Consider the following 72,089-nt stretch of genomic DNA (forward strand, 5'->3'; position numbering starts at 1 on the left):
AGTAGGTTCATGCACTCAGCGAGTAGGATCGATAGAGTGCAGATTTTTGACTTTAGTTGCTGGAAATGGACTAGAAACATTACCCTAAACTGTTTTGGTACTTGAAAACTTGTTTAGATGGTGTAATGTCTTTGCTAATTCATTTACAACAACTAGTTATCAAAATTACAAAGTTTTAAGTGAAATTTTGATTTATGAAAGTGTTCATATTCATGTTCTTGTTCTTATGATGTTTAGATGATCATAGATATTATTAGTAACCTATGTGGTAGATTAATTCTTGATCATAATGTGTTTTAATGGAATCCATAACTTGTCCTCAAGTTATGGAAAACCAAAAGTCACTTGAATTAAAACCATTAAAAGAACACAAGAGTTAGAAAAATGAAGAGTCTTCATTTTTATCACTCTATTAAAACTCATAAGTTACAAGAAATGAAAAGTTTTGAAAGCTTACAAAACATGCCCTCAAGTTTTGGAACAAGTAAAGTCATGTTAAAACTTTAGTTCCAACCCTTAGAATTTTAAAAGTTAAAATTCAACCCTTATACTTATATTATTATAATTTAATTTTATATATATATATATATATATATATATATATATATATATATATATATATATATATGTGTGTGTGTGTGTGTGTGTGTGTGTGTATAAGAACAAAGTCGTCTTACTGCTAGTACGCCTCATTCACGAAGCTGGTCTATAAGGTGGGTATAAGGTTGTTGCCTATAAAATGGTAACTTAATGGGTGTCCACTCTCACCCACCACTCGCTTGATTGGTGGAGGGTCGTTAGCTGAACGGGTAAGACAAGGACTTATAAATTCTCATTAAAAGTATGATGAATATTATAAAGTAACTAAATGTTTTATTAAATTCCCAATCTTAGTTACTTTAGGAAAAATGTGAATAAGGTTCTAATCTATGAAATTACACTTTACACTTTGGTTAAGTCGTTGGTGGAGCGTGTGTGGTTAACCGGCACACTAACTTGGACTTAACAAGGTAGGTAAAGGGTGACTTAAGGTTTGGTATAGTATCGGTGGAGCGTGTGTGGTTTACCGACACATCGATTGAGTGATAAACTTTAAGGGTACCAAGTGATTTGCATGGTTACTTCACACCTTGTTTTGTGATCCTTGGTATCCCAGTCACAAAACTTGGAGGGCACACTCGAGATTGAAACATGCCTTTGAAAAGTTCATTGAATCTCAAAGAATCCAGGAATTTCTAAGAACCAATAAAAAAAAAACTAATATTTAATATTTCGGTTTTCGTGGTGGAAATTGGTGAATCGTCATTCACCTACCTTTAAAATATGTTATAGCTTGGATTACGGCATACCTCTTCCAAGTTATAATATATTGTGCTTGGATCCTAGCCTTAATATTACATTTGGGTGTTTTATTAAGGACTCTCTTAATATCTAAACTAATCTTGTCCTCTTCCTTCAGATGTCTTCAAACAATGATGCTTCTGGCTCTAATCCAAATGGCTCCTTTACCCTTATGAACTTATGTGGGAAAGTCACTTTTGATGGATCCAACTTCAATGAGTGGATCAGAAACATCAGGATGATTACCCACTACGAGGACAAAGAATATGTCCTTGACAAGGAGCTTAAGGAGATTGATGATACCACTGCAACTCCTCAGGAGATCGCTGACTTTCAGGCACATGAAACGGATGCTACGAAAGTGGCATGCATCATGATGGCCACGATGACAGCGGAACTCCAAAAGTCCTATGAGGATTTCTATCCTTATGAAATGCACCAAAATTTGATGGAAAGATACCATCAAAGTGCATGACAAGAGAGGTATGAAATCATCTGCTCCATGATAACAACCATGATGAAGGATGGGGATTCCATCATGAGCCACGTGCAGAAAATGCAAAGGTATGTGGATCGATTGTTGAAGCTTAATGTGAACTTCCCTGAGGAGCTTCCAATAGATATAATTTTGCGCTCCTTACCATCGTGCTATGATCAATTCCGCATGACATATCACATGAATAAGGAAGAGGTCACACTCAGCAAACTTCAGGGACTTCTCAAGACCGTTGAATCAGGTCTCAAGGGGAAGTCGGTTGTTAACACTCCTACTCCAAACTCCACTCCGGTTTTGGCAATCGGGAAAAGTCGAGGGAAGAAAAGAAAGAGTTCTTCGAAGGGTACCAAGGTTAGGACCCTTGATGGATCTTCTTCAAGTGGAACCAAGAAAAGTTTCGTCACTCCTTCTTCTGACCCAAAAGAGGCTGAATGCTTCTATTGCCATGAAAAATCACATTGGAAGCGGAACTGCCCAAAATACCAGCAAGATGTGAAGGATGGGAAAGTTAAACCCAACCGTGCAGGTATTTACACTATCATTTCTAATAACTCACCCCATTCTAAATCTTGGGTCGTTGATACCGGTTGTGGTATACATATTTGTTGTGACTTGCAGGGACTAAGAAGAAGTGAGAATGTGGAGCAAGGAAGAATAAACTTAATCATGGGGAATAGGAAAGTTACACCTGTCACCAAGATTTGAGTTTATACTTTGTCGCTAAGTAGTGGGTTAAATTTAGATTTGAATAAATGTTGTTATTCGCCAGAAATGGCAAGAAATATTATTTCCTTTCATGCATTGTATAAACAAGGTTTCACCTTTTTCATTTGATAATGAAGTTGGTTCGATTAATGCTTTCTTTAATAATGTTCTTTATTTTAAAGCATTACCTTGTGATGGTGTGTATGAAGCTGTATCTGTTGTAGATAACGTAGGAAATAATTTTTTGTGTATTGATTCTCCTAATAATAATAACTTGGATAAAGCATCATTATGGCATTGTCGTCTTGGACATATAAGCAAGAAACGCATAGGCCAACTCCAAAAGGATGGAGTCTTGGAGTCGTTTGACCTAAAGTCAGATGATAGTTGCGAATCATGCTTACTTGGAAAAATAACAAAGTCACCCTTCACAGGCTCATGTGAGAGGGGTGAAGGTTTGTTGGACCTTGTACACACGGATGTGTGTGGACCATTCAAACATGCCACAAGGGATGCTAATCGTTATTATTTGACTTTTACTGATGATTACAGTTTATATGGATATGTCTACTTAATCAAGCATAAGTCAGAGACTTTCGACAGGTTTAAGGAATTTAAATAGGAAGTCGAGAATCAATTGGGCAGGAACATTATGATGCTTCGATCCGATCAAGGAGGTGAGTATCTTAGTTCAGAGTTCCTCGACTATCTAAGCGAATGTGGGAGTGTCTCACAATTGACACCTCCCAGGACACCGCAGCTGAATGGTGTGGCTGAGAGGCGTAATCGAACCTTGTTAGACATGGTTCATTCCATGATGAGTCGAGCTTCGCTACCAATCTCATTTTGGGGGTATGCCTTAGAGACTGCCGCCCATATCCTTAATCTAGTCCCTACAAAGAAAGTTGCCAAAACTCATCATGAGATGTGGACTGGTAAAGTACCCAAACTAGACCACATCAAGATTTGGGGTTGCGAGGCTTTCGTGAGACGCGAGACTCATGATAAGCTCGAACCTCGAAGCGAGAGGTGTATTTTCATCGGCTACCCACATCAATCCTTTGGTTACCTTTTCTACAGACCTAGTGATAATGTGGTCTTTGTAGCAAGAAGAGGAGTCTTTCGAGAAAGAGAGTTTATAAGCCAAGGAGACAGTGGGAGGCAAATTGATCTTGAAGAAATTCAAGAGTCAAGTGGTGAAGGAACTTCAAACACTATCCCTCAACTTGAGGAGGAAACTCCTGTTGATCCAATAGACGAATCTGTACCTCTGAGGCGTTCCACGAGAGTTAAGAGTGCACCTGAGCATTACTATGGTTTCCATATTACTGTAGAAGGTGAGACACTTATTAGTGATGGGACACTAGTAGGTCTGGATGACCCTAACAGCTACGAGGAAGCCATGGTAGGCCCTGAGTCTGCTAAATGGAAAGAGGCTATGGATAGCGAGATACAATCCATGTATGACAATCAAGTTTGGAACTTGGTTGAGAATGTACCAGGTCGTAAGACTATAGGATGCAAATGGATCTTCAAGAAGATGACCGACATGGATGGTAATGTACACACTTATAAGGCTCGACTGGTCGCAAAGGGATTCTCTCAAATTCCTGGAGTGGATTATGATGAGACCTTTTCTCCAGTAGCCAAGATTAAGTCTATTAGGGTTATGTTAGCCATAGCTGCATTTCATGACTATGAAATTTGGCAAATTGATGTCAAAACTGCTTTCCTTAATGGAAAGTTGGCTGAAGATGTTTACATGAGTCAGCCAGAAGGTTTTGTCAGCAACGAGTACCCTAATAGAGTGTGTAAGCTTGAGAAATCCATTTATGGATTAAAGCAAGCACCTCGCAGATGGAATCTTTGATTTGATGAAAAGGTCAAGGAATTTGGCTTTTCTAGGAGTGAAGATGAATCTTGTGTGTATGTCAAGGCTAGTGGGAGTATAGTTAGCTTTTTGGTATTGTATGTGGATGACATACTACTCATAGGAAACGACATCCCAACCCTGCAGGAAGTAAAGTGCTGACTTGGGAAGTGTTTCGCTATGAAGGACCTTGGTGAAGCTGCCTATATTATTGGGATAAGGATCTTGAGAGATCGGAGTAAAAGACTAATTGGACTTAGCCAGAGTACCTACTTGGATAAGGTGCTGAAGAGATTCAGCATGTAGGACTCCAAGAAAGGAGAGTTACCATCCAGAGTAACGCCAGATTAAGTAAGACACAAAGCCCTAGCACTGAGGCTGAGATAGCAGAAATGAGTCGAATACCTTATGCTTCGGTTGTAGGATCGATCATGTATGCTATGACGTGTACTCGACCTGATGTAGACTTTGCCCTGAGCATGGTTAGTAGGTATCAGGGGAACCCTGGCAAGGCACACTGGACTGCGGTAAAGAATATCCTCAAGTACCTACGGAGGACTAAGGACTGGGTCCTTACCCTCGGTGGGAGTGATGACTTGAGAGTTGTAGGGTATAGTGATGCTAGCTTCCAGAATGATAGGGATAATTTCCGCTCTCAGTCGGGTTGGGTCTTTACCCTAAACGGAGGAGCAATTTCTTGGAAGAGTTCCAAGCAAGAGACAGTGGTTGATTCAACTTGTGAATCAGAGTATATTGCAATGAGCGAGGCGGCAAAGGAGGCTATATGGCTAAAGAACTTCATCGGAGACCTTGGAGTTGTACCAGCTATCAAAGAGCCAATGGAAATTTTCTGTGATAGTGAAAGCATTGTTGCCTTAGCCAAGGAACCAAGGGATCACGGGAGATCCGGACACATCGACAGAAAGTACCATTTTATTAGACATCGAATACAAGAAGGACACCTCGTGGCAAAGAGGGTATCATCGGATGAGAATCCAGCAGATCCCCTCACAAAGGGACTGACTCGGGTTAAGCATCTCCAGCATGCTCGGAGCATAGGGCTGAAGGATGATATTAGATTTAGTAGTTAGATAACCTCGAAATTTGTAAAGTGTAATTGACATTAGATGATGAGTAAAAGGTGTTTTATTTATGAGTAAAGTGTTGCTATCTCTTGTCGATCGTTTACTATATTTCTTTTGCATGCTTTGACTTCCAAAATAATTTTATTTGGTATAACATATTATTCAAACCTCCACAGTCGGTCATATGTCGGAAGTAGGTATGAATCAAGACTGTCATGATTTGTTGCAGAGGTTTACGGTGTTGGACAAGGCTACAACAATCATGAGTGCTCATAAGTTCTGAGCATTGGACACAACCCACACTCACTGGAATCACTTCATGGAATTCTATCTCGAGTGATCGTGAGACGGTAATATCATATAAGTCTTCAAACCTAGAGATATGATTTGTTACTTACAAGTTGGTTATGCATTGATTGTACGAAAACGCATTGGTAACTCGATGTTATAAAACGTGCTTTTGTGTATAATTCAATGAGTGGTAGAACAAAACATATGAGTCGAAGTTTATCTGTTCCTTCTTGGATTAGAAGCTGATATATGGGCCCCTCGATGATTTTGTTTTGACCTATGTACCAGGCCCGGTCAGAACTAAGTTGATGTGTTCAATTAAGTTCTTTGTCAAACAAATCGGAAATCGGGAAACAAACTGTTGGACAATAAGTAAGATATTTTTCCATGTATTTGTCCGGCTGATATCTACAACAGAGGATTATATGATCACTTATCTTAAATGGCGTACCATCATCTTCTCAATTCCGAGAAACCTTGAAAAGAGCTACGATTGCCGATCGGTTCCTGAAGTCATACTTGCAGTAATAGTTATTAGACTTATCCAAGTGGGAGACTGTTGGATAAGGTGTCTAAGTCCATAACTATTTCTGGTATGTACTTGACCCGACCCGGCATGGTCCATTTGGGTTGCATGGCACCATGCAATTGGATAGACTAAATGAGAGAAATAACACTTGGAGATTATTAATATATTATAAGTTCTAATATATTAATAATATTATTTGATTAGTTTGATCAAGAATTAATTTAGAATTGATTAAGTGATCAAAAGATAACTAATTAAATATATGGGTTGATTATGTAAATCATCCATATCTTGTATAGTAGGCTAAGAGGCTCCATGGATTATCAAGTTGGGTTCCACCCATAGGATGCTCCATCGGAGTTACAAACCCATGGGTCATGGAAATGAAGAGTCATGACACATTAGGGATTACATGGTGTAACCCTAGATGTGTCAACACTATATAAGAATCCCATATTCCACCAAAATCGGCTACACATATGAAACAAGAGGGCTAGGCCGATTTCAAGAAGTGTGTATTCTCTCAAAAGTCTTTACAAGAGCATTTGGTGTTGTGTGAAGCATTTGAGGCATCACACTTGGGGTGCTAGGCTCACAAGGTTTCAAGGAACATATGCAACAACAAGGGAAGTTATTCTATCTTTCATTCAAGTTAAAAATTGTTCCCCATGTATGCTAGATAGGAATATAACCTTGGAATTCAACTTTGCATGATAATTAGACAAACATAGATCCAAGGTTATTAGGGTCACATGTACACTTAGGAAGTGTTAGAATGCTCAAAACCCATCAAGGACTACTTCAGTCCTTCCTATAACCAAGTGACCAAACTTTCCCCCAACAAATTGGGGTATGACATCTCCGACCATACAAGTGTTGGATTAATGTCTAAGTCCATAACTATAATTGGTAAGACTTGACCCGACCCAGCATGGTCTATTTGGGTTGCATGGCATCGGAACAATTGGATAGACAAGATGAGGAAAAAGGATACTAGTGATATATATTAATATATTATAAGTTCTAATATATTAATATATAATCATATTCTTTAATTAGTATTGATCAAGAATTAATTTATAATTAATTAAGTGATGAAAAGGAACTAAATAAATAAGGACTCTTAGATATATATATATATATGTGTGTGTGTGTGTGTGTGTGTGATGGGCCAATTCATTTAGGTTGGGATAAGCTTTCATGGATAGTCAATGGAGTCTTTAACCCATGTATCATATGAAATGAAGAGTCATGGGTTTAACCCAAGTCTCCACACTATATAAAAATGTCATTGGTTGGTGAAATGGGCACTAGTGTGTGTACACAAAAAAAGGCAAGGCCGATTTCACTAAAGAGAACCAAAGTATCCTTATTCTCAAGGTTATTCCAAGTGGTCATGGTGTTGTGTGAACCATTTTAGGTGTCACACTTGGGGCACTAGGCACTCAAGCTTCATGAAGACAAGCTACATCAACAAGGTATGTATTCTAACTTGTTATATTACCCAAGTATCAAAAGATTGTATGCTAGATAGGTTAATACCTTGGAATATTCCTATTTGTATGTATAATAGAGAAAACATAGATCCAAGGTATTTAGGGGTGCATGTACACTTAGGAGTGTTAGAATGCTCAAAAATTATCAGAGACTAGGCTTGTTTTCTTGTTATATTTGCAATTTTGGCTGAAAAAACAAATTTTTGAGTTGTCTGCACAACAGACTCGCTGAGTCCATGAAGGGACTCAACGAGTCCAAGGCTAAATTCGTCCAACTCGCTGAGTTGGTTCATGCACTCGACAAGTTGGACCCCCTGACAGCATATATTCGACTGTTTTGGCTGGAATTGGACTAGGAACATTACCTTAAGCTGTTTATGGACTTATAAACTTATTTTTGATGTGGTAATGTTCATACTAATCCAATTTCAAAGATAATTGTCAATAGATTCATGTTTTGTGTTAGTATAAGTGTTATGCTAATTACATGAAAAAAATTTATGTGAATTATCCTTGTTCATATGAGTTGCTTAGATTAATAGAAAAGTTAATTGATTATGTGTCTTTAATCCATTTTAATCTAAGAGTGGATTCTAAAATGTGTTTGTGTAACTTGTCCCCAAGTTACATGAAAGGTCACATTTAAGTTTCTTAAAACTCATAAAAGTTGGCAAAGGTTACAAAATGAAGATTCTAGTCCTCATTAAATGGTTTTATGACTTCATAACTCGTCCTCAAATTATGGAGGTTCAAGAGTCTTCATTAAATAATAAAAATGTGTAACCTTAATTAGTTCCATAAGTTACAAAAGAAGAAGAGTTACATTCTTTAATAGTTTAAAGTTTTCCATAACTTGTCCTCAGGTTATGGAACTTGAAGAGTTTTCTAAATTAAAACTACTTTAAACACATAAGTTATGGAATTAAAGAGTTTTGAATAGTTTCAAAACTTGCCCTCAAGTTTTGGAATTAGTAAAATTTTCTTACGAATACTTTAATTCCAAGTTAAGCCCTTAGAATTTCAAAAGTTAAAATTCAACCCTTATACTTTATAATATTATAAGTTAATAATATATATATATATATGTGTGTGTGTGTGTGTGTATAAGAGCAAGTCGTCTTACCATTAGTAGGCCTCATTCACGAAACCGGTCGATAAGGGGGGTATAAGGTTACTGCCTATAAAATGGTAGTTTAATGGGTGTCCACTCTCACCCATCGCTTCCCTGACTGGTGGAGGGTCGTTAGTCGAACGGGTAGGACAAGAACTATAATTCTCCCTTCATTAAAAGTATTAATGATAAAGACTAAGTAACTAAACTCTTATTAATACCCAATCTTAGTTACTTAGGAAAATGTGAATTTGGTGCTAACCCATGAAATTACACTTTGCACTTTGCTTAAGTCGGTTAGTGGAGCGTGTATGGTTAACCGACACACTAGCTTGATTTAACAAGGTAGGCAAAGGGTAACTCAATATTTATCATAGTATCGGTGGAGCGTGTGTGGTTAAATGGCACATCGATTGAGGGGTAAATATTAAGGGTACCAAGTATATTTGCATGGTTATTCACACCTTGTTTTGTGATCCTCATCATCCTAGTCACAAAACCTGAATGGCAGACTCGAGATTGAAACATGCCATTGAAAAGTACAATGAATCTCAAAAGAATCTAGGAGTTTCAAAACCAATTAAAACCTAATAATACATTTCGTTTATCTTGGTGGAAATTGGTGAATTGTCGTTCACCTACCTTCAAATATTTTATAGCTTGGATTACTGCATCTCTATTCCAAGTTATAAAATAGTATGTTGGGTCCTAGCCTTAATATTACATATTGGGTGTTATTAGGGACTTTAGATCAACTATCTTGAACATCTCCCAAAAGATGTCTGGTTCAGACATCTATGATCCTCCCAAATCTCTTGGAACTTCACTTCCTCCACCTCCTCCAATTATTCTCCCTAACCCACAAGTTCAAGGTTACTCAAGCCCTATTGGCAAGCAAGGCCTATGTGTGCTCACATCTTGGAGATGAAGTCACATATTGACAAGCCGAGAGAGTTGGGTGTCAAAGTCTTAAGAAAGTTGGATGTTCATTCACTTTCTAAGTCACATAGTGAGTTACCTTTGGGACTACTATGAAATAGACTATGACATGACCCTTAATGATCTTATCTATTTGCTTGGTACTGTTGAATCAGCAATGATTTGGTGCTTTGGTAAAGCAAATTTGATTAGTATATCAACTTCCCAAACCTTCAATGGACATTAACAATGGTTGCATTGGATACCCAGTAAAAGCTTTCTCTTCCCAATTGAAAGGGATTGGCCATAGTCAACTCGGTTGACCAAATGGTAAAGAGAAAGGATAAGTCTGAGATTGCCGCATGTACCATTCCTAAAGGGTCCATATGGTTCTATTGCCAAAAGCAAAGGGCAATGGTTGCGAAGCTGCCAAATTTACATGAAAGATCATAAGGCTGGTAAAGTCAATAAGTTCGACTCTACTTCAGGTAAAGTCCATTATCTAATTCAGTTAAGTTTTTATTATGAGATCCTTATTACAGATGTGACTGGGTCATATGTTGATGTTTTAATAATCAACGGAAAAGTGAAGGAAACGTAAAGAAAGAGTATGCTGAATCTGATCGCGAAAATCGATTTCTATCGCTTGATAGAAGATCAGATTCTTGAGCAACTCTTAGGAGTTATGATAGATTGCTAGGAAACATGTAATAGCATAGTTTTCATTTAAAGTTGCATTGTAAGGAAAAGTTTTTTTCACATTTTATAAATAAATAAAAATTTGTTTTACTTTATTTTATATCTCCTTGCAATGGCATTTATGGAAACTTGATGTTTGTATGTTTCTAGTAATAATGGAAATATGAATTTGATTCTTTCATTTGTAGTAGTGTACGAATTTACTAAATAAGGAAAGATTCTCATCACCCAAGGTTTCAGTTGGATAGAAACTTGGAAATCATACAAGTAGTACAATACGATGAATGAGAACTTTCAGCTTTGGAAAATTAAGACTAGTTCCTTGTTCACATTTATATGTGACTCATGTGAAGGACTAAGGGATCGAGTACACATTCTTGTAAACTGATCAAGTCCACCACAAAAGATCTATAAGACTATTCGTCATGTTTTACTAAATTTAGTAAATATGGTTACACTTATAAGTTTAAGTGTAATTCTGATACATTGGAAATTTTTCGATGAATGGCAGAACGAATGAGAAGAATCAAATTAGGCAGATGGATAAAAGTTTCAGAATTCTGAAACGATGAGAGAGTACTTTAGTATCATGTTATACGATCATCTTAATGATTAAGAGACCTTGTCACAATTCATCCTCTAAGTGCATTCTGGAAGCTAAGAAGAGGAGTTATGAATTGTTGAAGTGGTCAAATCAAGAAGATGATTCATACCTCGTTCCAAAAACAATTCTTAGAGTCATACTCCAATATTGTAACTTGCGTGACATATCTTAAAGGAAGGTTTATTAACACTAGTCAAATGTAAGAGTAAAGTGTGTCCTACTCTTGTACATTTGAAATTGGTAAGTTGTGATCTTTTGGATAAAACAAAGACCAACTAAGACCAATTGTGTGAAATGTTTGTCTTGATAAAGAATCCAAACTATCTCTTGAATATTTGGCAAGTGAGTCTTATGTTTCAAGAGGATAGTGGGAGTCTTAAAGATCCTGGAAGAATTTCAAGATCTAATCAAGAATAAAAACTTGTAGTTTAACATTAGCACACGACGTGAGGTTTATAACATATCATGTTGACATATTTCTATTTCTGTGCCCATTCCAGTTAAAGTTGACTTTGCATATGAGTTCTTAGAATTCTCAATTGGTTATATAACAACTTGGAAGCAATGGTGGGCCGTTGAGCTGCCAGGTGCCAAGAAAATAAGATTGAGTTCAGTCCATATGAGTTTGGATTTGTCATTATCCTTGTCTTGTGACTATGGTTTTGACAATTCACATGGATAAGAACACATGCACCATAAAATATAATGGTCATCAGGTTTCTCTCCGATTCATAAAAATGATGGTGAGGAAGCACTTCGACCAAGTAGATTTGAAGCAGATAGCAAAGATCTAAACAATTGAGACTATCACTACGACATCCCTTTTGATAGTTCTAAAATTGTTTAGACACACCTATGAGCTATCTAAGATAAGGTGTATGATTTTGATAAAGTCTTATCAAGGTAATCTCATCTTAGAAATCTGAACTTTGGTAAGAAAGTCAGTAAAATATTGACTTCTAGAAGTCCAACTGATTTCTGAATACATGTCAAAGCTAGTGGGAGCATAAGTGTTATGCTAATAATCATGATGTTAGTGGGAGCATGATAATTATGACAAAGGTTTCTAGTTAGCAATGTTAATTATAGAAAACAAAAGTTTCAATTTGTGGAGTTTCAGGGGTTCAAAAGTTGTTTTGCTATAATTAAGGGAGAGGAAATTATACTTCATTTCAATTCTAAAAGCTTAGATTAAGATTTTAGAAATCTTTAGTCAAGGAAATTCTATATATATATATATATATATATATATATATATATATATATATATATATATATATATATATATATATATATATATATATATATATATATGAATTTTGTGTTGGAATGGCTCAACATAAGGAAATTCTATATATAGTTCTATTATTTGCATTCTAAAATTTGATTATGATTACGACATCCCTTTTCATAATCTGAATTATAAGAACTTGGCAAATAGAAATATTGTAGCAAAAGGACTGGTCTAGTATCATGTCTTTATGTGAGACATCATGAATCTTATCTCGTATGCTTCGGATATAGGATTGATTGCATGTGCTATAATATTCATCCTTTCTAAATTTTCCAAATGCCTGGGGCATTAAGAGGGAAAAGGTCTAGAATTGGATATGACTAACATGATTAAGCAATTTTCGAGGACAATCTAAGGTTTACCAAAGATTGGTTGCTCAGGGACAGTTGGAAGTATAATGTTAATTTTGGAAGGACCATACTGAAATATTCTGAAAAGAGGCAACTCTTGTTCAGAAGTGATAGTCAAAATGGGAATATGGGAAGGTGGAAGTTGTTCAATAAATATGTGTAAGATTAGGAAACTTAATGCAAGAAGGATGTTTCCAAGTAGTTGATCTCTTTTGGAATTCTATGTAATGTTTGTTGTCAAGTCTTTGTGACTTTGTGCATAATCATTACAAGAGGATCAATGCATATAAGTTTAGAATCTAACAGATTTTGGTAAATAACATGAATTTGGAATTCCTACATTTTCGATAAGGATTTGGGAGTGTGAAATTAGAATCATTGAAATTATGTTCAATTGGTTTATTTCACAAAGTAAGGATCATAGACAAATAGAGAGTGCATACTTAGTGTATAGCAAAGCTGTTGTTTAGAAAAACATAGTGTACATGCTTGGAGCATGGGATAACTAGTGTTTTTTAATTCAAAAATAAAGTTGATAGTTTGAAACAATATACAATGGATAATGTGTAGTCAATATGGTGATAAATAAAAGGTGTTTTATTTATGTTCATAAGTTCTGAGAGCATATGCGATTCGATTATTATTGTGTTTCATTTTGCATGTTTTGACTTCCAGAATAAACAAGATCCTTCTTCCCGAATGACTAAGTTATTCAAACCATCCACAGCCGGTCATATGTTGGAAGTAGATATGAATCAAGACTGTCATGGGTTGGCTTGTAAAGGTCTAAGATGTTGGACAAAGTGGTGCTACGACACTCATGAGTGCTCATAAGTTCTAAGTATTGGATTCAACCCACGCTAATTGGAATCACTTCATCGATTTTATCACGAATGATCATGAGATGATAATATCTTATATTCTTCAAACCTATAGATATGAGTTGTTACTATGAGTTGGTTATACATTGATTGCATGAAAACACATCGGTAACTCGATGTTATAAAACGTGCCTTTGTGTATGATTCAACTAGTAGTAGAACAAGCCATATGAGTAGAAGTTTATCCATTCCTTTTACCTTTGGGATAAAATTGATATCATTGGGCCCCTCGATGATTTAATGATGATACATGTGAGTGCTTGGCCAAGCCAAGACTGATTTGATCTGTTTAATTAGTTAGTCATCATAAATCAGAAATCAGGAAACAACAAATGGACAGAGAAAATGATTTATAATTCATGTCTCAGTCCATATGATATCTAGAATGGAGGAATATATGATCCTTTATCTTATGGACAAGTCATTGACAAGATCAAAGTTCAGCTAACACGTCAGAGTTCGACAGAAGCTTTTGAGAGCTAAGATTGCTAGTCGAGTTTTGAAGTCATACTCAATAATATTTTTAGACTTATCCAAGTGAGAGACTGTTGGATTAATGTCTAAGTCCATAACTATAATTGGTAACACTTGACCCGACCCGGCATGGTCCATTTGGGTTGCATGGCATTGGGACAATTGGATAGACAAGATGAGGAAAAAGGATACTAGTGATTTATATTAATATATTATAAGTTATAATATATTAATATATAATCATATTATTTAATTAGTATTGATCAAGAATTAATTTATAATTAATTAAGTGATGAAAAGGAACTAATTAAATATGGACTCTTAGATATATATGTGTGATCAGCCAAGTTCATTTAGGTTGGGCTAAGCTTTCATGGATATTCCATGGAGTGTTTAACCCATGGATCATATGAAATGAAGGGTCATGGGTTTAACCCTAGTCTCCACACTATATAAAAATGTCATTAGTTGGTGAAATGGGCACTAGTGTGTGTACACAAAAAGGGCAAGGCCGATTTCACTAGAGAGAACCAAAGTATCCTTATTCTCAAGGTTATTCTAAGTGTTCATGGTGTTGTGTGAACCATTTTAGGTGTCACACTTGGGGCACTAGGCACTCAAGCTTCATGAAGACAAGCTACATCAACAAGGTATGTATTCTAACTTGTTATATTACCCAAGTATCAAAAGATTGTATGCTAGATAGGGTAATACCTTGGAATATTCATATTTGTATGTATAATAGAGAAAACATAAATCCAAGGTACTTAGGGTTTCATGTACACTTAGGAGTGTTATAATGCTCAAAACCCAACAATAAGAGCTCAAATGGCGGAGCACCAATGCTGGAGTGATAACTATTATTATAGGAGAACTTCGTAAGAGGTTGGTAGGAATCCCAACTCAAACCAACACAGACCCACAAAATATCCTCTGGTCTGTATAGTTTGTTCACTCTGGCCGTCAGTCTGCGAATGATATGCATTGTTGAAATGCAACCTTATGCCCATTTCCTCGTGGAATTTCTACCAGAAACAAGAGGTGAACCGAATATCTCGGTCAGAAACAATGGAAACCAGAACCCCATGGAATAACAACGATCTCCCGGACATAAACATCGGCAAACTTTTTGGTCGAATAGCTCTCCTAGATGGCACAAAATGGGTACTCTTGGTCAATCGATCCACGATGACCCATATAGCATCAAAACCATTGGATTTCTTCAGCAACTTGGTGATAAAATCCATGGTGATCTACTCCTATTTCCACATGGGAACATGGGAAGCTCCAGAGGCTGCAACTTGCCATGCTTCCTATGATACCCGACCTTGACCATCCTGCAGGTCAAGCACCTGTCGATATACCAGGTTATCTCCCTCTTCATACATGGCCACCAGTAACTCAATCTCAAATCCAGATACATCTTGGTGGCCCCCAGGTGTATAGAAAAGTGAGACTTTTGATCCTCCTTTAACACAATCTGTCTGATCCCGGCAAAAACTGGAACCCAAACTCGACCACACCGGGTTAATAACCCTCGACAATCCGTGACAAACCTGTCGATCTCTCCCGTGATCGTTTCTTGTTTCTAGATCTCCTTCCGAACACCCTCTACCTAAGCCTCTCTAATCAATCCCAGAAGCGGAGAATCAACGGATATACTCATACACAACTCCTCGACCAAAGACCTAGCCGGATTACAGTTTAAAGTATCCACTACCACATTCTCATTACCCGAATGGTAAAGGATCTCACAATCATAATCCTTGACCACGTCTAGCCACCTGTGCTATCTCATTTTCAGGTTTGAATGATCCATCAGATATCTCAAACTCTTCTGATCCATGTAGACAGTACAATAGACTCCATATAGATAATGTCTCCAAATTTTTAGGACAAACACCACTGCCCCAACTTCAGGTCATGTGTAGGATATCGCATATTATGATGCTTCAGCTACCACGAAGCATAATCAATCACTCGCCCTCTCTGCATGAGGACCGCCCCCGGACCAGTGATGGATGCATCACAAAATACCATAAAATCCTCAACTCCCTCTAGGAGGGTCAATATTGGGGTCTCACATAACCTCTGTCGGAAAGTCTCAAACACTGACTGCTACTTAGGGCCCCCATCGAAAATCCACCCCTTTCCTCGTCTAGTGAGTGAGGGGTACCATAATCTTGGAGAAGTCCTAAATAAATCTCTGATAGTATCCTGACAAACCAAGACACCCCTGATCTCTAAGGGAGATTTCTGAACCTCCCACTACATCACAGCCTTGATCTTGGCCGGATTGACCAAAATCCCATCCTGGTTAACAAGGTTCCCAAGGAATTGGACCTCTCATAACCAAAACTCACACTTCAAGAACTTGGCATAAAGTCATTCCCACCTCAAAAGCACCAGAAGCTATCGAAGGTGCTCCTCATGTTTCTCTCTGGTCTTAGAATACACCAAGATATCATCGATAAACACAATGACAGATCGGTCGAGCATCGACCTGTATACCCGATTCATCAGATCCATGAATACAACAGGTGCATTGATGAGCCGAAATGACATCACCACGAACTTGTAATGCCCATAACAAGTTTGGAACGTGGTCTTCTCCATGTCCTCCTCTCTCACTCTCACCTGATGATACCCAGACCTCATATCTACCATGGAGAACCAAGATGCACACTGTAACTGATCAAAGAGGTCATCAATCTTCGAAAGGGGATAATGGTTTTTCACCATTAACTTGTTCCACTCCCGGTAATCAATACACAATCGGTGTGAACCATCCTTCTTCTTGACGAATAGTATCAGTGCTCCCCATGGAGAACTGTTCGGTCTAATGAAATGCTTGCCTAGCAGCTCCTAGAGCTGAGATGAAAAATCTTGCATCTCAGGCGGTGCCAAGTGGTATGGAGCCTTGGTAATCGGGTCCGCACCTGGCACAAGATTAATCCTAAATTCAACATGCCTCTCAAGAGGCACACCGGGTAACTCCTCTGGGAAAACATCAGCATACTGCCTGAAACATGGTACCTATTAACTGAAATCTGCTCCCTAACCTGAGTATCAACCACATAAGCCAAATAACCGACACACCCATTCCAAATATACTACCGAGCCTTGGCTACCAAACAAAACCCCGAACCAACCATAGTTCCATCTCTATAGATAACCAGTTCTCCCCCACTTAGAGTTCAAACTACTACTCGTTGGCCCTCGCAATCAATAATGGCACCAAACCTGCTCAACCAATCCATGCCTAGTATCACGCATGCATTCACAATGGGGATAATGATTAGATCAATCAGATAAGGCACCCTGAAGATCTCCAATATACAACCCTGATACATTGTGGATGGAAAAACCCCATGTTCATTGGAGATAGAAACATGCAACGGACACTCTAACTCCCTAATAGGCATATCAAACTCCCTACTGAATGATCGAGATACAAAGGACAAATTCGCGCCCGAGTAAAAAATACAAGGGCATGAAAAAACTTCACTAAGAACATACCTATTAGGAGAATAAACATGAGTATAACATAAAACATAATCAACAGAATAACAAATAGAAACATATCGGTCACGATATCTAGTGCCGACCTGGCCTCCTCTGACATTAGTTGGAAAGCACGGCCTTGAGCCCTTGGGGGCTCCAGCCTGCCCTAAATCCCATCTATGATCCTTAGAATAGCCAGTACTGGAGCCTATTCTGGTCTAGCAGCAATAATCGTGCATTTGGCCTTCATATGGCCAACCTGATCGTAATGATAATAAATCTTGATGTCAAATGTTGGCGCCTGTTGTCGGCAATCCCTCGTAATGTATCCTTGTTTGCACATTTGTGGCATGTTGAAGAAGATCGACAAGCTCCATCATGAACCTTTCCACACTTCCCACAAGTGCGCACCTTCTGACTCGCATCTGACAAGCTCAATCATGTTGAATAAGGTCGCCTGGTATCCCCTACAACTCCAACAATTAACCATACCATTGAGTAGATACAAACTGCCTAGTGTCCATCTTGATCAAGTTCAAGTAATGGGTCATCTGATGTTGCTCAGAAGCAGCAAACTCAATACAAAACATGGCCCTCTCCATGAACATATTGGTGATCTTTGTCACCGACTCAGTCTCCTGTCTCAAATCCAAGTACTCTTGGGCAAACCTCTCATGTTGGAACATATCTAGATCAGAATATCTCCGAGAACTGCTCCCAAGTCACTTTAGTTCTCTGCTCAGGAGAATACGTGCTGGTAACATGTCTCCACCAATCCTTCACTCCGGACCTAAGAAGGTTCAGAGCACACCTGACCTTCTGGTCAGCTGGGCAAGATCAAGAGATGAAGCATCCCTCGATGTTAGATAGACACCTCACGCTATGATCAGATCTTGAACTCCATTAAATGATGGGGGCTTCATATTATTGGAGTCCCGATACTGAAAGGCTCTCCCAATACCAATCCCTACAACCGCAACGGCTACGGTGGCTACGGCAACAGCAGCCTCAGACAATGCAACATACCGCTCGTCAAATTACTCTACCATAGTGGTCTTAATATACCTAAAAAAACTCTGGTAATTGTGCCTAAAAGAAGGAAACAACCTCCTCCTAAATGATCTCCCTAACTCGCTCCTTACTCAAATTTGGCCTATCCTGGCAAGCAACTCCCGATCACGATCCCGTTCCTACCTCAAATCGTCTCATCATCACCACACTGAAAATAAACTAGGGAGATATCAGATAAAATGCATATCATACCTGGGGAACCAACTCCAAACAAATCCCTAGGGGTTGTGACTTTCTTCCTATGCGTATGGGTCCTGTTATTCCAGTAGTAAGGGCCTATACTACCTTCCACACATATTTGTATTTGTCTCAGAAGATCATCATAACAAGCCTAATAATACACACTAGCATATGCATTCACTCAATCCTTACTTTCTAGAGGAAAGCTAAACATTACAACACCCACACAACTCGTCCATGAAACTTCCACCAAACCTGCTGCACTCGTGTATGCTAATCATATATAACACTAGACCCTAAAGACAGTTGAATACCTGATTCTACCCTAAGCCCTTCATCAAACAAGAACATGAAATAAGGACAAACCAAACATTCTCAGACTATAGAATCATAGTTATGTATAACTATGATGCATACATAAAGCAACTACAATAATGAAGTCAATTTCATATAAGGAAAAAACTAGGCTATTAGGCATCATATAATCAGACAATTCTAGAATACATTTCCTGAAGATCCTTAGCCTATCACTAGCAAGTTGTTCTTACATATCATAATATCAATTAACAATGTGGTAATTTGGGGTCTACTTACTAGCTCTAGTTGATCGTACAAATCGCATCCTTCTTGATCATTTTGAAAACAATTTGAAAAATCATTTGAAAATATCTTTTTCCTTAGTTTGAGACTCGATTCACATGAGCGTTCCTCTAATTCACTCAAACCAAGGCTCTGTGTCACACCCCCGAACCAAGACGGCGGAAACGTCCGAGGGCGGATGACTTTATTTTGTAATATCATAACAATTGAATATGAATGAAACATAGCAACTAAACCTAATACATTAAAAGATACCAACATACATTGTTACAAATTTTACTTGTTCACGAATTTTACACAAAAGTGACAAAATGTAATATTTAAACTACATCAAAATATCCAACACACATAATCCATGTACCTGCTCACTGAGTCCCTGAGAATACAAGTCGTTTTGAAAAGCATCAACTAAAAAGTTGGTGAGTTCATAAGCATGTTTGTATGAAAAGGCTTTGTAACATCTTTGTTTGTAATAATTTGTAAAAACTCCAGAAAATACGATATTTTCTGTGAAAAATGGTTTGTGAATCTCTTTCTAAAACTGTAAATAATTGCATGCATGTCTTTTGTTTTTCTGTTGTTTGTAATTGTGAAAAATGCATTCCCAGAAATCCAATATTTTCTGTTGTATGAAAGCTTGCAGTCTTAAAACCCTAAGACTGGAGTGGTGATAAATAAGTTTCAGAATTTGAAGTGTAGTTTTATATTTAATAAAACTAGTGAAGTGTATATTTTAACGTAAATCCAAAATAATGTTGTTAATCCCTTTGTGAGTCATTACAACCATACTTGATGTGACTGATATGCCTAACATGGAGTTCTTCAAGCACTGGTTTAGGTAAGATATTTGTCACCCTACACTGAACAGCTTAGGTGTAGGGGTGTCAACCCCGTATAGAACTATACACAATTATCTCGCTCTCCCTCCGGGAGACTGTAATAACTACAGGTCTTAGAGTGTACGCTAGGTAGGTACGGTGAAGGAAAGTATCACAAGTTCCTTAACGGATTCACGCGAAATTTGACTCCCATTATTGAATAATGAAACTAACATTACTAGTGTAAATTTAAGACTGCAGCTTTATAACACGCGTTTTACAGCTTTATGACATACAACTTATAACTTGTTCTTTAAAAAGCTTTATGACGGACAGATTATGACATACACATTTATCTGTCGTATTATTTCTTTTTTGTACACCGTTTCAGTTAAATTATTTATAACAATTTTTATAAATAATCGTTAATGGACTTATATACTTCTAATATATGTTGTTTAAATAACATAATCTTTCAAGATTTTAAAACATAAAAATGATGACAACATATTACAACTATTTTACTATTAAAAAAATATAGTTTTTAGTAAAATAATCAAGTTTGTACTTTGTTTAACACAACGATGTTTAGTTTAGGGGTTCTATAACACAAATATACCATTTTTTCATGACATTAGCATGTCACAATTTTTACAAGATACACATAAAATCTTGAAACTTGTTACATCAAATATTAGTGTAGTATATGCATTAAAAAGTATGTCCTAAATGTTAACATATTTGAGTACAAACCCATCTTCTTGTCATTTTTTAATGCGCGACCCATATCCACAAGATTTCACATAACATACATGTTGACAAACACGTATCTCATGATTTTTATGATGATGCATAAGATAAACTTCATGTTCATGCAAATACCCAAAGGTTAAACAAATTACACATTGGTCCATGCAATTATCCAATGGATAAACAAGATTTTGACTTGTATTCCCCGCACCCCCACCCCCCAAAGAGTATGAAAAACATGAAAAGGAGTGGGGTATGAAGCTCACCTTGGAGTTTTTGAATGGTAGAAGAAGAAGAAGAAGAAGAAGAAGAAGAAGAAGAAGAAGAAGAAGAAGAAGAAGAAGAAAATTTTGAGCCTAGCTTGTGTTCTTGGTGAGATTCTCAAAATGGTGATGTTTCTAAGAGTTTAAAAAACAACAAAAGTGTGAAAATGGAATGTTCTTAGCATAAACATGAAACAAAACACTTGAGTTTAACATAGAACTTACCAAGAAGCCTAGAATCCGATTTTTGATGATGATGAACTCGAGATTTTTTAGAGAATAATGGAGGATGTTCTTGAGAGAAATGTGAGGGAAAATGAGGTTGTGAAGTGTATGTGTATGTGTGTGTTCGGATTAATAAGAGAAGGACGGGGGAAGAGAAGTCGACTTTCCTCAATCTTGATGGGATACTTGCATGGTTGTATGGGAGATAAAATCTTTGATGTATGATGAACTATAAAGAGTTGGCAAAGAAATTTCCCTTATCTTTTCCGTTTTTTTTATTAATCCATCACTGACCCATAGGGTTTTTGGCCCAAAGGGTTGGTCCAAAAAATAGTGGCCTTCGATATTTGGATTGGCCCAATAGGAATTTTGGCACAATAGGAGTATTCGGTCCATTAAAGCCTAAGAAAAGGTTTTCCGCCCAAAGAGGCCCAAATGAAAAGCTCTCGGCCCAATGTAAAATTCAATAGAAGTTTTCAGCCCATTAGGGTTCAAAGAAAGGTTTTTGGCCCAATAAGACCAAATTAAGAAGTTATCGGCCCAATAGACCAAATGAAGAAATCTTGGTCCAATAGGGGTTTTGGGCCGAGAATTTTTTGGGCAAGGCCCAAAATTAATTGAACTTAGCAATTGGATCGAGTTTTTGTGCTTATACGAGGTTGTTTTGACCTGAATCTCAATGTATGCATGTATGAACTTAAATACATTCTAGTTTGAATTTCACTAAATGGGATGTTGCAAGGTTACACGGAGGAAATTGTCTTGCACAAGGATCAAAATCTTATCCCTAACTTGCTAGTTGTGACTTCATCCCTCCGTTAGAGGGGATTTCGTCCCAAAATTTGTTCTGGAGTAGTCTTTAAGAACAAGGGAAAAGATAAGGGTGTTTTTGCATCATTTGGTCTTCACGTTCCCAGGTGAACTTTGGTCCTCGCTTGGTGCTCCATCGGACCTTCACAATGGGAATGCGACTTTGCTTGGTTCGTTTCACTTCTCTGTCCATTATCTCAATGGGTTCCTCGTCGAAATGAAGACATTTACCTCAATTTTGTCGAGTGGAACAACGAGGGTTTCGTCGGATATGCATTTCTTCACGTTTGACACATGAAAGACAGGGTGTACGTTACTAAGCTCCGGTGGTAGCTGCAGCTTGTAAGGCACCGGAACGATCCTAGCAAGGATCTTGAATGGTCCGATGTACCATGGATTTAACTTTCCCTACTTTCCGAATTGAATCATCCCTTTCCAGGGCGAGACTTTTAGCAACACGTGATCACCTACTTGAAATTTCAGAGGCTTTTGCCTTTTGACTGCGTAGCTCTTCTGTCGATCTCGAGATGCTTGGAGTCGTTCCCTTATCTAAACGATTTTCTTAGTTGTTTCCTAGATAATCTTGGGCCCCGTGAGAGTGCTGTTTGGTACCTTCCCTTTTGCTAATTGTGTGTCTCCTACCTCCACCCAACAGAGAGGTGATCAGCATTTACGTCCATAAAGGGCCTCAAAGGGAGCGACTTTGATGCTTGTGTGATAGCTATTATTATACGAGAATTTGATTAGGGGAAAATGGGTATCCCATGATTTTCCGAAGTCTTTCACACAGTCTCGGAGCATATCTTCTAAGGTTAGGATGGTCCTCTCACTTTGCCCATCTATCTAGGGGTGGTAGGTAGTGCTCATATTGAGTTGGGTTCCCAATGACCTCTATAGCGACTGCCAAATCCGGGAGGTAAACCTACTATATCTGTCCGAGATAATAGATATTGGCACGCCATGTAATCTCACAACCTCCTTTATGTATATCCATATCAGCCTTTCCATTTTATACGTTTCCTTTATTGGCAGTAAATGAGTGAATTTGGTCAATCGATCGACAATCACCCAAATAGCATCCAGTCTGTCTGTTGTCTTAGGTAATTTGGTAATGAAATCCATCGTTATCCTCTCCCATTTCCACTCGGGTATTTCGGATTGTTCCAGTAGACCTGAGGGCTTTTGATATTCTACCTTCACTTTAGCGCAAGTCAGGCACTTGCTCACATAGGTAGCAATTTTAGCCTTCATTTTTGGCCACCAATAATGTTGTTTGAGATCCAGATACATCTTGTCTAAACTCAGATGGACGGAGTATTTTGTCTTGTAGGCTTCATTCATGACCATGTCTCTGAATCTACCGAACTTCGGTGTCCAGATTCGGTCCAGGAGGTAGTAAGCTTCGTCATCCTTAATAGTGAGGTTCTTATCCATCCCACGCAAGGCTTCATTTGTGATGTTCTCCGGTTTCAAGGCTTCCAGTTGAGCCTCCTTGATTTGCGAAGACAAGTAGGACTGGATGGTCATCATTAGTGTTCTTACCCAATGACCCGAGTATTCTTTTCTGCTTAGGGCATCGGCAACCATATTGGCTTTGCATGGATGGTACCGGATCTCACATTCATAGTCATTTAGCAGCTCAACCCATCGTCGGTGCCTCATGTTTAGTTCCTTCTGGTTCAGGATATGTTGGAGGCTTTTGTTGTCTGTGAAAATGGTGCACTTCGTCCTATAGAGGTAGTGCCTCCAAATATTTAGAGCGAAGACCACAGTGCCCAAATTGACATCATGAGTGGTATAGTTTACTTCATGTGTCTTCAAATGTCTTGAGGTTTCCTAACCCTTAATTGCTTTGATCTTGGATGGATCAATGTGTACTCCTTCTTCACTGACCATGTGACCCTGAAAATCCACTTTGCGGATCCAAAATTCGCACTTGGAGAATTTTACGTATAACTTTTCCGCCCTTAGAGTCTCCAAAACCTATCGTAGATGTCGGTTGTGTTCCTCCTTGCTTTGAGAATAAATTAGTATGTCGTCTATAAATACTATCACAAAGTTGTCAAGGAAAGGTCGCTAAACTCGGTTTATCAGGTCCATAAATGTCGCAGGTGCATTTGTCAGATCAAAGGGCATTACCACGAATTCATAGTGCGGGTAACGAGTTCAGAATAAAGTTTTGGGGACATCTTCTTCTCGGACTAGCATTTGGTGGTATCTAGACCTTAGATCTATTTTCGAGAAGTAACTGGTTCCTTGTAGTTGGTCAAATAGATCGTCGATCCTAGGGAGAGTGTATCGATTTTTGACGGTGAGCTTGTTGAGTTCACGGTAATTGATACACATGAGTAAGGAACCATCTTTCTTTTTGACAAAGAAAACCGGAGCCCCCCAAGGAGAGAAGCTCCGTCTTATGAACCCTTTGTCTAATAATTCGCTCAATTGGCTGGAGATCTCTTGCATTTCTGCAGGGGCTAATCTATACGTTGATTTGGCAATTGGCATGGCTCCGGGTATTAGGTCAATCGAAAATTCAACCTGTCGTTCAGGGGGTATTCCCAGAAGGTCTTCAGGAAATACGTCTGGGAAATCGCATACCTCCGGGATGTCCTTGATGTTCTTCTCTTCTTTTTTATCCACCATGTGGGCTGAAAAGACTTGGTTCTTTTTGTGCAAGTACTTTTGTGCCTTGATGCACGAGATGAGATGGAGGTTTTCACCGGGTTTATCACCATAGATAATTATGGTTTCGTCGTTGGGTAGGAAAAGGCAAATGTCCTTCTCGCAACACATAATATCGGCATGGTGGAGACTTAACCAATCCATACAGCTGATCACATCAAAGCTTCTAATAGTAACCGACATTAAGTTGATATGAAATGAGTGTTTATTTAATGTTAACATGCACCCTAGAAATACGTCGTTGATTGTTTCAGTTTTCCCATTAGCCATTACCACCATGAAGGTTTCGTTTAACTTTTGGGGACTTTGATTGAGTAAGTGTTTAAATTTATGACTCACGAAACTTCATTTCGCCGCACTATCAAATAAGATGCATGCATATATGTTGTTGAGGAAGAACATACCAGTGACAGCCACCAGATCCTGCACAGCCTCCCCTTGTCCCATTGTTAGGACTCTACTTGATCCCCCTACACTCTGATTTTTGGCCTCGGGACAGTTTCGTTTGTAATGGCCAGTCTCCCCGCACCTGTAACATGCTTGATTGGCCCCAACGTTGTTAGGTTGGTTGTTTTGTTGTGGTGGGGCTATGCAGTACCAGGCTCTCTGGTTATAGTTGGTGCACTGTAGATATCGGCATGCACCATTATGGTGGAAATTACAGGAGCCGTTATAGTGGAAATTACACTTCGGAAGTGAGACTGCATAAGGCTTTGCAGGCACTGGTGCAGTTGGTGTTGATGTAGTAGGAGTGGTAGCAAGGTAAACTAGTACGATTTGTTGCCTCTTCCCCAACTCTTGAGCTTGTTGTCTGTAACATCCCGGAATTTCAAGAGTAGAGTTGAAGGGCTAAAAGTGTAAGTTTTGGAGGGTGACTCGGCAAGTCCATGGATAGACTCGGCGAGTCAGGTCGCGACTATGGTCGCGTATCAAGTGGCCTACTCGGCGAGTCCAAAGATGGACTCGGCGAGTAGGTGATGTATGAAGAAAACCCTAATTTTCGGGGTTGAGCCCTATATAAAAAGCATTATGCCCCTCCACAGCCTCCCTTATTCCCCCCCTTGAGTCCCAGAAACCCTAAATTCGTGGAGAGTCCCACTGTTGAGCAAATTAGAGCTTGGTGAGGTGTTGGTTGAAGAAATCTTGAAGGAGAAGTGGCTTGGATCAAAGGGATTTGCTTGGATTTGAGTTTCATTGTTGTTGAGGCATCCTTTGGAGGTAATACTTTCGTTCTTGGGCTGTGTTTTCCTAGTTTCTCATTTTGGGGTTGTGTGGGGAGCTTGGTTGTGTGGCATCTTGATGTTTGGAGGATGGATCTGAGGTTGCTACCTCAGATCTGGAGTGGAGAAGATCTTAAGAGCATTAAAGCCCCTGTTCTTGTGTTGTTAATGGAGCTACCATGTCCCAAACCTTGGTTCTAAGGTGAATAAGGCCTAGATCTCTTTAGATTCACGTAAAGTTTGCCACTTTACGTGATGGATGGATTGTAGGAGGTTGGATCTATGTTTTGGATCAATTGCATGGCCTGAGATGCTTCTGTATGGATTCAGACCAGTGGTACTCGACGAGTCACATGGGTGGACTCGACGAGTTGCTTGAAGATGGCTTGGAACTCGACGAGTTGGAAGAACAACTCGGCGAGTAGGTTGAAGATAGCCTCGGACTTGGCGAGTCTGTTCTTGGACTCGGCGAGTCTTGTCGAGGAACTCCCAATATTTCTGGTTGAGTTGAGGAATCGGTGAGTCAAGGGATGACTCGGTGAGTTGGGTGCGAGTGGACTCAGAGTTGTTGGACTCGACGAGTCTTGGGGCGACTCGGCGAGTTGGGTCGCTGATTGAAGGAAGTTCTGAGCATAAGGACTCGGCGAGTCATCGGGTTGACTCGGCGAGTAGGGTCAGTCAGGGGTTGACTTTGACTTGTCCAAGGTTGACCAGTTGTCTTCCAGGGGTATTTTGGTAATTAAGGGTATTTATTGAGTTGTATGTTTTGATGTTCAGTGGAGGAGTTCGTGTCAGATTTCGGAGCAGTGGGATCTTGTCCTTTCAGCCGGCAGTTTCGAGGTGAGTTATCCTCACTATATCAACAGGGTCTAAGGCACCAAGGCCGGCCCTTTATTGGATTGAAATTCGGATATGGTTATTATGTTATTGTTTGATGTGTCTGCATCCTGGTAGCTAGGATGGTACATGCTAGGAGACCTTGTTAAGGTCAGTTTCCCGATATATATATAAAGTGATGCTATGCTAGTGACCGGTTAGGTCGGTAACCTGGGTAGGGTAATGATATGCTATGTGATCTGTTTGTTCGGTTTGCTGGCTATGACTATTATATGATTGTATGTTTGTGCTCATGGTTGATTGGACTAGAGATGGGTTGAGGCGGGTCCTGCTTTGTGCTGTAGGCCAAGATACCCAGGGCGGACCGGTTATTCCGAAGGCCCAACGAGCGGTCCGGATAGGCTGTAGGCCCCACGAGGGCGGACCAGACGTGTTGAGGCTCGGAGAGTGGACCAGGCTGACTGAAGGCCCGATGCGGGCGGACCAGTCACACTGTAGACTCAGAGAGTGGACCAGGTGGGTTGAAGGCCCGATGCGGGCGGACCAACCCCACTGTAGACTCGAAGGGCATGACTAGACCAGGAGGATGGATCCGATGGACTGAAGGCCCGATACGGCGGACCAGTCACACAGTAGACTCGATATGCATGGTTGTTCTATGTTCTGTTATGTTATGTATGTTTTATATGTTATGGGCCGGAAGGCAATATGTTTTGGACCGGAAGGTCGCAGCCCGGAAGGGCGTATATGTGGTTGGTATTTTGGGGGTATCTCACTAAGCTTTTGGGCTTACAGTTGTGGTTTAATGTTTTTTAGGTTCTTCAGGAGACCGTGGCAAGGCGAAGGCGCGATCGTACTGCTCCTCATGATTTTGTAGCAATGTGATTCTGGGAATACTCTAATGATTTGTATTGAAAACCTTTTTGTAAACCTTTTAATGAAAATCGGGTTGTTTTGAAAAATTTAAATTGGTTGTATTTTTCGGATGTTACATTGTCCTTTTCTCTTCTTTCCCTAGATTTTCTTGTTATCATCCCCCTTCTTTGGTTCAATGGCGGAAGCCTTTGTCTTCTTTCCATCTCCATGGTCGTATAACTTTTAAGCTAGGCGCTTGGCATTGTCAAATGTTGCGGGGTTTGTAGAAATTACATTTCCCTAAATTCGGAGAGTTAGCCACCAGATAAACCGTTCTACTTTCTTACTCTCAGAGGTTATCATTCTCGAGCACAAGAGTGCTAGATCGTTGAACCTGGAAATTTAAGCTTCAATATCGTAATCCTTTATAGTTAGATTCCATAGCTCCTGTACAAGCTTATGTACCTCACCCGGGGATAGTATTCATCAAGCATTAGGGTTTTGAGCTCTTCCCATGCCATGGAGTTGCTACGGGTAGGGTTAGAGACTTGACATGGCCATTCCACCATGAGAGGGCCCTATCGGAAAATGTACAGGCTGCAAACTTTACTTTACTTTCTTCAAGACAGCCGTAGATTTCGAAGATAGATTTGATCTTCTCAAACCATCGAGTGGGGTCTATCACACCTCCACTCCCATTAAATGGCATCAACTTTGCGTTGGTTAAATCTTTATAGGTGCACATTTCTAAAGTCCTGTATTTTCTTCGTGATTGGAACTCCCTGCCCCGTTTCCATTTTCTCCTTCGTTTGCATCGTTGTTATTATGTGTGCGAGTGTTGCAGCAACTACAACTGAGACTGCCACTTGGAAAGCAGCAGAATCCATTTCTGGTGGAGGCAGCGGTGGTGGTGGCTTCGTTGTGTTGTTTTTGCGAATGTAATTTCTAGGCATTTCCTGCTATGAAGTAGAAATGACGATGAGTTTATGGAAACCCTTTGTTTCTGACGGTTACGACAGTTCGATTGTACTTATAATTGAGTCCATATTATATCAAATAAAAATGAAAAGAGAGAACATAGCAGATAACAACATCAAAAATAAAACACATAATCGTTTCATAAATGATAACTTTCTAGTACATAATGCATGAAAATTGACCTTTTAAAAAGGTCCACAATACATTGAGGATAAAATCTGACAGCACAACGACCCTGTGAGGAGTGTAATCACTTAAACGTAGGGTCGATCCAACATACATAGAGAAGAAAGGGGGTAGCACCAACGCATACCCATAATTTAAATTTATAGGAAGCGGTGGGTAGGATGAGTCCTGCGCACGTCGAGTGGTCCCTAGTGATGCCTGTGATGATGTAGAGGCGCCCTGAAGCTCATCTAGTTAGCGCTCGAGGTTCTGAGTGCACCTCTCCGCACGCTCCACTACAGCTCTCATCTCGATCATCTGGTTAGTGGTCAGCTGTGCCTAATCGCCAATGTCTCTGGTCCGTCGGACCATAACAGAAACATCTCGATCCGTCGAACATCCACTATAGGGGTTGTAGAAACCTCACTCCATGACAAATGGTGGGCGTTGTCCCTGGTGTTGGCTACACCTATCAATATCAAGTGCCTAAGGGGGTGTAGGGCCATTATAGCTCATTCGGTGCGTCGGCACCCTCGCCATGTAAGGTGGGTTAATGACTTCAGACTTTGTGTCCGAGTCACCCTCATCTCCCTTCTCATCCTCATCGATGTCCTATTTGATATCCTCCTCCTTAAAATCCTCATCTATCTCTTCCGGATCCTCCTTCGGTTCTTCCTCAAGCCATCCCCTATTTCCGTGGTTTGCGGGTAAAGGGTCTCCAGGCTGGTGGAAGCCTGCCATGATGTCTATACGAGAATGTATAAGTGTGAGAAAATAGATAGAATGCCAAAATACTCCTATAGTATTTTATTTCTTTTTATATTTGTTCTTAGACCCTTTTGATATAATGTTGGTAAGATTTTAGTTTTTGTTTCCCACCTCAACCACTATTAAACACATGTTGGTCGTATCTCGAATAAATATAGTTTATCAGGCTATATTTATCCTAGATATGAATGAAACGTAGCAACTAAACCTAATACATTAAAAGATACCAAAATACATTGTTACAAATTGTATTTGTTCACAAATTTTACACAAAAGTGACAAATTGTAAAATTTAAACTGCATCAAAATATCCAACACCCATAATCCATGTACCTGCTCACCGAGTCCCTGAGAATACAAATCGTTTTGAAAAGCATCAACTAAAAAGTTGTTAAGTTCATAAGCATGTTTGTATGAAATAGCTTTGTAACATCTTTGTTTGTAATAATTTGTAAAAACTTCAGAAAATCCGATATTTTATGTGAAAATTGGTTCGTGAATCTCGTTCTAAAACTGTGAATAATTGAACGCATGTATTTTGTTTTTCTGTTGTTTGTAATTGTGAAAAATCCATTCCCATAAAATCCAATATTTTCTATTGTATGAAAACTTGCAGTCTTAAAACCCTAAGACTGGAGTGGTGATAAAAATAAGTACTAGAAAATGAAGTGTAGTTTTATATTAAATAAAACTAGTGAAGTGTATATTTTTATGTAAATCCAAAATAATGTTGTTAGTTCCTTTGTAAGTCATTACAACCATGCTTGATGTAATTGATATGTCTATCATGACGTTCTTCAGGCGTCGATTTAGGTAAGATATTTTTCACCCTAGACAGGCCCCGTCTAGCTGTAGCGAACAGCTCAAGTGTAGGGGTGTCAACCTCGTATAGATCTATACACAATTATCTCGCTCTCCCTCTGGGAGACTCTCGTTATAACTACATGTCTTACAGTGTACGCTACGTAGGTACGGTGAAAGAAAGTCTCACAAGTGCCTTAATGGATTCACGCGAAATTTGACACCCATTATTGAATAATGAAAATAACACTACTAGTGTAAATTTATGACTGCAGTTTTAGGACACACGTTTTACAGCTTTAAGACATACAACTTATAACTTGTTATTTTAATAGCTTTATGAGATTATGACACACACATTTTTCTGTCGTATTATTTCTATTTTGTACACCATTTTAGTTAAATTATATATAACACCTTTTATAAATAATCATTAATGGACTTATCTACTTGTAATATATGTTGTACAAATATTATAATCTTTCAAGTTTTTAAAGCATTAAAATGATGACAACATATTACGACTATTTTACTAATAAAAAAATATAGTTTTAGTAAAATAATCAAGTGTGTACTTTGTTTAACAAACCGATGTTTAGTTTAGGGGTTTTGTAACACAAATATACCATTTTGTCATGACATTAGCGTGTCACAATTTTTACAAGATACACATAAAATCTTGTAACTTGTTACATTAAATATTTGTGTAGTATATGTATTAAAAGGTATATGTCCCAAATGTTAACAAATTTGAGTATAAACCTATCTTCTTGTCATTTTTGAATGTACAACCCATATCCACGAGATTTCACACAACACAAATTTTGACAAACACATATCTCATGATTTTAATGATGATGCATAAGATAAACTTCATGTTCATGCAAATACCCAAAGGTTAAACACATTACACATTGGTCCATGCAATTATCCAATGGATAAACGAGATTTTGACTTGTATCCCCCACCCCCCCCCCCAAAAAAAAAAAAAAAAAAGAGTATGAAAAACACGAAAAGGAGTGAGGTATGAAGCTCACCTTTGGAGTTTTCGAATGGTAGAAGAAGAAAAAGAAGAAGAAGAAGAAGAAGAAGAAAATTTCGAGCCTAGCTTGTGTTCTTGGTGAGATTCTCGAAATGTTGGTGTTTCTAAGAGTATAATGTAACACCGGAAATTTAAAGCCAAAAAATTTTTTTTTTTTTTTTTTTTTTTTTAAAAAACATAATTTCGTTAATATTCATAAAAACAACCATTTTACTTGTTCCTCATAAAAACAACCATTTTAATAGTTCAACATAACAGTACAAAATCCCAAGATCGACATGTAAAAACTCTAATCGTGTGTGTACGGATCAAGCCGGCGCCTTCCCGCGGTCGTCACTAGCACCTGAAACAAATAACATCAACACTGTAAGCACAAAGCTTAGTGAGTTCCCCAAAATACCACATATAACACATATTAGCCACTCGAGGCTATAACTCTGTGGGTCCGTGCACCCAAACTCCGTGAACCCTCAGGTTCTAGCTCTGAATAACATGCACTACATAAATCACATAGAAATCATGCAGTACAACACATAACATACATAGCATACAATTACTCAATCACATAACTCTGGTTACCTACTCAAGGTAAAGTATAGAGAGGAGACTCACCTCGATGTCTCGGTAAATATCTGACTCGGAAGAAGTGTGATCTAGCCTCCGCCTAATCACATAAAACTCTCATAAATACAACTGTACTCAACCCTAAAAGTCAACAAGGTCAACGGTCAAACTTTGACCCGACTCGTCGAGTGCACTAGGGCGACTCGGCGAGTCTACACGTGTCCACTGACTCTCTTAGATCCTCTCTTGGCACGTCGAGTACTCCCCTTGATCCGACGAGTTCCACCTAGCATGAATCGTGGGGCCACCCCGACTCAACTCGCTGAGTCTCAGAATAACTCGGCGAGTTCCAACTTGAACTTAGACCCCTGACTCTCCCTGACTCACCGAGTCATTTCCCCCAACTCGGCAAGTCCACTCACTGAGTGATTAACGGGCCACCTTCATACTACTCGCCGAGTCCGTTCTTCGGACTCGGCGAGTCCATGCCATGCACGAACTCAAAACAACTTCTGAGGTCAGATCTGTTCCATACAATCATAGATCTGGCCTCCCCAAGCATGATAATCACGTAAAGTTGGGACCTTGACACACATATAACATCTAAAAGGTCCAAAATGGTGCTTTAGCCCCAAAAATGACATTCCAAGCTCAAGACTCCCAAAATGACTCATAAAGCTCCATGGGTTAAGGTCTCTGGACCTCTTTGGGTCCAGATCCAAGACACAACTCGAGAAGGGACCAACTACTCCACTTAATAAACCTCTAAAAAGGGTTAGAAAACCCTAACACTAAGAATAAACACCAAAAAGTGAAGAAGGTCCGAGAATAATACCTCAATACAGCCTCTATGAGCTCAAAGACCACAAAAATCGCACCTCCTTCAGCCTCCTCTTGCCTTGAACACTTCCTTCTTGCAACAACACCCACAAAAGTTCAAGATTGGCCTCTCCTTCCTCACAAACGCTCTAGATCTCTTTAGGGTTTCTCTCTGGGGGTTGGGTGAGCACAAAAGTCGGCCATAAGGCCCTTTAAATAGGCCTCAAACCCAGAGATTTAGGGTTTCATTACACAGCGCAGACTCGCCGAGTCCATACCATGGACTCGCCGAGTCCAAGCGCGCACCAGCGATCAATTCCGCGTCCCTACTCGGCGAGTCTGAGCTCCAACTCGCCGAGTCCCTCTCACATAACAACAAAATTTAAACTTACAAGATACCTGGTAAAATCCGGATGTTACATATAACACACAACAAAAGTGTGTAGATGGAATGTTCTTAGCATAAACATGAAACAAAACACTTGAGTTTAACATAGAACTTACCAAGAAGCCTAGAATCCGATTTTTGATGATGATGAACTCAACATTTTTTAGAGAATAATGGAGGATGTTCTTGAGAGAAATGTGAGGGAAAATGAGGTTGTGAAGTGTATGTGTATGTGTGTGTTCGGATTAATAAGAGAAGGACGGGGGAAGAGAAGTCGACTTTCCTCAATCTTGATGGGATACTTGCATGGTTGTATGGGAGATAAAATCTTTGATGTATGATGAACTATAAAGAGGTGGCAAAGCAATTTCCCTTATCTTTTCCGTTTTTTTTATTAATCCATCACCGACCCATAGGGTTTTTGGCCCAAAGGGTGGTCCAAAAAAATAGTGGCCTTCGATATTTGGATTGGCCCAATAGGAATTTTTGGCCCAATAGAAGTTTTTGGTCCATTAAAACCTAAGAATAGGTTTTCGGCCCAACGGAAAAGCTCTCGGCCCAATGTAAAGTTCAATAGAAGTTTTCGGCCCATTAGGGCCCTAAGAAAGGTTTTCGGACCAATAAGACCAAATGAAGAAGTTATCGACCCACTAGACCTAATGAAGAAATCTTGGTCCAACAGGGGTTTTAGGTCGAGAATTTTTTGGGCTAAGGCCCAAAATTGATTGAACTTAGCTATTGGATCGAGTTTTTGGGCTTATACGAGGTTGTTTCGACCTGAATCACAATGTATGCACGTATGGACTTAAATAGCATTGTACTTTAAATTTCACTAAATAGGATGTTGCAAGGTTACACGGAGGAAATTGTCTTGCACACGGATAAAAATATTATCCCTAATTTGCTAGTTGTGACACCCATAAAAATCACAAGAAATTTTATTTTTTTAAAAAACAACCTAAATTCATAAATTGTTTACAATCATAGTTTTTAAAACATTTTCAAACATCAGAGTCTCCTAATCATAAGTCATAAACAAGAGGATGTGTACGCTCATGCCTTCGCCTTCCCTCGGCCATTTGAAGTACCTGAAACATAACCCAAAACTATAAACCAACGTTTAGTGAGTTACCCCAAGGTACCAACACATAAACAGATAACATATATATACAATAATAGCATGTCGAGTCTAAACAACCTTCGGGTTGGAATACCCCAAGCCCAATCAACCATCGGGTTGGAATGCCAATATACTATGGGTCTGGTCAATCATCGGATTGGAATACCCCAGGCCCACTCAACCATTGGGTTGGAATGCCAATCTACAACGGGTCATGCCATCCTCATGATGGAATACCCTCGGTCCCAATTAACCAATAGGTTTGTATTCCCCCGGCCTATTGGCTTACGCACAAAGCAATAAATCCTCAACCACCAACCAATTTGTGCACATATAACAGGCAATCATATAAACAGTCTAGAGACAGTTACGCAGATCTATATTTTACGTCAGGGACGAAAAACACAAATAAAACAAAACTATAAGGACTATCCGGGTGCAAAATAAAAGTTAGGGACCAAAAACGCAATTTTACCAAACCACAGGGATGATTTTTGTTCCAAAAAAAAATACAAACACATTCATCAAAAGAACCAAAAGGAAACACAAAATGACCATCAAACCTTTTTTTAAGCTATTACAAAATCCTCAATTTTTTAACGATCCTCATGTTCAATCAGTAAATGAGCCCTTTCTCAGTCACTACAAATTTCAAGGCGGCAATGGGTGTTTCCCGGCAACCCCTCTACCACTACATTCCTCCGGGAACCCACCCACAAATATTTCCTCAAAACCTACAAAAGCTGTATACTCCAATCCTCCGAAACTTTCACATTAGGTTTACGGATGGTCAGAACCGATGGTCGAACCCCGGTTCGAGTCTGTATCGGACCAAGTTCGACCTCTGTCACACGGTTAGCCGGCTCAATACGCGCACTTTTCGGTTTGGATGTCTGCCCAAGCAATATGATCCTTTCAATGGTGCAATCAGACAAGAACGTGGGCCCCACTGATGCTGACGTGGCTAAGTTTACAGATGTAAGTTTCCCATTGGAGAATAGAAAACGGCGATGAATGTATGCACCGTTTTTGAAGTCGTAGCTCTTTCCATCATCAATGTAAAGCTCACCTTCAGCCTCTCCTGAACTATCAAGAGCAATCACCTAAAATAGCAACTACTTGTATCAATTTCTTTATTATAACATTTGAGAATCAATCATATATGTATATATATACAGAGTTACATACCAGAGTGTAAGGATCATTCTCCATTTGTACTGTGCTTCTACGGAATCGGTCTTTCCTTGGAATTATGGTTCCGGACCTTTGAAACACCGGAATCGCACCCGATGCTTCCACCTTTTGAGTCTTTCCTCCTTTATATGCAGTTCCACTTCTAAGATCATACCAAGTTTCATCCCCTGGTAGATAAACACTTGCATCTTTTGCATTCTGCAACAACAGATGCAATTGTAAACAAATCAGTGAAAGTGGAATGTTAATTTATTGGATTTAGAAATGAAAGAAAAGTACCTCGGTGTAAATTCCTTGAACTAGAAGGGCGTTTCCGACCATGAACGCCTCATCATTATTGAAAGTGGCTTCATCATTGGGAAATTCCATCCAAAGAGGACGAACAACAGGGACCCCACTCACGTTTGCTTCTCTAAAAAGAGTGTAGAAATACGGGAGCAATGTGTATCTTACACGTATAGCCTCCCTCATCAATTCGGTATTCCGATCCCTATTATCAGCAAAATATTTGTAATACAAGTTACAAAACTTAATAATAAAAACAAGAAACCAAGTATTACAATGTTAGAGCGGATTTGATTATTTGAATCGAATAAAACAGAATGGAATTGAATTCCAGTTTCAGCAAATTCCTAAGGAATCTGGAAAAACAAACACCAAACACCTCCTAGGTTTGCTTTTTTCCATTCCTGGTACTGGTTCAAATGACGAAAATACCCTCTTTGATACATAATATTCTTACCCGAATAACCAAGGTTCTCTTCTTTTTGTATCATGATGTGCATGTCCTCTAAAAAAGGGCAAATAAGCTGCCACTTGATACCAACGAACAAGTAACTCGGTGTCAGGATTACCAAAAAACCCTCCAACATCAGCACCTATAAATACAAGAAAACACCAACCATGAAAAAATCGGAAAACAAAAAAGGTCTAAATGAAAGAAACAGCAGCCTACTTTCACTTATTTGTATATCATATATAGCATATCCTACTCACAATTTAGTAATAAGAAAACAAATCAATGAAAGTAAAAGTAAAAGCATGTGTATGACAAAAAATGTGGAAACCTGAGAATGTTATCCCTGTAATGCCAAGTGTCAAAATCATTGGAACAGAAACCCGAAGCTGTTCCCATTCTGCAGTGTTATCCCCTGTCCAAACAGTCCCATATCTCTGGGTCCCAGGAAAAAATGCTCTTGATAAAACAAAAGGTCTATCTTTTCCTCCTTCACGTTTCAAAAGTCCATCAGATGTAGCCATATGGAAATAGTAACCATATGCATTATGCAACTCTCTGTGCTCAATATTCCCATAATGTAAAGCATCTCGAGGCATTGTCACCTGGTCAAAATCAAAAGTCAATGTTACAACAAAAAAAGATTATCCAAATTCCAAACACAAACACCCTTTTGACCCCTAAATGAATCTTGTGTATAACTATCAAAATCAATAAACAAAATGTAACATTTAAAGGGTACTAAAGTGACATACATACCTCAGGTCCATTAAACACAGAAGGCTCATTCATATCATTCCAAATATACAATGAAGGAGTTGAACCACTATACTCTGTATATGCAAACTTATCAGCCCACCATGATCTTATCTCTGGATTCACCATGTCTATATAAGAAGAGGAACCTGGCCAACACCACCCATCATAATCTTTACCTGTTGCATCCTTCACATAATATCCATTCTTAGAAGCCTCTTTATGTATATGATACCCTTCATCTCTCTTTATATGTGGGTCCACAATCGTCACCATTTTCCTACCTCTTGAAGCCAAATCTTTTTGCATTTCTTCAGGGTTTGGAAAAAGAACTCTGTCCCATGTGAAGTATCGTTTCCCATTCGTATGCTCAATGTCAAGCCATAAAACATCATATGGGATATCATGTTCATCGAATTTTGAATCTACATTCTTGACATCTTCTTCATCTCTGTAATTCCATCTGCATTGATGATATCCTGTTGCAAATAACTGAGGCATTGCTGATGTTCCTGTTACACTTGCGTATTGTTTGGCTACATCTTTCGGTTTTGGTCCAATGAAAAAGAAGGAATCGATGATTCCGGCTTCTGACATCCATAATGTGTCGATTCTTTTCTGGTCGGAGGGTAAGGAAATGGAGGATTCTGCATCCCAACCAGGGGCAAGAACGTCAATTTGCATTTCAGCTGCGTTTAACCAGAAGAACCCTGAAGTCCCGTGTGATTTCCCGTGTGAAAGCATAAAGGGTATTGAACCATAGAGACCGAATGGTGAATCGGTTATATACTCGAAAACATCTAGATTGAATAATCTGTAAGGTTCAGATTGTTCAACACCAGGTCCATTTGTGGGTTTTAGAGAAAGGGTAGTGGCGTGTTCAGGGATACCATAAACGAAGTCAGCACCATAGAATGACATATCGAAGCTGATGGATTGTGGGCCATATGGGCGAGAATCGGTGTGACTTCTAAACCTTTCTTCCCAATTGTCCCCTTCTTTTTTAACCCTTAATTGCTCAAAATCAAACAATCCGTGAGTGTTGAAGGACAATACACGGTTACCACTACCTTGTTCCCTAACAAAAACCTCAAATGGATCGCTTCTAATAACAGCTTCATATCCATCAAACAAATAAACAACGAACGATTCAGCAGAATCCCCATTAATTACCTCTTTAGTATGCCGCTGTAACCAAAGTTTTTTGCTTTCGAACTCAGGGAGAACAACATCAGGCACTTCAAAACGTTTTTTTGGTGGATTTTGAGATGGGTCTTCGTCAATCTTCAACCGCAAAATTCCATTCTGATAAACAGATAAAGAAAGGATTAGGGGTTTTGATGCGATTTCTGATGAATCTTCATCAAGGTTTTGTTGAAAGTTGTTCGGGGTTATGAGTTTTGCAGTTAGATCTCCGTTGTCTACTACTACATCGGTGGCAGTGAGTTTACAGTGTTGGGGTTTTCGTGATCTAGCTCTTTTGCAGAAAGGGGTTTGATCACAGTTCCTGAATTCTTCTTTTTTCCACGAAGAAACGGATTTTAGATGTGAAAATAGGAGAAGGAGACAGAGGAGATGATGAAGAACAACAACGGATTTCATGGTGCTTCGATCGATGGTGTGATCATACTAGGGAGTATTGAAGATCGAAATGAAATAGGTCTTGGGGAGCAGTCAGTCGGAAGAGTAGACTAGTAGGAATGGAGCTTAGGGATTATATATTTACATTTAGGCCTCCCAAGTTTCGTAACAGTGTCGAAGAGGTATGACTTAAAACCCGAATCACAATATCTTATGGTTAAGAAACGAAGATAGGCAAAGGGCAAACAAAAAATGTTTTTTTTAATAAAACAAAGGTTAAAAAAAGTTTTGATATTTTGAAAAAGAAATTAATAGAGTCTTGGATTTTATTTTTTAACAGAAAAATCTTTAACTTTTTGAATGGAAAAGCTCAAAAAACCGATTAATTTTTTTACTTTAGTCATTTTTTACCTGTTCAGAAGATATGAGATCAAATTGTTAATTTTTCCAAAGTAATATAATTTTTCTGTAGATTTTAACAAAACTTGTATATATATATATATATATATATATATATATATATATATATATATATATATACACATATTTTTTACGTATTTATATCTATTTTACGTATTTATATACTAGTTGTGAGACTCATGTATTACACGGGTTTATTCTAAAAAAATAAATATGAAAATCTAAAAATTTAGGAAATTTGAATTTATAAGGAAAAAATATTGTATTATTTAAATGTAAATATGTAATGTTTAATTTGCTATTTTTGTCTTTTTTTTATTTCTCTTTTAAATTTAAAAAAATAATTTAAATAAATAAACAAATAAAAATAATTTGCCTAACTCAAATTGAGGAGTTTGTAATCTTTTAAAAGAAAACGAATTTCTAAAAAATATTGTAGAGCTCAAGTAAGTGTTTCTCAGAACACTCATACATGTTGATATATTATATGATATGAATATTTGCATGTTATGATAAGTTTTGGGATACTTTCAAGAATTGCATGATAGATTGGTCGAATATGTATGTCTGGTAGCCTAGGAAACATTGGATGTTATGCTTGTTTGGGAATATGTATTGGTACTAGTAATTGCTAAGTGTATGCTTGAAAACATTGCATACAGTTAGGATCACATAGCCTTAGAATCACATATTTGGCCTTATTTATTATCCCTCGTTTGGTTATAGTCTTAGGGTAGAGTCTTTCATTCGACAGTCTATTTGATCATGTATTGTGTATAATTTGCATGCATAAGGCAACCGGCAGTGAGAGTGAAAGTTCTTAGCATGAGTTATAGTAAGTGAGCGGTGGATGTTCTTTGTTTATTCTATGGCTTGGAGTGTTACTGCACGAATGTTGTTTGTTTTGTGCTTTGTGGAACTCTTAGTGATGTGAGTTAACTATTAAGAATATATGCCAAGTCACATGTTGCAACGGTTAAATAATCTTAGAGTGATAGATTTGACCCTATTGCTCAGCTCTCGTTTGAGTCTAACCGTTGTAGAGTTGATTTTGTTACTCGAAGGATTATCTATGCTTTGTGGCATGTGATTATATTTATGAAGTAGTTAGTTGATATTAGTGGGAGTTCTTCAATAACTGATGGCAGGGTGAGGTCAGGAACCTAGGAGAGCCTAAGAAGTGTTTTAGTGGGTTTGTATGTGTTGTTTACCAAGTAATAAATGTACCAGTTTGAAATAGTGACCTGGACGATTTGAAATAATTATTGAGGAAAGTATAGATATGTGTGGAATGTAGTATTGGTCCCGTACTACTGAAAGCACATGATCCATACTCGAATCGAGGAGAGTCACGGAGAATCTAGGAAGCTTACGTATGAGGATTCTCTTAGTATGTTCTGATTGTTGCATTGTTGCTTTTTCAGAATGGTGATGAGCACTCATGGAGGAGGATCTGGTTCAGGATCAGGTACTAGTATTTAGCCGATGGATGAGCGGATGCGGGAGTTCATCTCATCGGAGATCACCAGCTGTATTTTGGAGCAAACTCATGTGATGTTTGGTACCATCAAGGAAGGGATCATGGATCGCTTGGATGATCCTCTCGGGGCTTTTTGGGCTGAGATTGCAGCAGGACAGTTGGAGGATCATCGGGTGCCCAAGGCTTGTGGAGCCCTAGAATCTTTCGGCGAGGAGGGTCCTATTGTTAGTTCTTGCCTTGAGGGATCGAAGGTGGGTTACTTATCATGCCTTGAGGGGGATCGATTACGTAACTGTATTGCCACTGATATTTCGCAAAATTTATAAGAGGAGTTACCTGACATTATTGGTTATATCACTGACAGATTAGCTACTATGTTCGAGGATCAAATCTCGACCGTTTAGGCAACTGATGAAATGGTCGAGGTGACTCAGGAGTGGGGGTTTGGTTTGGAGAGATAACGGGGAAAGAGGAAGCAGACTCATGATCCAACTCTCCTAGCAATATCTAAGCAGTTTGATGGTTCCATACCGAGTGCTAAAGGCCTGACGGGCCACAACATTTATGCCAAGGGTGAAGGAACCCATGAGCGTATGCGCGAAAAGTCCAAATGTAGTGGGTATGGGTGGAAGGGCCACATTCACCAAGAATGCACCCTGGAGGTAGAATCATGTCATTGTTGTCATCAACCTAGTCGCCTTAAAGCAAGTTGCCCACAATTGTTGATTGTGGTGGCTCAGACCCCATCACCCGTGATTTTTCAGAAAGGGGGGGGGGGGTCCAAGACTTCAAGACCTCGCAGGTATGTAATTTTTTCTCTCATGCATTTTAATTGCTTCTGCTTGTGTGAGTGGGTTAAGACGCCATTTTGGTTTAGTCCCCGTCTAAGAATCATAGTTCCTTGTGATCGTCTAGTTAGTATTACCAAGGGTCGTTATATGTCATTTTGCATGCCAAGAGTTACGAATGGGACACATCTTGTTGAGCTAGAACTAGATTAGCATACATTTTGTTGTGGACCAATGGTGAAAGCAAACTAGGGGTACACTTGGAAGATCAATAATTTTATCATCATGAGTTCATTTGAGTAATTGAAATTGAGATGGTTGAGACTTTTCATGGTTGAGAGGAGTAAGGGATTGATCAGAATGTGAGTTCAAGGGAATTGCGTCCATGTTCATGTTTAAGGAATTGTGAGCATGGTCCTCGCATCAAAAATTTGTAGGAAAATATCTCATGGAAGCTGGGTGTCCCCAACTAGGACTACGAAGTCAGAATTTCGGAGCGCTTATGTCACTCAGGATGGATGCCAGCTGATTGTTGACAGGCTTGAAATCGATTGCTACTGTTGGTAGGGCAAGATCAATAGTAAACCATCACTCCAAAGTGTGGGTGATGAATTAATCGCATGGTTTTGTTCAGATGTTGAGATTTTTTTAGAGGAATTAAATGGACTTTGTGTTGGATAAGGTGTCTAAGTCCATAACTATTTCTGGTATGTACTTGACCCGACCCGGCATGGTCCATTTGGGTTGCATGGCACCATGCAATTGGATAGACTAAATGAGAGAAATAACGCTTGGAGATTATTAATATATTATAAGTTCTAATATATTAATAATATTATTTGATTAGTTTGATCAAGAATTAATTTAGAATTAATTAAGTGATCAAAAGATAACTAATTAAATATATGGGTTGATTAAGTAAATCATCCATATCTTGTATAGTGGGCTAAAAGGCTCCATGGATCATCAAGTTGGGTTCCACCCATAGGATGCTCCATGGGAGTTACAAACCCATGGGTCATGGAAATGAAGAGTCATGACACATTAGGGTTTAACCCTAGGTGTGTCAACACTATATAAGTAATATGATCTCCTCCCAAATCGGCTACACACTAAGTAATAGAGGGCTTGGCCGATTTTGAAGAGTGTGTGTTCTCTCATAAGTTCTTCCAAGAGCATTTGGTGTTGTGTGAAGCATTTGAGGCATCACACTTGGGGTGCTAGGCTCACAAGGTTTCAAGGAACACAAGCAACAACAAGGTAAGGTATTCTATCTATACTTTATGTTAAAATTGTTCCCCATGTATGCTAGATAGGAATATAACCTTGGAATTCAACTTTGCATGACAAATTAGACAAACATAGATCCAAGGTTATTAGGGTTGCATGTACACTTAGGAAGTGTTAGAATGCTCAAAACCCATCAGTGGTATCAGAGCCAGGTTTGTTTGTTCTTATTTGTGCTTAAAAGTTGAAAACAGAATCGAAAATTTGCTGTCTGCGAACGGACTCGTCGAGTCTATAGGGGGGACTCGTCGAGTCCATGTGTATCTTCAACCAACTCGGCGAGTCATGTTCTTGCACTCGGCGAGTAGGGTCGAATGAGTGCAGAATTTCGATTCAGTTGCTGGAAAATGAATTAGAAACATTACCCTAAACTGTTTTAGTAAATGTAAACTTGTTTTTGGTGGTGTAATGTTTTGCTAATTCATTTACAACAACTAGTTATCAAAATTACAAAGTTTTATGTAATTTTTGATTATGTTCATATTCATGTTCTTGTTCTTATGATGTTTTAGATGATCATAGGAATTATTTGTAACCTATTTGGTAGTTTAATTCTTGATCATAATGTGTTTTAATGGAGTTCATAACTTATCCTTAAGTTATGGAAAACCAAGAGTCACACTTGAGTTAAAACCATTAAGAAAACACAAGAGTTATAAAAATGAAGAGTCTTCATTTTATGACTCTATTAAACTCATAAGTTACAAGAAATGAAAAGTTTGGAAAGTTACAAAACTTGCCCTCAAGTTTTGGAACAAGTAAAGTTAAGTTAAAACTTTAGTTCCAACCCCTAGAATTTTAAAAGTTAAAATTCAACCCTTATACTTATATTATGATGATTTAATAATTATATATATATGTATAAGAACAAGTCGTCTTACCGCTAGTACGCCTCATTCACGAAGCCGGTCTATAAGGTGGGTATAAGGTTGTTGCCTATAAAATGGTGACTTAATGGGTGTATATTCTCACCCACCGCTTGCTTGACTGGTGGAGGGTCGTTAGCCGAACGGGTAAGACAAGGACTTATAAATTCTCATTCAAAGTATGATGAATATATAAAGTAACTAAATGTTTATTAAATTCCCAATCTTAGTTACTTTAGGAAAAATGTGAATAAGGTGCTAATCCATGAAATTACACTTTACACTTTGTCTGAGTCGTTGGTGGAGCGTGTGTGGTTAACCGGCACACTAACTTGGACTTAACAAGGTAGGTAAAGGGTGACTTAAGGTTTATTATAGTATCGGTGGAGCGTGTGTGGTTTACCGGCACATCGATTGAGTGATAAACTTTAAGGGTACCAAGTGATTTGCATGGTTACTTCACACCTCGTTTTGTGATCCTCGGCATCCCAGTCACAAAACCTGGAGGGCACTCCCGAGATTGAAACATGCCTTTGAAAAGTTCATTGGATCTCAAAGAATCTAGGAATTTCTAAAACCAATAAAAACTAAATATTTAATATTTCGGTTTTCGTGGTGGAAATTGGTGAATCGTCATTCACCTACCTTTCAAATATGGTATAGCTTAGATTACGGCATACCTCTTCTAAGTTATATTATATTGTGATTGGATCCTAGCCTTAATATTACATTTGGGTGTTTTATTAAGGACTCTCTTAAATCTAAACTAAACTTGTTCTTCTTTTTCAGATGTCTTCAACTAATGCTTCTGGCTCGAATCCTAATGGCTCCTTTACTCTTATGAGTCTATGTGGGAAAGTCACCTTTGATGGATCCAACTTCAATAAGTGGATCAGAAACATCAGGATGATTACCCGCTACGAGGACAAAGAATATGTCCTTGACAAGGAGCTTAAGGAAATTGACGAGTCCACTACAACTCCCCAGGAGATCGCTGACTTTCATACTCATGAAAGAGATGCAACCAAGGTGGCTTGCATCATGTTAGCCACCATGACAGCTGAACTCCAAAAGTCTTATGAAGACTTCTACCCTTATGAAATGCACCAAGATTTGATGGAAAGATACCATCAAAGTGCACGACAAGAGAGGTACGAAGTCATCTGCTCCATGATAACGACCATGATGAAGGACGGAGAGTCCGTCACGAGCCACATGCAGAAAATGCAAAGGTATGTGGATCGGTTGCTGAAGCTTAATGTGAACTTTCCTGAGGAGCTTGCAATAGATATCATTTTGCACTCCTTACCCTCGTGCTATGATCAATTCCGCATGACATATCACATGAACAAGGAAGAGGTCACCCTCAGCAAACTTCAGGGACTTCTCAAGACCGCAAAAACAGGTCTTAAGGGGAAGTCGGTTGCTATCACTCCTACTCCAGACTCAACTCCGGTCTTGGCAATCGGGCAAAGTCGAGGGAGGAAGAGAAAGAGATCTTCAAAGGGTACCAAGGCTCGGACCCTTGATGGCTCTTCTTCAAGTGGAACCAAGAAAGGTTTCATTACTCCTTCTTCTGACCCAAAAGAGGCTGAATGCTTCTATTGCCATGAAAAAGCTCATTGGAAGCGGAACTGCCCAAAGTACCAGCAAGATGTGAAGGATGGGAAAGTCAAACCCAACCATGCAGGTATTTACACTATCATTTCTAATAACTCACCCCATTCGAAATCTTGGGTCCTTGATACAGGTTGCGGTATTCATATTTGTTGTGACTTGCAGGGACTAGGAAGAAGTGAGAATGTGGAGCAAGGAAGAATAAACTTAATCATGGGGAATAGGAAAGTTACACCTGTCACCAAGATTGGAGTTTATACTTTATCGCTAAGTAGTGGGTTAAATTTAGATTTGAATAAATGTTGTTATTCGCCAGAAATGGCAAGAAATATTATTTCCTTTCATGCATTGTACAAACAAGGTTTCACCTTTTCGTTTGATAATGAAGTTGGTTCGATTAATGCTTTCTTTAATAATGTACTTTATTTTAAAGCATTACCTTGTGATGGTGTGTATGAAGCTGTATCTATTGTAGATAACTTAGGAAATAATGTTTTGTGTATTGATTCTACTAATAATAATAACTTGGATAAAGCATCATTATGGCATTGTCGTCTTGGACATATAAGCAAGAAACGCATAAGCCAACTCCAAAAGGATGGAGTCTTGGAGTCGTTTGACCTAAAGTCAAATGATAGTTGCGAATCATGCTTACTTGGAAAAATGACAAAGTCACCCTTCACAGGCTCATGTGAAAGGGGTGAAGGTTTGTTGGACCTTATACACACGGATGTGTGTGGACCATTCAAACATGCCACTAGAGATGCTAATCGTTATTATTTGACTTTTACTGATGATTACAGTAGATATGGATATGTCTACTTAATCAAGCATAAGTCAGAGACTTTCGAGAAGTTTAAGGAATTTAAACAGGAAGTCGAGAATCAATTGGGCAGGAACATTAAGATGCTTCGATCCGATCGAGGTGGTGAGTATCTTAGTTCAGAGTTCCTCGACTATCTAAAGGAATGTGGGATTGCCTCACAATTGACACCTCCCAGGACACCGCAGTTAAATGGTGTGGCTGAGAGGCGTAATCGAACCTTGTTGGACATGGTTCGTTCCATGATGAGTCGAACTTCGCTACCAATCTCATTCTGGGGGTATGCCTTAGAGACTGCCGCCCATATCCTTAATCTAGTCCCTACAAAGAAAGTTGCCAAAACTCCTCACGAGATGTGGACTGGTAAAGTACCTAAACTAGACCACATCAAGATTTGGGGATGCGAGGCTTTCATGAGACGCGAGACTCATGATAAGCTCGAACCCCGAAGCGAGAGGTGTATTTTCATCGGCTACCCACAGCAATCCTTTGGTTACCTCTTTTACAGACCTAGTGACAATGTGGTCTTTGTAGCAAGAAGAGGAGTCTTTCGAGAAAGAGAGTTTATAAGCCAAGGAGACAGTGGGAGGCAAGTTGATCTTGAAGAAATTCAAGAGTCAAGTGGTGAAGGAACTTCAAACTCTAGCCCTCAACTTGAGGAGGAAACTCCTGTTGAGCCAATTGACGAATCTGTACCTCTGAGGCGTTCCACGAGAGTTAGGAGTGCACCTGAGCATTACTATGGATTCCATATTACTGCAGAAGGTGAGACACTTATTAGTGATGAGACACTAGTAAGTCAAGATGACCCTAACAGCTACGAGGAAGCCATGGCAGGCCCCGAGTCTGCTAAATGGAAAGAGGCTATGGATAGCGAGATACAATCCATGTATGACAATCAAGTTTGGAACTTGGTTGAGAATGTACCAGGTCGAAAGACTGTAGGGTGCAAATGGGTCTTCAAGAAGAAGACTGACATGGATGGTAAAGTACACACTTATAAGGCTAGACTGGTTGCAAAGGGCTTCTCTCAAATTCCTGGAGTGGACTATGATGAGACCTTTTCTCCGGTAGCCAAGATTAAGTCTATTCGGGTTCTGTTAGCCATAGCCGCATTTCATGACTATGAAATTTGGCAAATGGATGTCAAAACCGCTTTCCTTAATGGAAAGTTGGCTGAAGATGTTTACATGAGTCAGCCAGAGGGTTTTGTCAGTAACGAGTACCCTAATAGAGTGTGTAAGTTTGAGAAATCCATTTATGGATTAAAGCAAGCACCTCGCAGATGGAATCTTTGCTTTGATGAAAAGGTCAAGGAATTTGGCTTTTCTAGGAGTGAAGATGAATCTTGTGTATATGTCAAGGCTAGTGGGAGTATAGTTAGCTTTTTGGTATTGTATGTGGATGACATACTACTCATAGGAAACGACATTCCAACCCTGCAGGAAGTAAAGTCCTGGCTTGGAAAGTGTTTCGCTATGAAGGACCTTGGTGAAACTGCCTATATTTTGGGGATAAGAATCTTGAGAGATCGGAGTAAAAGACTAATTGGACTTAGTCAAAGTACCTACTTGGAGAAGATTCTGAAGAGATTCAGAATGCAAGACTCCAAGAAAGGAGAGTTACCCATCCAGAGTAGCGCCAAGCTGAGTAAGACACAAAGCCCTAGCACTGAGGCAGAGATAGCAGAAATGAGTCGAATACCTTATGCTTCGGCTGTAGGTTCGATCATGTATGCTATGACGTGTACTCGACCTGATGTAGCCTTTGCCTTGAGCATGGTTAGCAGGTTTCAGGGGAACCCTGGCAAGGCACACTGGATTGCGGTAAAGAATATTCTCAAGTACCTACGAAGGACTAAGGACTGGGTCCTTACCCTCGGTGGGAGTGATGACTTGAGAGTTGTAGGGTATAGTGATGCTAGCTTCCAGACTGATAGGGATAACTTCCGCTCTCAGTCGGGCTGGGTCTTTACCCTAAATGGAGGAGCAATTTCTTGGAAGAGTTCCAAGCAAGAGACAGTGGCAGATTCTACTTGTGAATCAGAGTATATTGCAGCTAGCGAAGCGGCAAAGGAGGCGTTATGGCTGAGGAACTTCATTGGAGACCTTGGAGTTGTACCAGCTATTAAAGAGCCGATGGAAATTTTCTGTGATAGTGAAAGTGTTGTTGCCTTAGCCAAGGAACCAAGGGATCACGGGAGATCCAGACACATCGACAGAAAATACCATTTCATCAGACATCGGATCGAAGAAGGACTCCTCGTGGCAAAGAGGGTATCATCAGATGAGAATCCGGCAGATCCCCTCACGAAGGGACTGACTCGGGTTAAGCATCTCCAGCATGCTCGGAGCATAGGGCTGAAGGATGATATTAGATTTAGTAGTTAGATAATCTCGAAATTTGTAAAGTGTAATTGACATTTGATGATGAATAAAAGTGTTTTATTTATGAGTAAAGTGTTGCTATCTCTTGTCGATCGTTTACTATATTTCTTTTGCATGTTTTGACTTCCAGAATAATTTTGTTTGGTATAACATATTATTCAAACCTCCACAGTCGGTCATATGTCGGAAGTAGGTATGAATCAAGACTGTCATGTTTGATTGTAGAGGTCTGGGACAAGGCTACAACAATCATGAGTGCTCATAAGTTCTGAGCATTGGACTCAACCCACGCTCACTGGAATCACTTCATGGAATTCTATCTCGAGTGATCGTGAGACGGTAATATCATATAAGTCTTTAAACCTAGAGATATGATTTGTTACTTACAAGTTGGTTAGGCATTGATTGTACGAAAAACGCATTGGTAACTCGATGTTATAAAATCGTGCTCTTATGTGTAATTCAATGAGTAGTAGAACAAACATATGAGTCGAAGTTTATCTGTTCCTTCTTGGTTTAGAAGCTGATATCTGGGCCCCTCGATGATTTTGTTTTGACCTATGTACCGGGCCCGGTCAGAACTAAATTGATGTGTTCAATAAAGTTCTTTGTCAAACAAATCGGAAATCGGGAAACAAATGTTGGACAATAAGTAAGACATTGTTCCATGTATTTGTCCGACTGATATCTAGAATAGAGGATTATATGATCACTTATCTTAAATGGCGTACCATCATCTTCTCAAGTTTCGAGAAACCTTGTAAAGAGCTACGATTGCCGATCGGTTCCTGAACTCATACTTGCAGTAATAGTTACTAGACTTATCCAAGTGGGAGACTGTTGGATAAGGTGTCTAAGTCCATAACTATTTCTGGTATATACTTGACCCGACCCGGCATGGTCCATTTGGGTTGCATGGCACCATGCAATTGGATAGACTAAATGAGAGAAATAACGCTTGGAGATTATTAATATATTATAAGTTCTAATATATTAATAATATTATTTGATTAGTTTGATCAAGAATTAATTTAGAATTAATTAAGTGATCAAAAGATAACTAATTAAATATATGGGTTGATTAAGTAAATCATCCATATCTTGTATAGTGGGCTAAAAGGCTCCATGGATCATCAAGTTGGGTTCCACCCATAGGATGCTCCATGGATGCTCCATGGGAGTTACAAACCCATGGGTCATGGAAATGAAGAGTCATGACACATTAGGGTTTAACCCTAGGTGTGTCAACACTATATAAGTAATATGATCTCTTCCCAAATCGGCTACACACTAAGTAATAGAGGGCTTGGCCGATTTTGAAGAGTGTGTGTTCTCTCATAAGTTCTTCCAAGAGCATTTGGTGTTGTGTGAAGCATTTGAGGCATCACACTTGGGGTGCTAGGCTCACAAGGTTTCAAGGAACACAAGCAACAACAAGGTAAGGTATTCTATCTATACTTTATGTTAAAATTGTTCCCCATGTATGCTAGATAGGAATATAACCTTGGAATTCAACTTTGCATGAAAAATTAGACAAACATAGATCCAAGGTTATTAGGGTTGCATGTACACTTAGGAAGTGTTAGAATGCTCAAAACCCATCACTTTGTTATAGATGTATAAAGTGCATTGATTTTTTGATAAGTGGGTAGTTAGATTAGTGATTCGTCCCTAGTCAAGGGTTATAATTCTTTGTCATGAGTTGGAGTGGCTTAGGGATTTGGAGTTGTATCATGGTAAGTACTTGGGGTTATTAAGCTCCTTGAGGTTTCGGGAAGTATTCATCTGATTTGGGAATGTGTGTGCTCGCTAAGATGGGCTAGTAATGGAATGCTAGTTCTTGTAAGCTCAAGATGTCGATAGTTTGAATCGCAAAGTTGTGAGATGGATTGGAAATCCATCAAAGTTTGTGGATTGGAAGATCGCAGATGAATCCAAGTGGGGGAGAGCCGTTTGGATTTCAAGGGATAGAATCAGGTGCGGAACCAGTAAGAGTTCCACATCCTAGTCGAGTAGGAAGTTGGTTTAAGTGGCAGTCTGGATAGAGGTTGCGCAAGGTTGGAGGTTCGGATACTTTCAACGACAGCTTGGTACATTCGTAGTAATGCATACCAGACATGTGGATGGATTCATATAGGAACCCATTTGTACGATCAACTAGTTGCAGAATAATAATATCTTGATATTTAACAATAACAAAATTCTAAATGAAGAACATAAGATGTAACACCTGCGACTTGAGGTAATAATAATTATTTAATTTTGTAATTAATTTTTGGACTATGAGAGTAATGTTAGACTATATGAGTTGGGTTGTTAGCTAGTGGACCGTTATGATTAGGCTACATGAAGATGTACACTGGGCATAAGCTTGGCGTACGCGGGGCGTAGTGCAGCTTTGGATGAGGGGAGTTCATGCACGTACGTGCATCGTACCAAGGAGTACGCGCATCGTACACAAGCAGACTCAAAACCCTATTTTTTTAGGGTTTAAGCCATATAAATACAACATTATGTCCTAAACCCTAGCCTCCTTACTAGCCACCTCGATTCAGAAAACCCTAGAAACCTCTCATTCTTCATCCTTGTGTGTTTTTGGCCTTGTGAAGCTCATTTTGGATATTTGAAACTTGGAAGGAGAAAGAAGAAGATTTTAAAGAAAAAGAACTTGAGTAGCTTGAGCTCAAGGATCTGGGATAACACCACCATTTGGCATTCATTGAGGTAAAAATCTTTCAACTTGCCTCATGAATGCTTAGATCTATGTTAATGGTGTTTTGGACCTCTTTAGGTCCCAAGAATGGATTTTTATGAGTTCAATCATTTTCTAGGCTTAGGGTTGCGACCCTTAGTGCTATATGAGTCCCAAGAGCAGTAAAGTTTCAATCTTGAAGGTCCTTTTGTGAACATGCATGAGTTCTAGTCAATTCCATGGAAGTTAGTTGCTATATTCCAAGTTTGGGTCCATTTGGTGGGTTACAAGCCACCAAATAATTGACTTTATTGGTTAATACACTTTAGTGGGCTCAGATATGTGTTTGGAGTTTAAGGTCTTAAGGGATTAAGCCCTTTTGGATTTTATGGATTAACAGGGTAGTGCACTGGGGCGTACAAGCTCGTACGCATAGCGTACAAGCCATACAGCCTGTACGCTTAGCATACAGAGGAGTATTCCCCGCGTACTCAATGGATCCAGAATTTTTGTCATTTGGCCTCGGTTTGGGCCAATATTTGGACTTCTTAGCTGTTGGGCCTTAGTGGGCCATTAGAAGTCAGTTAATAGGCTAAGGCCCATGTTATGTTATTATGTGATTATGTGATTATGTGGTAGTTTGGCCCAATGTCGAGCAGGGCCCGATGTAACGGGAAAGACCCATGTTATGTTATTATGTTATTATGTGATTATGTGATTATGTGTATGGTATGTGGTAATTTGGGGAGACTCACTAAGCTTCGTGCTTATAGCTTTCAGTTTTGGTTTCAGGTACTTCCGGTAGCAAGGGGAAGACCCCCGGATGACTACAGTGAACACACCATGTTTTTAGCCTAAGATGTTTTTTATTCTGATATTTTTGACAGATGATTATGATGTTTTGAGATACAGTGACTTATGGTTTTTATGTGATGATTTGATAACTATGGTTTTATTAATATATAAAAATGAGATTTTTGGACCGTATTTTTGCGATGTTTCAAGTTGATATCAGATCCCTAGTTTGAGGGATTCAGGAATACTCCTGGGTATGTTTTAACTCAAACTGAGGACTTGGTATGAAAATTTTCAAAAGAAAATCATTTTTATAAAAAGGATTTTGAAAAGAGAAAAAAGGTGTGGTGAATGCAATCAGTCGAGCTCAAGTAACTTTTCCCAAATTACCCATACATGTTTGTTATGATATGATATTATTATGATAACTGCATACTAGATTAGTACTAAGGATTTAGGAAGGGTGCCTTTTATGCCTGTTATATGTATGAGCTTTATGAACTTCATGCCAATACTGATTTGGCAGTGACGTGATTGCCTGATTAGGATATGATTGGTTTTGTTTACTCAATGCTCGAATTTTGCTTGCTTTGTGCTTTTAGGAGTCCCAGTTATCTTTAACTAACTAGTAAACAAATATGTTAAGTTACATATTACAAGGACTAAATAATTTCAGAAGGTTAGGTTTAGCTCTATTTCGCAGCTCTTGTTTGAGTCTAACAGTTATAGGGCATGACCTCTCATTCAAAGAATTATCTGGTCTTAGTGATGTTGAAATGGTATTCGCAAGCTATTTAGGGGGAGATAGCAGGGAATTCTTATGCAGCTGATGGGGGAGAGTAGGTCGGAGATTACCCTAGGGTAAGCCTAGGATGAGTTTAACGTAGAGAACAGTAGTAGTGAAAGGGACTTTGTGGAGTCAAGGCAGTTCTTGAGGAAAGTACGGATAGATGTGGAAGGTAGTATGGGCCCGTACTACTAAAAGCAGAGGATCTATAATCGAATCAAGGAAGACTGAGATGAACCCAGGGAACTTGTGGTATGTATGATCCCTCGAGTTATGAAGAGTATATTGATGTTTGTTATGGTGTATTTTCAGTATGGTGATGCTACGCACTAGACCAGTTGGCAGTTCAGGTGTCGGTGATGGATCAGGCTCAGGCTTTAGAGCAAAGAAACTCGATGATCAGATGAGGGAGTTCATCTCATCTGAGGTCGTGCACAATATTTTGGACCATACTCCTGTGATCTTCGGGTTGGTCAAGGAGGGCATCTTGGAGATTCTCGACGAGAGGTTGGGTGCATTCTGAAGGGTTTTGAGAATCCTAACAACCTTAAGGTGCACACACAACCCCAAATGCTTTGAATCTATGTTTTCTCTAATTATACATGTAAAATGATTTTCCAAAGCATTTCCCTAACTAGCATACAAACATGGGTACTTGTATAACAAAAATCTAGTTAGAACACATACCTTTTCGTGTAGCTTGATTCCTTGGACCTTTAAGCGCCTAGCACCCCAAATGTGATGCCTCAAATGTTTCACACAACACCACCAACATTTGAGGACTTGAGAGAGGATTCCTTGTTTAACAAATTCAGCTAGCACTCTTCTAAGCTCACTTAGGTGTCGATTTTTTTAGCCTTAGGGTATCTTATATAGTGTGGGAAACTAGGGTTACACCATGTAAACCCTAATGTGCATGACCTTCCACATTCCTCATGCTCCATGGGTTTAAACCTCCATGGATCATCCATGGGTTGTCACATGGTTTTAGCCTAGCATAAGGAATCATGGATCATAGGCCCACACCATAAGAATGAATGATTTACCAAATCAACCCCTTATATCTAATTAGTCTCTTTTGATCACAAAATTAATTCCAAATTAATTCTTAATCAATACTAATTAAATAATATGATTTCATATTAATATATTAGAACTTATAATATATTAATAAATCATAAATATCCTCTTCTCATAAGTCCATCCTTACAAATTGTTTCGGTGCCATGCAACCCAAATGGACAATGCTACTCACGGGTCAAGTACATACCAATTATAGTTATGGGCTTAGACATTAAATCCAACAGTCTCCCACTTGGATAAGTCTAATAACTATAACTACAAGTACGACTTAAAACACCAGCTAGCAATCGTAGCTCTTAAAAGCCTATGTCGAACTTAGACGTACCATTTTAGATAAGTGATCATATAATCCTATGTTCTCAAGATATCAACCAAAAAAACATGGAACACATTCAATCTTATTGTCCAATAGTTTGTTTCCCGATTTCCGATTTATTTGACATAGAACTTAATCGAACACATCAATTTAGTTCTGACCGGGCCCGTCACATAAGGCAAAACAAAATCATCGAGGGGGCGAAGATATCACTTTTAATCCTCCAAGGACTAAAAGGAATAGATAAACTTCGACTCATATGATTGTACTAACTACTCATCAAATTGTACACAACAACACATTTTAGAGCATCAAGTTACTGAAGTGGTTTCGTACTATCAATGCATAACCAACTCATAGTCAACAACTCATATCTCTTGGTTTGAAGACTTATATGATATTATCGTCTCGAGATAAATTCCATGAAGTGATACAAGTGAGCATGGGTTTAATCCAATACTCAGACCTTATGAGCACTCATGAATGTTGCAGCAAACTTTGCTATGTCTGATACAATTTAGACAAATCTACAAGCCAAATTCATGACAGTCTTGCTTCAATACCTACTTCCAACGTATGATCGACCGTGGATAGTTTGAATAATATAATTATTCTGGAAGTCAAAATTTGCAAAGTGAAACAATAGTAAATGATTGACATAAGACAATACCATACTAGTAAATAAAAAACACCTTTTATTTAAGCATCAAATGTCAATTACATTTCAACTATTACAAGTTTCGAAAGCTATCTAATCATTAAAACTAATATCGTCATTCAGCCTGATGCGCCTCGCATGTTGTAAGTGCGTAACACTACTCAGTCCCTTCATGAAGGGATCTGATGGGTTCTCTTCAGACGATACCCTCTTTGCCATGAGGAGTCATTCTTCTATTCGATGTCTAATGAAGTGGTATTTTCTGTCGATGTGCCTGGATCTGCCATGATCCCTTGGTTCCTTGGCTAAGGCAACTGCATTCTCACTGTCACGAAAAATCTCCATAGGCTCCTTTATAGTTGGTACAACTCCAAGGTCTCAGATGAAGTTCTTCAGGCTATTGCCTCCTTCATCGCCTCACTTGCTGCTATGTACTCTGATTCGCAAGTTGAATCAGCTACTGTCTCCCACTTGGAACTTTTCCAAGTTATTACTCCTCCATTCAGGGCAAAGACCCAGCTCAACTGAGAGCGGAAATTATCTCTGTCACCCTGAAAGTTGTCATCGCTATACCCCACCACTCTCAAGTCATCACTCCCACCGAGGGTAAGGACCCAGTTCTTAGTCCTCCACAAGTACTTGAGAATGTTCTTTACCGCAGTCCAGTGAGCCTTGCCCGGATTCCCTTGATAACTGTTGACCATGCTCAAAGCAAAGGCCCCATCATGGCGAGTACCAGTCATAGCATACATGATTGAGCCAACAACAGAAGCATATGGTACTCGACTCATCTCAGCTATCTCATCCTCTGTACTCAGACTCTAAGTTTTACTCAGCTTGGCATTGCTCTGGATCGGTAAGTCACCTTTCTTGGAATCCATCATGTTGAATATTTTCAACACCTTTTCCAAGTAGGTACTTTTACTAAGTCCAATTAGTCTCTTACTCCTATCTCTCAATATCCTTATCCCAAGAATATAGGCAGCTTCTCCGAGGTCCTTCATAGTGAAACACTTCCCAAGCCAAGACTTAACCTCCTACAAGGTTAGGATGTCATGTCTTATGAGAAGTATGTCATCCACATGCAACACCAAAAAGCTAACTATACTCCCACTAGCTTTAACATATACACAGGACTCATCCTCGCTTCTCAAAAATCCAAAATCTTTGATTTTCTCATCGAAACAAAGATTCCATCTGCGAGATGCTCGTTTCAATTCATAAATGGATTTCTCAAGCTTACACACTCTAATAGGTTACTTTGCATCGACAAAACCCTCTAGCTGAATCATGTAAACATCCTAAGCCAACTTTTCATTAAGGAAAGTGGTTTTGACATCCATTTGTCATATTTCATAATCATGAAATGCAGCAATGGCTAGCCTAACCCTAATAGACTTAATCTTCGTTATTGGTGAGAATGTCTCATCATAATCAACTCCTGAAGTTTGAGTAAAGACCTTCGCAACCAGTCGCGCCTTATAAGTGTGTACCTTCCCATCCATGTCGGTCTTCTTCTTGAAGATCCATTTGCACCCGACTGTCCTTCGACCCGGTACATTGTCAACCAAGTTCCAAAATTGATTGTCATACATGGACTGAATTTCGATGTACATTGCCTCTTTCCATTTAGCAGACTTAGGGCCTGCCATGGCTTCCTTGTAGTTCTTAGCTTCATCCAAATTTACCATTGTGCTATCATTGATAAATGTATCACCTTCTGCAGTAATATGGAAACCATGAAACTCAGGTGGAACCCTAACTCTACTGGAACGCCTCAGAGGTACAAACTCGCCAATCGGCTTAACCAGAGTTTCCTCCTCAGGTTGATTGCTAGTGTTTGAGGTTCCTTCACCATTTGACTCTTGAAGCTCTTTCAAGGTCAATTTGCCTCTCACTATCTCCTTGACCTATGAGCTCTCTCCCGCGAAAGACTCCTCTCCTCGCAACGAAGACAACATTGTCACTCAGTCTGTAGAATAGATAACCAAAGGATTTATGTGGGTAGCCGATGAAAATACACTGCTCACTACAAGGTTCGAGCTTGTCGTGAGTCTCGCGTCTCATGAAAGCCTCGCAACCCCAAACCTTGATGTGGTCTAATGTGGGAGCCTTCCCAGTCCACATCTCGTGAGGTGTTTTGGCAACCTTCTTAGTTGGGATTAGATTAAGGATATGAGCGACAATCTCTAAGGAATACCCCCATAATGAGATAGGTAACGAAGATCGACTCATCATGGAATGAACCATGTTCAACAAGGTTCGATTGCGCCTGTCAGCCACACCATTAAGCTGTGGTGTCTGATATGTATATTTTTATATATATTTTTATGCACTTTATCTTAATATTTTGGCCTTATATATTCTATTTTAGAACTAAAGAGTACTCATAATACTTTGAATTATGTTTTGCAGCTATTTGTTGTCGATAAAGCACAAAAGAAAAGATTGAAGCGGAAACCGGGCTTAGAAGCTGAAAGAAAGAAAAGAATGCTGAGGTAGCGAGTACGCCCCGCGTACCTTAAGGTTACGCCCCGCGTACATGCTTGCACCGGATAGACTTGATCGCGTGATTATCCAGAGTACGCGCTGCGTAATCCTAAGTACGCCCAGCGTACTTAGGTCGGCCACAAAGATTATAAATGTCGATTTTTAGCTAACCAGGGGAGGGGATTCGACTTCTAACCTAATTTAGTCGACAATTAACTTCTGTTAAGCCGTTTTGAGGGTCTAGAAGGCGGCCGGAAGGCCGTTAAGCTAACGGGAGTAGAGATCTGAAGGATTGGAGAGCGGATACATGTCAGTAATCATATGGATTGCTAACGTGACCATGTTTAGCACTTCCTTATGGTACTTTTTGTATTTAGTTTCTGATTTGGGTGTAAAAACCTTTTACTTTGTGTTTATGATTGAATGAAGTTTTGATTCTTAGACTAATTGTTATGTTAAATAATTTATTTGTGTTTAATTTATCTTGCCAAGCTTGTTCAAAGATCCTCATGTGTTAATGATGATTATTTGCTGTTAATTGTTAAGTGAATTAAGTTGTATGAAAACCTGCTTGATTTGCTTGTCTCTTATGATTTTTGATGACCATTGAGATTATAAGACTAGAAATAACGAATGTGAAACTAGGATTAACTTGGGAATAAGTAAGTTAATGTGTGAGCCTTGTTTGATGACCATCAACAAGAGGTTAATTAAATGTTTAAATTAACTAAATTTACAAGTCTTGCTTGATACGAACTGAACACTAGGAAGCATGTTAGTTTAATCAATTGATCACTGTTTGAATTAACTTGTTTGCTAAAGGATTAGTTATAGTGAACATGAATCTAATCAATTTAGGAATCGGTGAACATGAATAAATGAATTTGTGTATGCAATTGTTTATGTTTTCAAGGTGGAATTAGTCTAAACCAAAGTACCTAAAGAGATTTGTTTTCCTGTTAGTTTATCGAGGATGGGTAATTAATTATTAGTTTGAGGTTTATTAAATTATGTCTTTTATTCTTTTCGTGTGACCTATAATCAGATATATTAAATTGATCCACCGTTCCCTGTGATCGACACCCGACTTACCTAAGCTATACTGTAATCTGACTAGGTACACTGCCTATAAGTGCATAGTTAGTCTAAGTTTGTTAGGTTATAAATATTAAAATTAATGGGTACTTTTGTGCACATCAAGTTTTTGGCGCCGTTGCCGGGGAACGGCTTGTCATTAATTTATTTTATTTGATTATTCGTTATTTGTTTTTAGGTAGTTTTCATTTTTTAGTTTGATTTTCGATGATATCTTTTCACTTGTCGGGAAGGTTCTTGTTTTTATTTGCAGGAATTTGGGATTGTACACATTGCTTGACTTTACTTTTTGCATGGGTTTCGAGAATGAAAGCGATTAGGGAATTCTTGACCTGCTTAGCCTACTACTTTTTTGATTTGTCCAACTCAATCCATGAGGCGTAGTATAGCAAGGCGTATTGTGGTGGTTAAGTGGAGACCGAGCTCTTGCTGTTCTTGACTAGTTAGGTCACTTCTTGTTCCGCTTCTAGTTAAAGGTACAAGGAAAACAAAGGAAATATTCTAACGGGTCCCGAAAGTGGGTGTTTTCGCAAACCAATTCTTGCATGCAAAGGTTTTTGATCAACCATTGTTGTTTGATCTTGACAAAGATAAGTGACTATGACATCTCATTTTTTTTTATCACTCATCGTGAAGTCATCATTAGCTTAAGAAATTAAAAAGAAAAAAAATTAAATAAGTTTTAAGTCCCTAGATGAAATGATTAAAAAGAAAAGGAAATTCAATTAAAAGAAGAAAGGGAAATTTTCATTTAAACTTACGCCCCGCGTAATAAGTAGGATTACACCATGCGTAATAAGACCCGAATCGCGGATGAACATCTCAGGGTGTTGGGGTTACGCCCCGCGTACATCGGCGACCAGGTATACCTCTTGACCCTTTGACTTCGCTGTTATTTTCAAACCCAATTCCTTTCTCGCAAAAGCTGTGATGGCGACTCTCTCCAAAACTTCCGATTGTGCTTCGTTCTTGTTGAATTCGACACTCAAGTAAGCTTTTTCGGTCACCCTATGTGTTTAATTCGAAGGAATAAGCTGCAATTAGCTTTTGTTTGAAATCTAGGGTTTATATATTTCTCGAATTAGGGCCGATTTCGCAAATGTATGTGTTGATTAGGGCTTGAATGGACCGATTTCGGTTAATACATTAAACCCTCGAACCTAATTTCGTCTTAATTCCGTCCCACACCCATCGATTTGAGCTTGGGGTCGTACGCAAACCGTACCCCTGTGATTTCGAGTTCTTGACTGACTTCGATTTTTGACCGTTATGCATGTTTCCCTTATAAATGTTTTCTAATAAGACAAAGAATTTACAGAGATTGATTCATAGTTTTAGGGAGGTCCCGATTTTTCTCCTACTACCTTTGGACCACGCGATGTTTAAAAATTAATTGTGTTGATGCCCCTGCGGTGTTTATTTGGATATGGATTATGACCTTAGCACAAGAAAGGGACTGGGACCAGGACACAGAATCACAAGCCTGGACGTACGCTGGATGTACGCCCAGCGTACTGCCCCTATCCAGCCCCATTTTTTTTTTTGGTTTAAAAATCTATTAATGCTGCCATATTTTGTTGGTTTTGTGTTTTTGTGTTAATATGTGCAGATTATGGCTCGAAGGGCACAAAGAACCAACCCTCCCGAGGATGTGACCAATCATCGCTTTTTACAATTTCCGCAAACACTGAGCGATGCTACCAGGGCGCGTTATAGCACCAACTTGAGCCTGCTTCTCACAAAGGAGATTGATATTGCACCCTCTTTCGACTGGGAGTTGGCTACCAGGACTGGACTTGCTGCATTGATCCAGGAATTTTTGCAATACACACACTCGGATGTGAGTGGTGTGGAATTGTTTGTGTGTCAGGGATGGGCGCGTTTGTTCAGGATCCAGGAGCCAGTATATCGGGAGTTTTTGCTGGAGTTCTATGCTACAGTTTCCTATGATCCTAGGAAGGCACTCGATGACAAGACAGCCTTTGCTTTCAGACTGGGAGGAGTGAGCCGGGAATGCAGCGTGATAGAGCTTGCGACTCGGGTGGGTATTTACACAGCCGACGAGACGAGGAGTGTCCACTTCCCGACATTCCTTGCTGACTGTCTCACGGACCGGCCGGAGGACTATAATGAGAACACCTTTTGGGCCGAGATTACGGGAGGAGTTTATACACCATCTACCACTCGAGAGGGGATGATTCGGTCTACTACATACCGAATGTTGCACCGGTTGATTTCTATGTCTCTCACGCATCACAAGAATAGCGAGAGAGTGCCTTCGATGGACCTGTATTTCCTATGGGCACTAGTTACTCCAGGGAGGCACCTGAACCTTCCAGTTGCTTTAGCTGCATACTTGGGACGGAGGGCCAGGGGACTTCGGGGAGATAGCCCGATATGCGGAGGGCATTTTATCACACGATTAGCTCGATCATATCAGTTGATGACACGTGAGATCACGAGATCGATGGTGTTTCACGACATGAGGCCGATGAGTCTTCAACTATTGGAGTCGATGCGCGTATTAGAGCGGGGTGGAGATGGTGTTTTGAGGGTTCGAGCAGATGATGTGGCGGATGAGGAGGGTGCCGCTGAGCCACAGCCGAGACGGGTCCCGCGACGTAGACCTGCTCCTTGGGGAGCGCAGCAGGGACCTGAGCCGGAGATCGATATGCGCTACTTAGCTCAGGGCATTGATCGTCTTGACATGAGGGTCCAGAACCTTAGCGAGTATGTTGCACATGTGGACACGCAACAGCGGTGACAAGGGAATGCATTGAATGCATTCTTTGCCCATCAGGGATTTCAGTATTCGGTTCCCTTTCCACCACCATTCCAGTCACGATTTGATGGGGCCGGTACTTCTGGGACACAGCCACATGATGATGGAGATGACGAGTGATCCTTTTGATTTTGTTTATTTATTTTGTGTTATTTTTAGTTTAGTAGTATTTGGTCTGTAATTAAACTTTGATTTAGTTTGTTTTACTTTTGTTTTCCATGTTGATGCTCTATGGTTGTTTAGATTTATGCAGAATATTCGCCCTTAGGAAGCTGGCAGTAAGTTCAGCAGCTAGGTCCGACTGTTGCTAGAGAGAGCCATGTGAGAGTGCGAAGGTTATAGTCAAGACCCACAATTTGTCATAAGTGTGGGGTGCATCTTTATTGGAATTGTATTTCGATGCAAGGAAGAAATATCGTTCCGACTGCCACGACGTGGTTGACACTTTCCCACGTCATGGTTATTATACATTGCATCTAATTGCAATATTTTGCACCAAATTTTCGAAGATGGCGGTCTTGATTTTATTTTTCGGCAAATTTAGAAGCAGCAGTTCCAGTTTTCAGTTTTTCAGCAATATTTGAAGCAACCTGTAGCAGCCCCATTCGATCTCGCCACAACTACCCAGGGGAGTCTGTTCCTTTTTCTCATTTTTTATGTTCTTAATTTGTTTTAGCATACAATGAGGGCATTGTATGTAATAAGTGTGGGGTAGGGGGTCGGTAAAAGTAAATTATAAAAATGAAATAATAGTAAGTAAATTATAAAAATGAAATAATAGTTGGAAATTGCTAGATTTAGGGAAATTCAAAAATTTAAAAAGAAAACTTGAAATAATAGTTTAATTTAGAAAAATCTAGTGATAATTTAAAATTTTGCTAATATTGTATGAGATGATCCGATGTGAACTCAAATGTTTAGTTGAGCCAATATACGTTATAGTGTATTTGTGGCTTCCCTTATTTTAGTGAAATCATGGAACAAAAACATAACCCCGCTCGGTTTGAAGGATGCAATATGTTTAGCAGCCTAAACCTGAAATGTATCCAGGAAAATTATTATCATTAACCAATAAAGGTTGAGGTTGAGCGCCTCTGCTTAAGCATGTAGGTTTTGAGTGAAAAAAAGAGGTGCATGTAAAAAAAAAAGAAGAAGAAGAGAGAATTACGAAAAAGTTTGAAGAATTTTGGAGCAAATAAAGTGAAGATCAAAAGATCAAAATTCCAAGAAATTCAAAAAGTTGAAGACACCAAGAAATCAAATCAAATAAGGTGGTGAATTTAAAGAAATCAAAGATCAAATTGTTAAGAAAGTGAAGAATTCCTAAAAAGCTCCATAGTGGTATCATAAATTGTAATTCTAGATTATGTATGCTTAGGTTGCTCAACTAAAAATACCTTGAGGTTAGGAGGTTTTCTGCGGATGGATTCAGAGGGTTGCATAAAATGAGCATTATTCGGAAAAAGTGGGCAAGTGTTTATGAAGATTGTGAGTATTTAAAGTATGGGGGGGTACTTAGGAAAATTTTAGACACAAATGCATGCGTTGAGGTCTTGGCATAATGGCTGAGTTTTAAATGGATTGTTTAGTGCGATATTGGTAAAATAAAAGTAAATTTGCTTAGGGGCAAGCAAAGGCTAAGTGTGGGGTATTTTGATATGTGTATTTTTATATATATTTTTATGCACTTTATCTTAATATTTTGGCCTTATTTATTCTATTTTAGAACTAAAGAGTACTCATAATACTTTGAATTATGTTTTGCAGCTATTTGTTGTCGATAAAGCACAAAAGAAAAGATTGAAGCGGAAAACGGGCTTAGAAGCTGAAAGAAAGAAAAGAATGCTGAGGTAGCGAGTACGCCCCGCGTACCTTAAGGTTACGCCCTGCGTACATGCTTGCACCGGATAGACTTGATCGCGTGATTATCCAGAGTATGCGCTGCGTAATCCTAAGTACGCCCAGCGTACTTAGGTCGGCCACAAAGATTATAAATGCCGATTTTTAGCTAACCAGGGGAGGGGATTCGACTTCTAACATAATTTTGTCGATAATTAACTTCTGTTAAGCTGTTTTGAGGGTCTAGAAGGCGGTCGGAAGGCCGTTAAGCTAACGGGAGCAGAGATCTAAAGGATTGGAGAGCGGATACATGTCGGTAATCATATGGATTGCTAACGTGACCATGTTTAGCACTTCCTTATGGTACTTTTTGTATTTAGTTTCTGATTTGGGTGTAAAAACCTTTTACTTTGTGTTTATGATTGAATGAAGTTTTGATTCTTAGACTAATTGTTATGTTAAATAATTTATTTGTATTTAATTTATCTTGCCAAGCTTGTTCAAAGATCCTCATGTGTTAATGATGATTATTTGTTGTTAATTGTTAAGTGAATTAAGTTGTATGAAAACCTGCTTGATTTGCTTGTCTCTTATGACTTTTGATGACCATTGAGATTATAAGACTAGAAATAACGAATGTGAAACTAGGATTAAATTGGGAATAAGTAAGTTAATGTGTGAGCCTTGTTTGATGACCATCAACAAGAGGTTAATTAAATGTTTAAATTAACTAAATTTACAAGTCTTGCTTGATACGAACTGAACACTAGGAAGCATGTTAGTTTAATCAATTGATCACTGTTTGAATTAACTTGTTTGCTAAAGGATTAGTTATAGTGAACATGAATCTAATCAATTTAGGAATCGGTGAACATGAATAAATGAATTTGTGTATGCAATTGTTTATGTTTTCAAGGTGGAATTAGTCTAAACCAAAGTACCTAAAGAGATTTGTTTTCCTGTTAGTTTATCGAGGATGGGTAATTAATTATTAGTTTGAGGTTTATTAAATTATGTCTTTTATTCTTTTCGTGTGACCTATAATCAGATATATTAAATTGATCCACCGTTCCCTGTGATCGACACCCGACTTACCTAAGCTATACTGTAATCTGACTAGGTACACTGCCTATAAGTGCATAGTTAGTCTAAGTTTGTTAGGTTATAAATATTAAAATTAATGGGTACTTTTGTGCACATCAGTGTCCTGGGTGGCGTCAATTGTGAAAGAATTCCACATTCCTTAAGATAGTCAAGGAACTTGATACTAAGATACTCACCACCCCAGTCGGATCGAAGCATCTTTATCTTCCTGCCCAGCTGATTCTCCACTTCCTGTTTAAACTCTTTGAATTTCTCAAAGGTTTTTGAGTCGTGCCTGATTAAGTAGATATAGCCATATCTGTTGTAATCATCAGTAAAATTCACATAGAAGCAGTTAGCATCCCTTGTGGCGGTTTTGAAGGGCCTACACACATCGTTGTGTATGAGATCTAACAAACCTTCACCCTTTCACAAGTACCAGTGAAGGGTGACTTGGTCATCTTTCCAAGAAAGCAAGATTCGCAAGTGTCATCCAACCTTAAGTCGAATGACTCCAAAACTCCAGCCTTTTGGAGTTGTCCTATGCACTTCTTGCTGACATGTCCAAGACGACAATGACACAAGCATGCTTTATCCAACTCATTGGAAGAATCGATATGCAACACATTATTTCCTAAGTTTTCTACAACATTCACAGTTTCATATACACCATTACAAGGTAATGCTTTAAAATAAAAAACACCAATATAATAAGAATTTATAACACCAATTTCATTATCAAACAAAAAACTGTAACCTTGTTTGTAAAAACCATGAAAGGAAATAATATTTCTCGCCATATCAGATGAGTAGCAACAATTATTCAAATCTATTCCTATCCCACTACTAAGCAATAAAGAGTAAACTCCAAAATTGGAGACATGTGAAACCTTCCTATTCCCCATGATCAAGTTTATCTTCCTGTGCTCCACATCCTTACTTTTTTTTAGGCCCTGCACATCAGAACAAATGTGAAATCCACAACCTGTGTTAAGAACCCAAGAGTTAGAATGTGACAAGTTTTTAGATAGAATAATATAAATGCCTACATGGGTGGGTTTAACATTCCCATCCTTGACATCCTGCAAGTATTTGGGGCAGCTTCGCTTCTAGTGCCATTTATCGTGATAGTAGAAACATTATGCTTCCTTAGGAATGGAAGAGGGAGCAGCAGAACCAGCCTTGGTCCCACTTGAAGAGGATCCATCAAGAGACTTTCCCTTGCGGATTTTTAAGGGAGCCTTCCTCTTCTTCCCTTTCCCTTGTCCAATTGCCCAAATAGGGGAAGTTCTGGTAGGAGTATAAACAACATTTTTACCTTTGAGATCGATTTCAGTAGTCCTCAAAATCCATTGAAGTTTGCTAAGTGTGACCTCCTCCTTGTTCATATGATAGGTCATGCGTAACTAATCATAACATGGATGCATGGAGTGTAGAATGATATCTATAGCCAGCTCCTCAGGGAAGTTCACATTTAACTTTAGCAACCAGTTCACAAACCTTTGCATTTTCTACAAGTGGCCCGTGATGGGTTCACCATCCTTCATCCTGGTTGTTATCATGGAAGAGATGATTTCATACCTCTCTTGACGAGCACTCTGATGGTATCTTTCCATCAGGTCCTGGTGCATCTCAAAATGTTACAAGTCCTTATAGGACTTTTGGAGTTCAACTGACAGAGTGGCAAGCATGATACAAGCTACCTTGGTGGCATCCTTCTCATGTGCCCTAAACTCAGCAATCTCCTCAAGAGTAGCAGAAGACTCATCAATTTCCTTTAGTTCCTTGTCAAGGAAATATTCCTTTTCCTCATAGCGAGTGACCATTATGATGTTCCTAATCCTATCATTGAAGTTGGAACCATCAAAGATGACTCTCCCACAAAGGTTCTAGGAGAGAAGGAGCCAGTAAGGTTTGAACCAGAAGCAGTGTTGGAAAACATCTGAAAAGAAAGAAAGACAAAGTTTAGATTAGATAAAGAGTCCTTAATATAACACCCGAAATGAAATATTAAGGCTAGGACCCAACACAATATTTTACAAATTAGAAGAGGGATGTCGTAATCCAACTTGCAAAATATTTGAAGGTAGGTAAATGACGATTTACCAATTTCCACCATGAAAAACGAAATTGATTATTAAATTTTAATTGGATTGAAACTCCTAGATCCTTTGAGATTCATTGAACAATTCAATGGCATGTTTAAATCTCAATTATGCCCTTCAGGTTTGTGATTGGGATACTGATGATCACAAACAAGGTGTGAATATCCGTGCAAAATGTGCTTGACACTCCCGATGTTATTTATCACCCAATCAATGTGTTGGTTAACCATACACGCTCCATTGATCTTATGATAAACATCAAGCCACCCTTACTAGTCCAAGTTAATGTGTCGGTTAACCACACATGCTCCATTAACGACTTGGCAAGGTGCAAAGTGCAATTTTCATGGATTAGCATCAATTTCACATTTTCTTAAAGTAAGTAAAATTGAGAATTTATAAAAAGGTTTAGTTACTTTATAATTATCATTATACTTAATGAGAATTAATGTCCTATTCTACCCGTTCGGCTAACGACCCTCCACCAATCAAGGAAGCGGTAGGTGAGAGTGGACACCCATTAAACTGCTATTTTATAGGCAGTAACCTTATACCCCCCCTTATAGACTGGCTTTGTGAATGAGACCAACTAACGGTAAGACTGACTTGATCTTATATATATATATATATATATATATATATATATATATATATATATATATATATATATATATATATATATATATATATAAACTTATAATACTATAAAGTATAAGGGTTGAATTTTAAAATTTTAAATTCTAGGGTTTGGAATTGAAGTATCTTAAGTGTGATTTTACAGATTTCAAAACTTGAGGACAAGTTTTGACACTATTCAAAACTTTTCATTTTCTATAACTTATGAGTTTTAATGGTTTTTATGAAAAAGACTTTTGGAATTTCATAACTTGAGGAAAGTTATGGAGTCCATTAAAAAACATTTAGATCAATAGTTAAACTAACAAGAAATATCAAATAATATCTGTAATCTAGCAAAACTCATAATTAAAGATAATTCACATCAATAATTTTCAAGAAATCATATAAACTAATATAAATCTTGAAACTTTGACAATTATCTTTTAATTGGACAAACATGGTCATTACCTTACGAAAAAATAGGTTTCATGGTTCAAAAAACAATTTGAAGTAATGATCCTAATCCAATTTCTGCCAAAAACTCATAAATCTACACTTTGGAGCACCAAATCGGCGAGTACATGAACTGTTGAATCGTGTTGATAAACATGTTATTGACGAAAATAGATAATTGATTAACACCGGATGATGTTGATGATGATTTAACTGAAGAAATCTGGGTGATTGTTGAAGATTGAAGAAAAAATTTGAATGATGAACGATCGAAATTTTTATACAGTTACATATTTAAGATTGAAGGTTATTATCTTATTTACAAGTTTGTCACCGTATCCTTTTATGCTTAGATTAAATGAGTGGCTGAGAATGATTCTCATATTGTCAACATTTTTTATTTTCTCAATTAAACTCACATCTCTCTCTCTCTATATATATATATATAGAGAGAGAGAGAGAGAGAGAGACACATACACATACACAGACAAATAATAAAAAATATATTAAAATTTATGGTTTTAATTCTCTACAAAAAAAAAAAAAAAAAAGATATAATATTAGTGTAAAATACATTTTTTATAAAAAACAAATAAAGGAAAATAAAAGATAAATCATTTCCTATGTATTGAAAAGTGACGAGAGAAAATGAAGCAGCACTAAAATGGCACAACAAAAATGGAAGGAGGGTATACCACCCGGCCTAAGTGACACCAACACCCCATGCCCTTGGAATTTGTAGAAATAATGTATTTAAGAGCCTTCATTTTTAGGGTATTTGTAAAGAATGGAACAAAATATTACCATTTTTGCCTCATTGACATAAGTTTCATCACCAAAGAACAACATAACATATATATACAGATGATTTTGTCTTTTTTTAACAAATGTAAAAGGGTTGTTTTCATAAGCATCTACAAGAAGAAATGTTTTCTAAATCGGTTTGTTACTTATGACATTAGCTAGCTTTTGCCCAATAGTGATTCTAGCAAAGCTGCCTCTTCTTCCTGAAAAATAAAATATATAAATGCATAAAAGTTGTCAATTATTAAGTCATCCACAAAAGTTATTTCAATTAAGGGAAAATAAACATACCACCAAAGCATTGAACTCAGTTTCCTCATCTATGGCACTTATTGTCAAAGGGTCCTCAAGCACCTCCTGTTTTTATAAATATAGTCATAATATGTGATATGATTAATGATATGCTACAAATAATAAGGCTAAATAAATGCAAGAAATAGAAATGGGATTTCATACATCATCAGCTATTCGCAGTTGACCATTTCCATCCTGTGAATTTAAGAATAAAAGTGTGAGGAAAAAAAAAAAAAACATAATTTTTTAAGCAGATAAAAGTTGGTAGTTTACCTTCACAGCTACAAACAGAAGTGGATCAGATGGTGTGTAGATCATGTAATGGGAACCATCCTATTTGGAAATGATAAATAATATAAGAATAAAAAATAATTATAAAAGTTAAGAGAAAGTAAAAATTAGGAGAAAATACAGAAAAAGATAAAGTGATCATAAATTATACCATTTGAAAGCATGTTATTTCTACGCCTTCAGTTGGTAAACCATCCAAATCCTGTCCATCATCTGTAAAACATGTGATGTATAATAATTCATTTTTAAGCATCTTCAAATAATATTAATGGAAAAAAAAAAAAAAAAAAAAAATTACGTATTACCTGAGCGACATTCAAATATGTCATCCTCAGTGTAGCAAAACCCTCCACGCGCTGTGTAACAAAACCTAATTGGCATGGAGAATAACATTTAAACAATAACAATTGAATATATAACTACAAAAAAAAAAAAAAAAAAAAAAAAAAAACAATTAAATAATTTAACAAACTAGATACTGGACAAGCTTTTTAGGGCTATTTCCGATGATTAGGATAATGAGGGTCTGACAAATTTTTTCGGTCCTAGTCCAATGCATGTCAAATGCAGTACAACCTGTTTTGTTCTGTCTTGTCTTGCGTAACAAACGAGGAATTTACCAGCACAAACAAGTATAGCACATGGAGTTAGGTATACCTACCCACTATATACAAGATGCATGTGTATCTTGGCAAGGGCATATGAGGCTGTAGGAAGGATTGATTCAACTTCATCATCGCTAACCTAAATTACTCAAATAATTTCTTCATAAATAAGCAAGAATACTGACAAAACTTCCAAAAGGAAAATGGACATTAAGATTGTGTTTGGCACACATAAGCTAGCTTATTTTTTGAACTTTTTTAAAGGTATTTGAGATATTGATAAGCTCATGGGGCTTTTTCCACAAGTTTTTCTAAATGTCATTTTACATTTTCCATATGATTTTTACCAAATGTTATTACTTTATCAGCTAGCTTTTCAGTTGGTTTGCCAAACAGAGTGTAAGTGAAAATAAAAGAAAACAAAAGTAATAAAAGCATAGAAATACGTACAGCTGACCATCCTTCAAAGTTTGTGCTTTTTAATATCTGAACAGGCCTGTAGAAGAAACACATACAAATAGGGAAAAAGTAATTCAAATTAGACGAAAATTTTGACCTAATTTTGATGTCAAAAAAAGTGAAACTTCCACTTACGTATCAATGGGGCATAGTAGCATACATTCATCTCCTTGTGAACTTCTAAAAACTCTTCTGATAACACACTCTAATGGAAAATTATTTGCAGGATCAACCTGTTCATCAGCTCTTACATTTTAATTCAATTGCATATGCGTAATAAGATTAACAAATAAACAATAAGAACCAAATTAAAAATGAAGTAATTTTCACTACATCAAAACCTAATTTGCAATCTTTTCTATCTCTAAGAAATCATAAAGGGTGAAATCTTCCTCTTCTCATACAACTCATCGTAGTCAATTAGTTTTATACAGTTTTCTATAGATATAAACATCGTAAGATGATAATAACATGAGAATTATGGGTAGAGAGGCATACAATTGTAGCAATTCGTCTATCCGAAACAGCAACAACTCTCCCCTGATCATCCACAAGAAATCCGGCAGGTGGTTTCGGCAACGGCAGTGGCTGATACCTCGCTTTAGAAGAAGACGTGGTCTCCTCATAGTCATCGTCTTCTTCCTCATTTACACCAAAACCCTTCTTAAACCCAGATCCAGAACCACCATTTTTAGTATTCTTCTTCACCGGCTTCTTGTTATTTGTTGAAGACGACGAAGACTGACGCTTCTTTACTGGTCCACTCTGTTGCTGCTTAGCAGCAGAGCAACGAAATAGTTTTTTACGCGAATTTTTTCTAGGGTTTGAATTGGGGGAAAGGGAGAGTGAAGAGAAAGATGATTGGTTGAATTTAGGGTTCAAAAGAGCAGTATAGGTAGGTAGTGTTGTGCTAGAGGAGATAAAGGATGCCATTGTTCCCGAAAGTTGGGATTTTCACCTCAATGCTAGTTGCAGGTATGTCCCTTTGCGGCTGTAGCGATGGACTTGAAAAACAATCAAGACACGTTTTTTTAATTATTTAGGGTAAACTTGTTGTTTTTATTATTTCATTTATATTTATATTATATTTTTATATTTATATGTTCAAATAATAATAATAATAATAAGAAAATAATAATAAAAAGACAAAACTTGCAAAAATAGTTCCCTTTATTTTTCTGAAGTTTAATCTAAACTTTGATTTTTTTGGTTTTGTGGTCCTTTTAAGTTAGTTTTGTTGCGAATTTAGTCATCTAGTAAACTGAAATGACTATAATACCCCTGAAGTATTTGTTTTTTATTTTTATTTTTCATTCATTTTTTAAATCATTTTATTTATTTATTTATCTATTTAAACAAATAAAAAAAATAAGAGGACCCCCCCTCTCTGTGTGTGTGCGCGCGCGTGCATGTGTATGTGCGTGCAGTAGACACAAGAACAAAATTAACATCACCCACCTCCATTGTTGTCTTCTTCATCTTACCTACAATTCTTTTTTGTCTTAATCAGCCAGATTAGCAAATATCACATTTAAAAGTTCCATTTCTCATAAGCTAAAATAAATATACATATTCAATTGTCTTAATTTCTTCCCCATTCCAAATCTCGTCAAATGAGATGAACTAACCAAATTCCATATGGGGTTCTTCATAAAACCCATCAGCCAATCATAAATCCAACATGATTGTTATTTCTTCTACTTCTTCCTCTCGATACCCACCAACAAAATTTGAAAATTTGATCGATACAAAATTATATATGTTTAAATTCGATCCATACAAAATTGCTCAAATCTAAAAAGAAAAACACAAGCAAAATCAAATATTACATATGGGTTTAAAGTCTCCCTACCGAAAGGTCTAAATGTCGATATCTCCAATATGATCTTCAATTTTCCTCATTTAACTCATTCCTGTTGGATTAGTGTCTAAGTCCATAACTATTTTGGTATGTACTTGACGCGATGGTGCATGGTCCTTTTGGGTTGCCTTCACCAAAGCAACTTAATAGGATGAATTATGGAGAGAAATGATTAATTATGATTTATTAATATATTATGAGAATAATATATTAAAGGAGAAATCATATTGTTTAATTAATATTAGTCAAGAATTAATAAGAATTAATTTTGTGGCTAAAAGAGATTAATTAAACTTAAGGGACTAGAATTGTAATTATAAGATAATTGCAATTAAGCTATGGATTACCTTATAATATAAGGTTGGACGAATTCTATGGGGAAACCCATTAGAAATCGTCCTAGGGACTTTAAGGAAGGAGTCCATGGGTTGCTTAGGGCT

At 38.4% G+C, this 72,089-nt stretch overlaps 2 protein-coding genes across 2 annotated transcripts; both read right to left on the reverse strand.

The window, feature by feature from the left end:
- Nucleotides 1–35,155: 35,155 nt before the first annotated feature.
- On the reverse strand, nt 35,156–39,033 carry RSW3 (Glycosyl hydrolases family 31 protein). Its single transcript, XM_078997617.1, has 6 exons — nt 37,294–39,033; nt 36,866–37,139; nt 36,541–36,676; nt 36,078–36,288; nt 35,793–35,996; nt 35,156–35,707 (listed from the first exon to the last, which is right to left on the reverse strand). The coding sequence occupies exons 1-6, from the start codon at nt 38,890–38,892 to the stop codon at nt 35,339–35,341; spliced, it is 2,793 nt and encodes a 930-aa protein (XP_078853743.1). The 5' UTR covers nt 38,893–39,033; the 3' UTR covers nt 35,156–35,338.
- A 29,079-nt stretch (nt 39,034–68,112) lies between these two features.
- On the reverse strand, nt 68,113–70,820 carry LOC144998235 (BTB/POZ domain protein TNFAIP protein). The gene is made up of 10 exons (XM_078958048.1): nt 70,287–70,820; nt 69,924–70,021; nt 69,780–69,825; nt 69,386–69,468; nt 69,030–69,094; nt 68,876–68,937; nt 68,707–68,766; nt 68,596–68,628; nt 68,431–68,496; nt 68,113–68,342 (listed from the first exon to the last, which is right to left on the reverse strand). Exons 1-10 carry the CDS (start codon nt 70,719–70,721, stop codon nt 68,298–68,300), a joined length of 993 nt encoding a protein of 330 aa, XP_078814174.1. The 5' UTR covers nt 70,722–70,820; the 3' UTR covers nt 68,113–68,297.
- Nucleotides 70,821–72,089: the final 1,269 nt, after the last annotated feature.

This window comes from Lactuca saligna, chromosome 5 (genome assembly GCF_052625555.1).
Source record: "Lactuca saligna cultivar CGN05327 chromosome 5, ASM5262555v1, whole genome shotgun sequence".
NCBI lineage: Eukaryota > Viridiplantae > Streptophyta > Magnoliopsida > Asterales > Asteraceae > Lactuca > Lactuca saligna.

Bases quoted from the DNA above. Each gene is read 5' to 3' on its own strand.
- RSW3 (XM_078997617.1), bottom strand. From the start codon at position 38,892: ATGAAATCCGTTGTTGTTCTTCATCATCTCCTCTGTCTCCTTCTCCTA. The intron at 35,997-36,077 runs GTACTTTTCTTT...CTGTTGTTGCAG, and splicing joins TTCAAGGAATTTACACCGAG to AATGCAAAAGATGCAAGTGT. The intron at 35,708-35,792 runs GTATGTAACTCT...TTGCTATTTTAG, and splicing joins AGAATGATCCTTACACTCTG to GTGATTGCTCTTGATAGTTC.
- LOC144998235 (XM_078958048.1), bottom strand. From the start codon at position 70,721: ATGGCATCCTTTATCTCCTCTAGCACAACACTACCTACCTATACTGCT. The intron at 69,826-69,923 runs GTAAGTGGAAGT...TTTCTTCTACAG, and splicing joins CTACTATGCCCCATTGATAC to GCCTGTTCAGATATTAAAAA. The intron at 69,095-69,385 runs GTAGGTATACCT...CATGCCAATTAG, and splicing joins ATGCATCTTGTATATAGTGG to GTTTTGTTACACAGCGCGTG.